We start from the raw sequence: 70,572 nt of genomic DNA on the forward strand, positions 1-70,572 counted from the left end.
TGATAATTTGTTGTGTCCATGAATGATGTTGTAACTATCCAATTGCCTTTCACAGAAATAATATTCCCTACTCTTGCCTCCATCGTCACAGGGGTACAAAACAGAGAACAATTTTCTGATGACATTGAGGCCTTGCCTTTGCCTAAGAAAGCTTTGATAATCATTTGCAGTGAACTCTGATGTTCGGAGGTTTCCCTGCTTTGCAATAATGTTAGCAGCAGTCAGACCTCTCTCTGGAATGTGAGTGGGCATGAGGGAACCTACAACCTAATCTTTTTACAGCTGCACATCTTCATCCTGAGTACCACCTTCTTAATTCACACAGAGGAAGTTCCTCATGGATCAGGTCATAGTCTGTTATTAACAGACTCTGATCCCTCTTTACAAAATCATAAGGAGAAAATATATTACTACAAATTAACAATGCAAGTATTTCATAGAGATCAGAGGAGAGAATTATCATAACTGAATGGTTTTTTTTTTTTTTTGCAGGATATGCAGAGTGTATTAGAAAGGTAAGTTTACAATGAGAATCTGCAATGTGTAAGAAAGTTGTGTTCTTGCTGATGCAGCAGATGCTTCTGTTTTGCATGATTTCCTTTGATCTTCCTGACTATTTACCAAGTTGTTGGATAAGGGATTCTGAGGTCTTCTACTCTTTGGTGCCAGATGAGGTGTGGGTGAACCAAAATATACAAAAAAAGATTTGACTTTCTGGGCTTTATTTCACCTTTTCTCTCCTCCCCTTCCTTTGAAACTATCCCAACCAACCCTTATGTTCATATTATTCTGAGAAATCCCAGAGGAGGCCCCACCCTTGAAAGAGGGAAAGTGAAAAACACACAGGAAAGAGCAATTCCCACAGCAGGGAAGGAGGAGGGAGGATTCACTCCTGGGAGCAGCAGTGAGCAGGTCCTGCCCTCTGAGTCTGTCCCAGTTGCTGGCTGGATCAGGGGCATCAGCCACCTCAGCTCCCTCAGGACCATGGCTGCCAGTTTGGATTTCCATTCCCTTGCTTGGCAGAAAAGCTCACAGCCTCCTGGCTCAGTGCAGATCCTCCTGACTGTACTGTTGGGGATGTCTGTTGACTGAATTCCCATAGATTCTACCTAAAAGCCCTGCTCTCTGTAGCTACTCAGGATTTCTGTTTTACCTGAAGTCAAGTGAGGGATACAGGGGGCAGCCACTGTCATTTGAGAGGTTGAATAATGTCTGAGAAGAAAGAGGCAAATGGATGTGATGTGAAATTTAGAGAGAAGTACTAATTTTATCTCACCTAAGGTAGTGAATACATTTATTCTTATTAGATGATAATGGGAAAATTCCCAATGAAATATCTTGGATTTACAGCTGGTACTTTTGATTTGACCCTGCTATTGCCCTTTGACCTGGAGTGTCACTCGTGTGATTCCTTACAGAGCAGAGCTGGTGCAGACGCTCCGTCTCCAGGGGGTGAACCCAGAGCTGACATTGCGGAACATCACTGGACTCAGAGAGATGCTAAACAACTTCAGAGGTGAGCTCAGCCTCCATCCTTCCAGCCCTAATTTCCTTCTTCACGGCTTTTGTGCCTGAGCCATTTCCTATTTTATTTCATTTTGTGTCCCTGAAAATGTTATAGGATTTTTTGAAACTGTGCCTTCTCACTTTGTTTCATCACATTGCAATGATCGAAACTGAAATTTGTAATGAGCATGCTGATGTAAGCAAACTACAGGAAGAGTATCCAGGTCATTTGATTAAGAAGGGGTACAATGCTCACTTCTTAGAGCAGCAGTCAAAACTGTGTGTTTACTCCATCCACTGCAGGTTTTTAGGGAGAAATAGAGAGAAAGGGAGCTCTTCCACCTGCTGCTTTACTCCCCAGAAGGCCGCAATGGCCATGGCTAGCACAGGCCAAAGCCAGGAGCCAGGAGCTTCTTCTGCTACTCCCACAAGGGTAGCAGAGGCTCAAATATTTGGGTCATCTGCTGCTGCTTCCCCAGGCCATTCTCAGGGAGCTGGATTGGAAGTGGAACAACTGGGACATGAAGCAGCTACCATATGGGATGCCCGTGTCAGAGCCATCAGCCTTAACCACTATGCTGTAATACTGGCCAGATCTTAAAGTTTAAATTTGGCACTTGTGTCGCTCCCCCTCTTCGTGGAGGAACGACACTAAACCCTGCCTAAGCTTCCTATCCGAGTCACGGCACCATGATGTCGCTCCCCCTCTTCGTGGAGGAACGACACAGGACCCTGCGCTGTTCTTTTTGTCTGCTCCGCCCTCCCCGGGTTTGCTGCTGGTTCTTCCCGGGTTGGCCACCGTCCCTTACACCTCCGTGGAAGGGCGGTTCCTCCTAGCCACTATCCCCACTTCTGCGGGGGAGCGGCACACCGCCGGCCGGCTCTCTCGGGGGCTGCACAGGTGTTCCTTCAGATAGATGTTCCCCTTAGATGTTCCTGGTGCATGTTGTCTCGCTCCTCCTTTATAGTCCTTTTCCAGCAATCCCAACTCTGCTACCCACACGCCGAGTATGCTGCTCTCCTCCAATCAGGAGCAGCTCCTGCTGCTTATTGGTTGAACTGGAGGCAGCTGTGTAGAAGCTGTTTCTTCCTCTCCCAGCGCCATATTGTGGGAGAGCAGATGCATAGAATAAGTCTTAATTCCAGTAACTTAGTCTAGTCCGAGTTGCTCCCCACAACTTGTGGTTTTTAATTTGTTCTATATGCCAAGTACATTTATGCTGCACTGCTAATATAGCTATTATCATTGATAAACTCAGAAGTATTTGACCAACCCAAAAAAGGAGAAATTCTCACAAGCAGAACCATTCCGGCTGGCACCGCGGCTCACTTGGCTAATCCTCTGCCTGCGGCCCCAGCACCCCGGGTTCCAGTCCGGTTGGGGCTCTGGATTCTGTCCTGATTGCTCCTCTTCCAGGCCAGCTTTCTGCTGTGGCCCGGGAAGGCAGTGGAGGATGGCCCAAGTGCTTGGGCCCTACACCCACATAGGAGACCTGAGGAAGCACCTGGCTCTTGGCTTGGGATCGACGGAGTGCACCAGCCACAGCGTACCACCCGTAGTGGCCATTTGATGGGTGAACCAATGGAAAGGAAGACCTTTCTCTCTGTTTCTCTCTCTCTCACTCTCTCTCACTGTCTAACTCTGCCTGTAAAAAAAGAGCAGAACCATTCCAATACTATCAATGATTCTGAAAACAATTAAATGATGAGAGATCTGTGAACACAGTGCAATGATGTTAGGCCTGCAGTAGAGAGAGTTCAGGGACAGACGGTTGAAACCCAGATTGGGCTAAATCCACATCCTGAACAGATAAGCTGAAGTCAGAACATTCTTTAAGTATACTACTTACTGGAGCATGAGTTTTATTTTGGAAATATTCAGATGTGTAGCTGATTTCCCATTTAAGATCTATCACATTTCAAAGTATTGTATTTACAAATGGAATTAAGTAAAACACTAAAGGATACTTTCCTAGCCAAGAAAGTAGAAGTTGCATCGTTGTCTCAATACATGCTATCGAGTGGTAGGCATTTGGCTCAGCAGTAAAGTGTCTTGGGCATCCTTACCCCATAGCACAGTGCCTGGGAATCAGTCCCACCTCAGCTTCCATCCAGCTTCCTGCTAATGCACACCTTGGGGGGCAGCAGATGTTATCCCCAATGTCTGGATCCCTGCCATCCATGTGGGAGACCATGTTTGGATGCTGGCTCCTGGCACAGGCCGGGCCCAGCCTTGGTCGTGGGTATATGGAGAGTGAGCGAGCAGATGTAACATTTCTCTGTCTCTGTGTCTCTATTCAAAGACATATAATTAAACATATATATTCAAAACTATTGAAATAATTAACACTCTAGATCAACCATAACCCTACTTCACACAGTGTGTGATATGTTTAAGCTCCTTTTCTTATTTTTCTCTGTTGTTTGATTATTTTTTTTTCCTGGAAATGCACTTGAACCTTTGATTTTCTCAGTTGAGTGAATCTCAATTCATTATGCTACCTTTCTTCTGTTAGTTTTCCTTGCAAAGTCGAGTGAAGTGAATCCACAGGCAGCAAAGTTTTGTCTTCAGGCCATGGAAACAACATTCATTGATCAGATTGTTCTCTTTCTACAGTGGATAATGGTCTGAGGAGGGAAGTGGCCCGCCGCTATGTAAGCTTCTCTGAAGATCTCAGAAGCACAATATTTGGAGAAGAACATCGCAGTGCTCCCAACCATTCCCAGAGAGCAGAGAGCTTTGCTGTGTGGGGTGCTCAGACCTTCACCTCTGGCCAACATTACTGGGAGGTGGATGTGTCATCCTCTTCCACCTGGATTTTGGGAGTCTGTTATGATTCCAGCACAAGTGATACCAGCAACATTATTCATTTTGAAGAAGCATTTCTCCTGGCCTCCCTGAAGAGTAACAACCATTACATCCTCTACACCAGTGTTCCACCCTTAACTCACTATGTGAAGAGGCCCCTGAGTATGGTTGGGGTGTTTCTGGATTGTGACCATGGAACAGTGGGTTTCTATGATGTTGACAAAGGTTCCCTCATACATTGTAATGTTCCAACCCAGTTTACTTCTCCTCTGAATCCCTTTTTTTGGCTTGGTCCCCCATGACATGTCAGGTTTGATGATGATTCTTTGTGAACTCCCATATGGAGGAGCTCGCCACCCTGGGATATTTTTATGTGAGACAGCAGGATTGTTTTGGAGCACGTTGTAACTTCATGAGCACAGTGTCGTCATAATTAGAGCTTGGTTAGAAACCACACAGCATACAACTGCAATGAATATATGAACGTTTTCTATTAAAATTTATTTTAGTAAAGAACTTTGAAACTTTCACAGTTATCTGACCCCAGTACTTTTTCATCATGCTGTAAAGAAATTCAGTGTCTATTAGTGTACACTCCCCGTGGGCATACCTCCTAACTCCAACACCTGAAAAATCCTTTTCTACTTTGACATTTGTGGGGTTGTATATTCTAAGCATCATATGCTAATAAAATGATGAAATATGTGGCTGTGGCATCTTGTTTCCCATTTAGCTAAATGCCACCAAGGCACATCATCATGCAAACAGCCTTTTATTCCCATAGTTGACTATGTCTTGGGTAGTGGAGTGAAGTCTCTTCTCTCACTTTACTAAATAAAAGGAAGTTTGCAAAGGTCTTTCTTCAAATCTGGCCTTTTGGGGTAGATGCAAATGCCTGACAACCAATCACTTCATCAAGTCCTGGTCATTCATTACATTTCAGCTCAGTTTTTTTTCAGGAAGCCCTTCACGACTGCAGAGATCACACACTCTAAGCATAACATCCAACATCACCAATAACATCCAACATAAATTCAACCAACTGGTAGTTAATGATAACTGCTCAGTACAAATTCAAAATTTTCCAAATGGGAAATTTTCCTGGTGCTGTATTGCTATTACCCGGAGCACTGTTTAGGACATATCAGACAAAACAAATGTAGTCAATGAGTGGACTAAAGAACAAATAAGAGTTCAGTATTGGGGCCGTCATTGTGGCTCACTTGGTTACACCTCCACCACCAGTGCTGGTTCTGTCCCCGTTGCTCCTTGCTTGTCTTCCAGTCCAGCTCTCTGCTGTGTCCCAGAAGGGCAGTGGAGGATGGCCCAAGTGTTTGGGCTCTGCATCCGCATGGGAGACCAGGAGGAAGCACCTGGCTCCTGGCTTCAGATCAGTGCATCGTCAACCCTAGCGACCACTGGGGGAGTGAACCAATGGAAGGAAATGCTTTGTCTCTGTCTCTCTCTCTCACTGTCTACAACTCTACCTGCCCCCTCACCCCCCCCCCCAAAAAAAAAGAGAGAGAGAGAGTGTTAGTATTAACAAAGTTATTCTAACATCAAGAACATTCATGTTTGGCTCAGTGGTTTCAGATCCACTTGGAATGGCCACATCTCTTTTTGGAGCACTTGGGGACATGTCCTGCTCCTCTGCATATTCTAGCTTCAGGGTAACAACGGGCACTGTGGGCAACCACAGGTGATGGCTCAAGTACTTGGTTTCTCCCACCCTCATGCAAGACCCAGAAATACATTTCTGGATCCTAGCTTTGTCCTTGCCCAATCCTAGCTATTTTGGGTAGTGAATTGGCAGGTGGAAACTCTGTAGGCTTAATATTATGTAATCTACTAACTCAAGTCACTACTAATTCAACTAACTGTGATGGTCAATTCTGTCTCAAATGTCCAAAATCAACACTATTTCTGGGTGAGTCTCTCAAAGTGTTAGAAGATGAAACTAGTTTTATCTTTCCCCAACAGCACAAACTCTTTGTTTTAGAAATAAAAACACCGTGAGAAGTGTGTGCGTGTGTGTGTGGGGGGGGGGGCAGTTTGTTGAAAATACAAAGCAGCAATCATACCAAAAGTGAGTTTCTGCTTTATACTCCCAGCCAGAACACAAGACGACAGGATTTCCTCATCAATGCCAAGCTCAGAATAAATAAATACTCACACACAAACAAAAAAGAACCACCATGGAGACAGCATCACATTACAAACTCTTTCTCTTGATAATTTCTGGTTTCCAGCTGACCAGATAGGTTGTTCTTCTTCTGTTTTAAAAGAGATTCATTTTATTATTTATTTGAAAGTCAGAGTTACACAGAGTGGAGAGGCAGAGAGAAGGAGATTTCCATCAACTGGTTCACTTCCTAATTGGCCGCCACGGTCAGAGCTCCCAAGCTAGGAGGCAGGAACTTCTTCCGGATCCCCCACACAGGGCACAGGGGTCCAAGCACTTGGGCAATCTTCACTGTTTTCCCAAGCCATAGCAGAGAGTTGCATCAGAAGTGGAGTAGTCGGGACTCGAACTAGCGCTCATATAGGATGCTGGCACTGTAGGTGGCAGTTTTACCTGCTTCCCCCAGCGCCAGCCCCTTGATGAATTTCTTCTCTCACTGTATCATCCTTTCTGTGCACGTGAATGGTTTTATCAGCTGAAGCTGTTAGTAATTAACTTTCAGATTGATCAAAAGCACAAACGAATATTCCAGATTCACTGTCCAATGACCCAGGCTGCACCCCTGCGTGGACTCTGAAAATTGGAGCCAGTTCTCCAGTCCCAAAGGTGCATAGTGCCCTTGTCAGCTCCACATACAAGTACTCCATCAGAATTTGCAGTCAATGTGTTAATAATAGCTTTATGTCCAGACACAATTTGAATGAAACATCCATCAGGGAATTTCCACTGTTTGATGTTCTGTGGCGAACCAGAGCAAATGTGTAATGTCTGGGATGTAACACTCCAGCTGTCACTGATCCTTTATGATTTGTTAATGGCACTCTCATCTTCCCAGCCACCGGATCCCATAATCGTATTGTAGTGTCATGGCTTCCTGTAATAATTTGTGGTTCTGCAGCTTGACACTTCACTGTAGCAGCTGCATTTGTATGTCCAGAAAATGTGTGTACACTGGCGCTGTTCTCACGTCCCAAATCTGTGCAGTTGAATCTCGACTACAGATTACCAGCACATCGATTGTTGTGTACAAATCCAAGCCCTACACTGTGCTCAGATGTCCATGATAATGCCTTAGAACCTTAAAACTTTATTTTACACTGAGGGCTGAGAGTGCCAGGCTTTTGCACAAGCTGACACTGGCAGGACGTTAGAGGGCAGGAGGATGGCAGAAGTCTCTGTGCCTCTCCTCTGCCTTAGAGGAACCACCTCTTCCCCGCTGCCACCCTCCTTGCAGAACTCTGGTCCTGTTGTAGTTTATATCACAAACCTCCTTCACCCATAGTTAGGGTGGTCTCGGCTCTTTCAGATGTTACTTTTTGGGTTGTTTCACTGTCTCATGTTTGGTTTTTCAGGTCTTCCTTCACTCCCGTATCAAATACCTGGCAGTAAACGCCCCTATGGGAGCTCTCTGTCTCTCTCAGTCTATAGAAAGAAAGAAACAGGGTTAGCTACAATTTGAAGATTTTAAAAATTCATGGGTACTACATTCTACCACTTGTCTTCACCAATCATCATCCAATTCTATGGACACTTTCTTCATCTTTTCTACAATTTTAGTTGTCTGGGAAGAATTCAAACAGGAAAACCAAGCTTTTTCCTAAGGACATTTGTCAATAATGGCGACAATAAGACAAATAAAATAATTTTGGAGGTATACCTATAATAATCATAGGACTTAGTAACAGACTTTTTTTTTTTTTAACAGAGACAGCGAGAGAGAGAGAGAGAAAGGTCTTCCTTCTGTTGGTTTACCAACACCCCCACCAAATGACTGCCACAGCCGTACACTGTGCCAATCTGAAGCCAGGAGCCAGGTGCTTCCTCCTGGCCTAACATGCTTTGGCAGGTCCCAAGCACCTGGGCCATCCTCCACTGCCTGCCCCGGCCACAGCAGAAACCTGAACTGAAAGAGGAGCAACCAGGACAGATTCCGGCTCCCCAACTGGGAGTAGATCCTGGAGTGCTGATGCAGCAGGCGGAGGATTAGCCTAGCAAGCCGCAGCACCAGCCTGACTTCTTAAACCATTAATACAATCTTGATGTGAATGGAAGGGGAGAGGGAGCGGGAGAGGGGAGGGTTGCAGGTGGGAGGGAAGTTATGGGGGGGAAAAGCCATTGTAATCCATAAGCTGTACTTTGGAAATTTATATTCATTAAATAAAAGTTTAAAAAATGTTAAATACCAAATAGCAATAAGAGTCACATATCTAATTTTAAATTTTCTAGTGAACACAAAAAAAAACCAAATAAAATTAACATTAATGATATTATTAAATTTCTTACACACTAAACATTTTAAATAGCTATTTTTATAAATATTACTAATGTATTTTACATATTTATATGCTAATTTTGTGTGCAATGCACATTTTACACCTCAACCATCCCTGGCAATACACATTCTCTTTTAGTCACTTGTTGATTCAAGTTCTTTTGCTCTTCTTCTCTGTTTCTCTGAACTGTTTGGAAACATGCCTGCTCAGATGTGCAAATCAGTGAAGAATCAGCATGCAGTGTAAAGTATGGTGCAGATTACAGAGTGGCACACTCTATCCAGGGATAGGGAATTTTCTTTCTGGCTGTTTATAACATCATTTGTGGCATCTTCTCTGCATTTATAAAAATACATCTGCATATATTAAATGTCATCGGAGGCTCTGACTAATAGAACCGAGAACAAGATAATTCTTGTGAAAGCTGTTGGTGTTGTTTATTGGTGTTCAGTAATGAGTTGCATTGTCTCATTTAGGCGAGGAAGAGGTCCTGGGACATAGTGTTTGCTTACAAACAGTGGGGTGACGTGCAGGGGAAATGTACACTGTGCTGTAGAGATGAGGGACACCAGTTCCAATATGTACCTTTGATTTCTAAAACAACCTGAATCACGGTGGAAAAATGTTTCATTCTCTTCTAGTTTTGTATCTCTCCTATTTAACAGAGGAACATTTCTCAAACCCTGCACTAAAAGTTTTGTTCTTTGGGGGCTGGGAGATAGGATTAGGGTGGGGCATGTGTGAGTTCTCTGGGCTTCCTGGCTTATTGTGTGACTCCTCACCTGTATGTGATCTGCCAATCATCACTCCTCAGACACCAGACAAATGAGCCACTCTAATTCTCCTAATCATTTCATCTATAGGTTCATGGAACTGAAATTACAAAATATATGGCATTTTCTATTTTTCTTTCACATAACTGTGTTTCCTAGGTTCATCGTTATTATCAGCAATAATATTAACATTCATTGAATTTTAAACAAATTATAGCTGACAAAAGACAATTCATGGAATGTTCCTTTTATTGAAACAACATAACTAAGTAGCCTTTTTTTTTGTGAACCTATTTTTGTAAGAGTTTATTACTTGAGAGTTGGAATTACAGACAGAAGGAGAGCCAGAGAAAAGGGTCTTAGATCTGCTGCTTCACTCCTGAAATGGCTGCAATGACCAGAGCTGAGTCCATTATGAAGCCAGGAGTTTCTTCCAGCTCTCCCAGCTGGGTGCAGAGGTCCAAGCACTTGGGTCATCTTCTTCTTCTTTTTTTTTTTTTTTGGACAGGCAGAGTGGACAGTGAGAGAGAGAGACGAGAGAAAGGTCTTCCTTTGCCGTTGGTTCACCCTCCAATGGCTGTTTTGACTGCGTGCTGCGGCTGGCGCACCGCGCTGATCCAATGGCAGGAGCCAGGTGCTTCTCCTGGTCTCACATGGGGTGCAGGGCCCAAGCACTTGGGCCATCCTCCACTGCACTCCCTGGCCACAGCAGAGAGCTGGCCTGGAAGAGGGGCAACCGGGACAGAATCTGGTGCCCCGACCGGGACTAGAACCCAGTGTGCCGGCGCCGCAAGGCAGAGGATTATCTAGTGAGCCGTGGCTGCCGGCCACTTGCATATCTTCTACTTCTTTCCCGGGACAATGCAAAATCCTGACCCAAGGAGGAGCAGCTGCACCACAAACTGGCAAACATATGGCAGCACTGCAAGAGGAAGCTTAGCCTACATTGCCACAGCACCGGCTGGGCCTGTCTTCTTTTGAAACTTCTATGAGATATACATGCCTTATTACAACTGTTTTGAAACAGTGGTTAATTCTCTTTTCCGGATAATCAAAACACTTAAAGACATAAAACAGCAATCAGGTAAAATCATCCCAGCAGGTTTTACTACTATTAATTCTGAGAATCATATCTCCAGGTATATTTCAATTGGTATTTATTGATATGGCCAATCCTATATATAACTTCAACATATTAAAGTTTTAATTTGAAAGTTATCACTAAAGTTATAACTTCAACACAATTAAATTCTGCATCATGTATCAATTTGTGAATGTAAAAATGTACTTCAACATTCTATTAATTTAGGCTTTTATGCATAATATCCCCTTGATGAGTACATTCAGAAAATATCTATCAGAATTTCAAAAATTATCCCAGCAGGTTTTACTGCTATTAATTCCAAGAATTATATTTCCAGATATTCTTCCTTTGATACTTATTGATATGTCTAACCCTATACATTACTGCCTTGTATTGATTTGTGAGTGTAAACATGTCACTCACCCATCTATTAATTTAGGCTTTTATACACACTATCTCAATGGGTTTATTCAGAGAATATCTATCTGGATTTCTAAAATTAACAAGTATTGCCGGTTTCATTTCGGCTGCTCCCTTCCCATCCAGCTCTCTGCTATGGCCTGGGCAAGCAGTAGAAGATGGCAGAGTGAAGGAGAGAGGGAGAGAAAGAGATCTTCCACTAGCTGTTTCACTCTCCAAACTGCCAGACAGTTTGGGCTGGGTCAGGCTGACCCAGAAGCTTCATCAGGGAATCCCATTTGGATGCAGGTGTCCAAATGTTTGGACCATCTTCAACAGCTTTCTCAGTTGCATTAGCAGGAATCTGAAGTGGAGCAGCAAGGATTGAACAGGCACTTCCATATGTGATCAACCCTCAGTTTAAGTTGTGATGATCTCTGTCATTCCAAGCACATTCCATTTAAAAAAAAATTTTTTTTAACTTATTTGAGGAGAAATAGAGAGACAGAAAGAAAGGCCTTCCATAGTTATACAAACTATCTCGATGGGTGTAGTCAGAGAATATCTATCTGGAATTCAAAAATTTACAACTGTCACCTCCCAAATAATTATTCATTTCAATCAAGAGAACTTTTGTGTAATTTGAGATTGATCCAATTGCTTTTAACTAAATCACCTGAGAAGGTGTTCACCCAAAGAATGATGGGAAACAGTGCCCCTCCCCCTAGTCCTCTCTGCTACAGTAACTGCATCAGGGCGGGGCTTGCTCCTCTTGTATAAAGGTCTCACCCAGTCAAGGTGTATTCAGTTCTGAGGCTTGGTGTTGAATGGGCTGTGGAGACCTTCTGATCCTCCAGAACCCAGGGAACTCAGAGCCACCTACCTGACGCAGGATCCAATCCAAGAAGTTGCAGAGGACCAATTCCAATCGTCAGGTGAGTACTGGGTCCAAAGAAATGAATTGAAGATTTTTACCTTAAACCTTGAAAACAGAGGAATTTTCATTTTATGACTTGGCAATAAGCAGTCTTCTGTTGCTTTCAGGCATATGTTCATGTGTCTAAGAAATATATATAAGTCATCTGGGGGGTGAACCAATGGAAGGAAAACCTTTCTTTCTCTCTCTCACTAACTCTGCCTATCCAAAAAATAGAAATATGTATAAAAGTTTTTGCCTATTATAATTTTGTATCTTATAAATTAATATATTTTCTGTAATTTTCTGATGCCATATGCATCAAATGCTGAAGTTCTGGCAAGGTTGCCATAGAAAATCTTCTTGTGGAATCTGTAAAATGATTTCTCTACAGAAATTTTACATTGCAGCCAGGTTGTCTAATGATGGTTTAATCTAAGCTAGGAAGGAGCCAGAGCTTATTCCAGGTCTCCAGTGAAAGGCACAGGGCCAAGCTCTTGAGCCATTTGCCAATGCTTTCTCAGGCATGAAAGTGGGGAGCTGGATTGGAAGTGGAGCAGCTTGGATTACACCACAGCTCCCACATGGAATGCCAGCATTGTGAGCTGTGGCCTAACCCTTAGGCCAGCCCCTAAGTTAACCATTCAAGAAAACATCTGAGACCATGGAACAAGGTCTTGGGGCCACTTTGGGAAAAAAAAAAAAAACATAATGGCAGATATTCACAGTGTTGGAACAACCCAGAGAGCAGCATCTAAAAGAGTGTAACTATGGGTGAAGGAGGTTTGTGGTGTAAACTACAACAGGACCAGAGTTCTGCAAGGAGGGTGGCAGCAGGGAGGAGGTGTTTCCTCTAAGGCAGAGGAGAGCCACAGGGACTTCTGCCATCCTCCCACCCTCTAACGTCTGCCAGTGTCAGCTTGTGCAAAAGCCTGGTGCTCTCAGCCCTCAGTGAAAATTTCTTGGAACAATTTACATCTGGTCAACTTCCCCACATCTCGCAAACCCAGTCTACAGTTTGCTTGTCTCTTAGCCCCTGGGTACTATTTTCTGCACCTTGTAAATCCAATGAATCACTTTTCCACCTTCCCTGTAACCTCATGATGCAAATCCAATTAGTTCTGAAGACAGAAGCTCTCTCATTGAGTGGATTTGGTGGGTGGGTCTGGTGAAATCCTGTCAAAGGGGACACACCCAGAGGAGTTGAGATCAGAAGAGAGAATCCTGAACTGGAAACAGCTGTGCATAGAACTGAAATGACCAATCACATCTGCACTTCCAAAGGTGAGACTACTCATCACACACACTTTGAGTATAGAATTTAGAGGACAGGCCTTCATGTTCAGTTTCTTTTACAAATATACTTGAAGTTTAATGATCAGATTACGGATGTTTTATCAAAGCAAATGTGTCTTTTCTACTAATTTTTTTTAAGATTTTATTTATTTATTTGGGAGGTAGAGTTAGTGAGAGAGACAGAGAGAGAGAGGGAGGGAGAGAGAAGTCTTCCCTCCAACGGTTCACTCCCCACTTGGCCACAACAGCCAGAACTGCACTGATTTAAAACCAGGAGGCAGGAGCTTCATCCCAGTCTCCCACATGGGTGCAGTTGCCCAAGCACTTGAGCCATCTTCTACTTGATTTAAAGGACAATTGGCCAGTTGTTGCCCATTGCTGTGGTTGACTGTTCACCTTTTCAGAATGTGACCATCCCTCTGATGACATGAACTAACTCTGGGAAAATGATATTTTCTCAAACTGGAAATGATTTGTGTAGTTTATTACTTGAAGAAAATGTTCAGGTTGAGGTTGAAAAGGAAACTCACCTGCTTATTGTTTTAGAAGCTGAGCATTCAACTTAACACTGATTAAATCAAATAATCTTCGATTAAGCCTGGTCTCATAACTGATTTCAGAAAAGTACCTCTGAGTTGCAAGGCAGAGAGGATAGACCCATAGTATGGAGTTCCACTGTTTTGGTGTGTGTTAAAGCTGAGCAGTCCTGCAGGAAATGAATAGCGTAGGAACTCAGAGAAGAGAGAGAGAGGAAGAGGATGAGGAGGAGGGGAGATGCAGAAAGAAATACTGATCTTGTGTTGCTTCTAGGCCAATAAGAAAATGAAAACAAACCTTGGAATCATCTCATCTTTTACCATCACCTTAAATTTCTCCAAATAAATTTGTTACGTACTGTTTATTATGTAGTTGAAAGGTTTATTTATTTATTTATTTATTTGAAAGAGAAATTCTTAGAGGTAGAGACAGAGAGAGAGACAGGTCTTTGATTCTCTAGATCACTCTCCAAATGTTCCCAAAGGCCAGCACTGACCCAATCAGAAGCCAGGAGCCAGGATCTTCTTCTGGGACTCCCCATGGGTATGCTCAGTGGCCCAAGGACATTGGTCATCCTCTGCTAGCTTCTCAGGCACATCAGCAGGGAGCTGTTCAGAAGTAGAGCAGCCAGGATGTGGGCCCTGCAGCCCATGGTTTTAATCTGTTGCACTACAGCACCGACCCAGGTTACTTCCTTTAAACAACCATAATACATGTATTACTTTCTTATTTCTGTTAGATTGTAGACCCAGCATGTTTATACTCATGATGTGTAGGTTTGTATGCAGGCAAGTAGGGGAAGAAAACGGTACACAGTGCATGCTTTCTCTCTTCAGGGAAGACCACTTTATTTCTCTCTGTTTTTAAAGGATCTTCATCGAGACATGGATCCAGCCACGTTGCAAGTCTTCCAGCAGGAACTCACATGCCCAATTTGCATGAACTTCTTCCTAGACCCAGTTAGGATAGACTGTGGACACAACTTTTGTAGATCCTGCCTTTCTCTGAGCTGGGAGGAAGCCGAGACTCCCATGTGCTGCCCAATGTGTAAGGAGATGTCAGAGAAGACAAACTTCAAAACCAATGTCGTGCTCAAGAAGCTGGCTTCTGCTGCCAGAAAGTACCAATTGAACCAGGTCACCAGGTTGCAGGAGCAGGTCCCTGGTGAGCAGACAGAAGCAGCAGGGCTCCTCACAGAGGTGGACAAGAGCCTGCACTATCAGCCTCTCTCTGGATGCCCACAGCCAGAGATACATGACCACACCATGATGGAATGTGCTGCTGAGGAGTCCCGGGTGAGTAATGCCTCCAGAGCCATGTGGATTCTCTGGGATCCTGAACTAGAGAGAAAGGTGGGGATTTGTGGAAATGCAGTGGAAGTGGGTGAGAATGGAGACTGTGATGGTAGTGATTTTTCCCTGTGAATCCCAAGATGTAAATGTGTCCTTCCATGTTGTTACTCAATGGACCCCATATTCACAATTGGGTTGAGTTGTCATGAGGGGGAGCCAGCTTAAAAGCACTGTCCATGCAAGGCCAGTTGGTAAGGTGCAGTGCAAGTGGTCATCAGCAGAAACTTGGGCTTGTGCTGCAACTGTGACTGCTTCACAGCCAAGTAACATAAACACCGTTTCTAAGGAAGCAAATTTTATTGACTTTATTCACATTTTCTATTGTAAGTTTCATCTTTTATTTTTAAGATTTACTTATTTCAAAGGTAGTTTTATATGCAAACACAGAAAGCAAAAGAGAGAAAGAGAGAGAGAGAGAGATGTGCCATACAGTTTGTGGGTTCCACCACAAATGCTCACATGACCAGGGCTGGGCCAGGCTGTAGCTGGGAGTCAGGATATTCTTTTGGAACTTTCCTGTGGGTGTCAAAGGCCAAAGCACTTGGGACATCTTCCGTTGCTTTCACAGACCATCAGAAGGGAGATGGAGCAGAGGTGGGGGGGGCAGGACATGAACTGCAGCCCACATGGCATACTGGTTTAGCAGGAGTCCAATGAACTCATTACACTGCAATGACATCCTTGTAATTTTCTACCACACTCAGTATCCCAAATCTAAGACTCAAATTAGGTCAACTTGTGAAAATATGACCACTCCACTTTAGTCACAATCACTTACATCAGAAAAAGAAGTCAGAATACAACAATTAGTAGTCTCAATACCATTCTCTCAACCACCACCATTTCTAATAAGTACGGAGGTAAAATATACAAGAATATATTCCATGTTGCTAAATCTTATCATTATTCTGCAGGAAAAGCTTTTAAAGGAAATGAATACTTTATGGGAACTGATCCAGGAATTGAAAAACAATGTGACAGAGGAAATTAAAAAGACTCATTCATTCAAGGTAAGAATGAAAAAGATGTTCTTCAATTACTATAATGCTTACAATCACTATACTGCTTTGGCAAATTCCGTTTACCATGAAGAGTTTGTGATTTCCTCCCAGAAGCAGTGGTGGTTTCAAATGGTAACTCAGTGATCACAAATCCTGTGCCAGCCAAGACACCTAGTGAGAAGCATACCCTGGTGTATGGAAAACAGGTCACCCCAGATACTCCAAGTCCAACCCTGAAGGTTTACACAAACCTTATCCAACACTAAAGATAGCATTAAGTATGGCTATGAAGAAGCAGTGAAAAGTAGAATCGTATCAATTAAGAAAATGAAGTCATTAAAGAAAACTGTGTGACGTGGACTCTGTCGCTCCCCGTCTCCGTGGAGGAGCAACACTGAACCCTGCCTAGGCTTCATATCCGAGTCACCACACCATTATGTCGCTCCCCCTCTTCGTGGAGGAACGACACTAAACCCTGCATAGGTTTCCTATCCGAGTCACAGCACCATTATGTCGCTCCCCATCTTCGTGGAGGAATGACACAGGACCCTGCGCTGTTCTTCTGTCTGCTCGGCCCTCCCCGGGTTTGCTGCTGGTCCTTCCCGGGTTGGCTGCTGGTCCTTCCACCTCCGTGGAAGGGCGGTTCCCCCTGCCACATTCCCCACTTCCGCGGGGGAGCGGCACACCGCCGGCCGGCTCTCTCGGGGGCTGCACAGGTGTTCCCCTTAGATGTTCCTGGTGCATGCCGTCTCTCTCCTCCTTTATAGTCCTCCTCCGCCAATCCTAACTGGGCTGCCCACATGCCGAGTACGCTGCTCTCCTCCAATCAGGAGCAGGTCCTGCAGCTTGTCAAGTTGGTGAGAGGCAGCTGGGTAGAAGCTGTTGCCTCCTCTCCCAGCGCCATATTGTGGGAGAGCAGATGCATAGAATAAGTCTTAATTCCAGTAACTCAGTCCAGTCCGGGTTGCTCCCAACAGACTCTACCTAAATAGTTCTAATTATTTAGAAGAATCAGGCAAAGGAACAGAACAAACTTAAGTAGGCTTACATTACAGTCAAAAGAGTTGATGGGGTACAAATACTGAAGAAGCTTCAGAGAGGTGGTGGCAGAGGGGGGGAAGGGGGAGAATCACCTGAGATCATTTGGTGAATCTTGATTTAAACATAGAAAAAGACTAAGAACCTACAGGAGGCACGCACAGAAAAGACTTGCATATACTCAAGAGGTGTTGCATGGGTGAGGCAGAAAGTCTGCAAAGTACATTTTGAAATGTTTTATTTAGTTGAAAGATAGAGTGATGAGGTGAGGGGAGCATCCATGTACTTGTATGTTCCCCAGCTTATAATGGCTGGACCAGGCTGAGAAGAGGAGGTTGAAACATCATCAGGGTCTCCATTGTGGAAAGTAAGGGTCCAAACACTTGGGCCTTCATCTGCCTCCTTCCCAGGCATGTTAGCAAGCAGATGGATGGGAAGTGGAACAGCAGGGACTTGAAGAGGCACTCCTATGGGATGTCAGTGTCTCAGGCAACTCTGGAAATAATATTGGCCATTTCAATGTTCTGTTCAGCATGAGATATGTAAACTTTTTACCTAATATCTCTGCAGGAATATGTGTCCTTAAGGGAGCTGATGATCAAAGCTCAGTACCAGAAGTTGCGTATATTTCTCCACGAGGAGGAGCAACTGCAGCTGCAGGCCCTGCACAGAGAAGCACAGGAGATTTCCCAACAGCTCCAGGGTAGTGAAATGAGAATGACCCAACAGAAACACCAGGTGATAAACACGTACAGAGAGCTGGCTGAGGTGTGTCACAAGCCTGACATGGAGTTACTCCAGGTGAGCAGGGAGAGTCCATGTTATGGGAAAGAAGTGCTTTTCTGGGCAAGGGCGTAAGAACCAAAAAATGATACCTGCACCTATCACTACTTTAAGCTGCATGATTCAGGTCTACTGCCCTGTATCTTTATTTTTGCCCGATCGCTTGGTTCTGCATAGTCTGATAATCTTTTGGGTGCTTTTCTTTGTCACAATTCAGATAAGATAAAAGTCCCTGCATTGTAAGCAGGAAAACTACTCTAGAGAAAATTATCCAGGAACTCAACGACCACACAAGGGTTACATCTTCGATTAATTCTCAATTTATTCTCCCCTCCAGGGGTGCTGATTGTCCAGAGGGTTATATAAGGCCTGTGATATCAATCGGTTTGGCCCTGCCTAGGCAACCCCAGAATATTCAATAAATCTGCAGGATATTTATTTTTGGTGATAATTTGTTGTGTCCATGAATGATGTTGTAACTATCCAATTGCCTTTCACAGAAATAATATTCCCTACTCTTGCCTCCATCGTCACAGGGGTACAAAACAGAGAACAATTTTCTGATGACATTGAGGCCTTGCCTTTGCCTAAGAAAGCTTTGATAATCATTTGCAGTGAACTCTGATGTTCGGAGGTTTCCCTGCTTTGCAATAATGTTAGCAGCAGTCAGACCTCTCTCTGGAATGTGAGTGGGCATGAGGGAACCTACAACCTAATCTTTTTACAGCTGCACATCTTCATCCTGAGTACCACCTTCTTAATTCACACAGAGGAAGTTCCTCATGGATCAGGTCATAGTCTGTTATTAACAGACTCTGATCCCTCTTTACAAAATCATAAGGAGAAAATATATTACTACAAATTAACAATGCAAGTATTTCATAGAGATCAGAGGAGAGAATTATCATAACTGAATGTTTTTTTTTTTTTGCAGGATATGCAGAGTGTATTAGAAAGGTAAGTTTACAATGAGAATCTGCAATGTGTAAGAAAGTTGTGTTCTTGCTGATGCAGCAGATGCTTCTGTTTTGCATGATTTCCTTTGATCTTCCTGACTATTTACCAAGTTGTTGGATAAGGGATTCTGAGGTCTTCTACTCTTTGGTGCCAGATGAGGTGTGGGTGAACCAAAATATACAAAAAAAGATTTGACTTTCTGGGCTTTATTTCACCTTTTCTCTCCTCCCCTTCCTTTGAAACTATCCCAACCAACCCTTATGTTCATATTATTCTGAGAAATCCCAGAGGAGGCCCCACCCTTGAAAGAGGGAAAGTGAAAAACACACAGGAAAGAGCAATTCCCACAGCAGGGAAGGAGGAGGGAGGATTCACTCCTGGGAGCAGCAGTGAGCAGGTCCTGCCCTCTGAGTCTGTCCCAGTTGCTGGCTGGATCAGGGGCATCAGCCACCTCAGCTCCCTCAGGACCATGGCTGCCAGTTTGGATTTCCATTCCCTTGCTTGGCAGAAAAGCTCACAGCCTCCTGGCTCAGTGCAGATCCTCCTGACTGTACTGTTGGGGATGTCTGTTGACTGAATTCCCATAGATTCTACCTAAAAGCCCTGCTCTCTGTAGCTACTCAGGATTTCTGTTTTACCTGAAGTCAAGTGAGGGATACAGGGGGCAGCCACTGTCATTTGAGAGGTTGAATAATGTCTGAGAAGAAAGAGGCAAATGGATGTGATGTGAAATTTAGAGAGAAGTACTAATTTTATCTCACCTAAGGTAGTGAATACATTTATTCTTATTAGATGATAATGGGAAAATTCCCAATGAAATATCTTGGATTTACAGCTGGTACTTTTGATTTGACCCTGCTATTGCCCTTTGACCTGGAGTGTCACTCGTGTGATTCCTTACAGAGCAGAGCTGGTGCAGACGCTCCGTCTCCAGGGGGTGAACCCAGAGCTGACATTGCGGAACATCACTGGACTCAGAGAGATGCTAAACAACTTCAGAGGTGAGCTCAGCCTCCATCCTTCCAGCCCTAATTTCCTTCTTCACGGCTTTTGTGCCTGAGCCATTTCCTATTTTATTTCATTTTGTGTCCCTGAAAATGTTATAGGATTTTTTGAAACTGTGCCTTCTCACTTTGTTTCATCACATTGCAATGATCGAAACTGAAATTTGTAATGAGCATGCTGATGTAAGCAAACTACAGGAAGAGTATCCAGGTCATTTGATTAAGAAGGGGTACAATGCTCACTTCTTAGAGCAGCAGTCAAAACTGTGTGTTTACTCCATCCACTGCAGGTTTTTAGGGAGAAATAGAGAGAAAGGGAGCTCTTCCACCTGCTGCTTTACTCCCCAGAAGGCCGCAATGGCCATGGCTAGCACAGGCCAAAGCCAGGAGCCAGGAGCTTCTTCTGCTACTCCCACAAGGGTAGCAGAGGCTCAAATATTTGGGTCATCTGCTGCTGCTTCCCCAGGCCATTCTCAGGGAGCTGGATTGGAAGTGGAACAACTGGGACATGAAGCAGCTACCATATGGGATGCCCGTGTCAGAGCCATCAGCCTTAACCACTATGCTGTAATACTGGCCAGATCTTAAAGTTTAAATTTGGCACTTGTGTCGCTCCCCCTCTTCGTGGAGGAACGACACTAAACCCTGCCTAAGCTTCCTATCCGAGTCACGGCACCATGATGTCGCTCCCCCTCTTCGTGGAGGAACGACACAGGACCCTGCGCTGTTCTTTTTGTCTGCTCCGCCCTCCCTGGGTTTGCTGCTGGTTCTTCCCGGGTTGGCCACCGTCCCTTACACCTCCGTGGAAGGGCGGTTCCTCCTAGCCACTATCCCCACTTCTGCGGGGGAGCGGCACACCGCCGGCCGGCTCTCTCGGGGGCTGCACAGGTGTTCCTTCAGATAGATGTTCCCCTTAGATGTTCCTGGTGCATGTTGTCTCGCTCCTCCTTTATAGTCCTTTTCCAGCAATCCCAACTCTGCTACCCACACGCCGAGTATGCTGCTCTCCTCCAATCAGGAGCAGCTCCTGCTGCTTATTGGTTGAACTGGAGGCAGCTGTGTAGAAGCTGTTTCTTCCTCTCCCAGCGCCATATTGTGGGAGAGCAGATGCATAGAATAAGTCTTAATTCCAGTAACTTAGTCTAGTCCGAGTTGCTCCCCACAACTTGTGGTTTTTAATTTGTTCTATATGCCAAGTACATTTATGCTGCACTGCTAATATAGCTATTATCATTGATAAACTCAGAAGTATTTGACCAACCCAAAAAAGGAGAAATTCTCACAAGCAGAACCATTCCGGCTGGCACCGCGGCTCACTTGGCTAATCCTCTGCCTGCGGCCCCAGCACCCCGGGTTCCAGTCCGGTTGGGGCTCTGGATTCTGTCCTGATTGCTCCTCTTCCAGGCCAGCTTTCTGCTGTGGCCCGGGAAGGCAGTGGAGGATGGCCCAAGTGCTTGGGCCCTACACCCACATAGGAGACCTGAGGAAGCACCTGGCTCTTGGCTTGGGATCGACGGAGTGCACCAGCCACAGCGTACCACCCGTAGTGGCCATTTGATGGGTGAACCAATGGAAAGGAAGACCTTTCTCTCTGTTTCTCTCTCTCTCACTCTCTCTCACTGTCTAACTCTGCCTGTAAAAAAAGAGCAGAACCATTCCAATACTATCAATGATTCTGAAAACAATTAAATGATGAGAGATCTGTGAACACAGTGCAATGATGTTAGGCCTGCAGTAGAGAGAGTTCAGGGACAGACGGTTGAAACCCAGATTGGGCTAAATCCACATCCTGAACAGATAAGCTGAAGTCAGAACATTCTTTAAGTATACTACTTACTGGAGCATGAGTTTTATTTTGGAAATATTCAGATGTGTAGCTGATTTCCCATTTAAGATCTATCACATTTCAAAGTATTGTATTTACAAATGGAATTAAGTAAAACACTAAAGGATACTTTCCTAGCCAAGAAAGTAGAAGTTGCATCGTTGTCTCAATACATGCTATCGAGTGGTAGGCATTTGGCTCAGCAGTAAAGTGTCTTGGGCATCCTTACCCCATAGCACAGTGCCTGGGAATCAGTCCCACCTCAGCTTCCATCCAGCTTCCTGCTAATGCACACCTTGGGGGGCAGCAGATGTTATCCCCAATGTCTGGATCCCTGCCATCCATGTGGGAGACCATGTTTGGATGCTGGCTCCTGGCACAGGCCGGGCCCAGCCTTGGTCGTGGGTATATGGAGAGTGAGCGAGCAGATGTAACATTTCTCTGTCTCTGTGTCTCTATTCAAAGACATATAATTAAACATATATATTCAAAACTATTGAAATAATTAACACTCTAGATCAACCATAACCCTACTTCACACAGTGTGTGATATGTTTAAGCTCCTTTTCTTATTTTTCTCTGTTGTTTGATTATTTTTTTTTCCTGGAAATGCACTTGAACCTTTGATTTTCTCAGTTGAGTGAATCTCAATTCATTATGCTACCTTTCTTCTGTTAGTTTTCCTTGCAAAGTCGAGTGAAGTGAATCCACAGGCAGCAAAGTTTTGTCTTCAGGCCATGGAAACAACATTCATTGATCAGATTGTTCTCTTTCTACAGTGGATAATGGTCTGAGGAGGGAAGTGGCCCGCCGCTATGTAAGCTTCTCTGAAGATCTCAGAAGCACAATATTTGGAGAAGAACATCGCAGTGCTCCCAACCATTCCCAGAGAGCAGAGAGCTTTGCTGTGTGGGGTGCTCAGACCTTCACCTCTGGCCAACATTACTGGGAGGTGGATGTGTCATCCTCTTCCACCTGGATTTTGGGAGTCTGTTATGATTCCAGCACAAGTGATACCAGCAACATTATTCATTTTGAAGAAGCATTTCTCCTGGCCTCCCTGAAGAGTAACAACCATTACATCCTCTACACCAGTGTTCCACCCTTAACTCACTATGTGAAGAGGCCCCTGAGTATGGTTGGGGTGTTTCTGGATTGTGACCATGGAACAGTGGGTTTCTATGATGTTGACAAAGGTTCCCTCATACATTGTAATGTTCCAACCCAGTTTACTTCTCCTCTGAATCCCTTTTTTTGGCTTGGTCCCCCATGACATGTCAGGTTTGATGATGATTCTTTGTGAACTCCCATATGGAGGAGCTCGCCACCCTGGGATATTTTTATGTGAGACAGCAGGATTGTTTTGGAGCACGTTGTAACTTCATGAGCACAGTGTCGTCATAATTAGAGCTTGGTTAGAAACCACACAGCATACAACTGCAATGAATATATGAACGTTTTCTATTAAAATTTATTTTAGTAAAGAACTTTGAAACTTTCACAGTTATCTGACCCCAGTACTTTTTCATCATGCTGTAAAGAAATTCAGTGTCTATTAGTGTACACTCCCCGTGGGCATACCTCCTAACTCCAACACCTGAAAAATCCTTTTCTACTTTGACATTTGTGGGGTTGTATATTCTAAGCATCATATGCTAATAAAATGATGAAATATGTGGCTGTGGCATCTTGTTTCCCATTTAGCTAAATGCCACCAAGGCACATCATCATGCAAACAGCCTTTTATTCCCATAGTTGACTATGTCTTGGGTAGTGGAGTGAAGTCTCTTCTCTCACTTTACTAAATAAAAGGAAGTTTGCAAAGGTCTTTCTTCAAATCTGGCCTTTTGGGGTAGATGCAAATGCCTGACAACCAATCACTTCATCAAGTCCTGGTCATTCATTACATTTCAGCTCAGTTTTTTTTCAGGAAGCCCTTCACGACTGCAGAGATCACACACTCTAAGCATAACATCCAACATCACCAATAACATCCAACATAAATTCAACCAACTGGTAGTTAATGATAACTGCTCAGTACAAATTCAAAATTTTCCAAATGGGAAATTTTCCTGGTGCTGTATTGCTATTACCCGGAGCACTGTTTAGGACATATCAGACAAAACAAATGTAGTCAATGAGTGGACTAAAGAACAAATAAGAGTTCAGTATTGGGGCCGTCATTGTGGCTCACTTGGTTACACCTCCACCACCAGTGCTGGTTCTGTCCCCGTTGCTCCTTGCTTGTCTTCCAGTCCAGCTCTCTGCTGTGTCCCAGAAGGGCAGTGGAGGATGGCCCAAGTGTTTGGGCTCTGCATCCGCATGGGAGACCAGGAGGAAGCACCTGGCTCCTGGCTTCAGATCAGTGCATCGTCAACCCTAGCGACCACTGGGGGAGTGAACCAATGGAAGGAAATGCTTTGTCTCTGTCTCTCTCTCTCACTGTCTACAACTCTACCTGCCCCCTCACCCCCCCCCCCAAAAAAAAAGAGAGAGAGAGAGTGTTAGTATTAACAAAGTTATTCTAACATCAAGAACATTCATGTTTGGCTCAGTGGTTTCAGATCCACTTGGAATGGCCACATCTCTTTTTGGAGCACTTGGGGACATGTCCTGCTCCTCTGCATATTCTAGCTTCAGGGTAACAACGGGCACTGTGGGCAACCACAGGTGATGGCTCAAGTACTTGGTTTCTCCCACCCTCATGCAAGACCCAGAAATACATTTCTGGATCCTAGCTTTGTCCTTGCCCAATCCTAGCTATTTTGGGTAGTGAATTGGCAGGTGGAAACTCTGTAGGCTTAATATTATGTAATCTACTAACTCAAGTCACTACTAATTCAACTAACTGTGATGGTCAATTCTGTCTCAAATGTCCAAAATCAACACTATTTCTGGGTGAGTCTCTCAAAGTGTTAGAAGATGAAACTAGTTTTATCTTTCCCCAACAGCACAAACTCTTTGTTTTAGAAATAAAAACACCGTGAGAAGTGTGTGCGTGTGTGTGGGGGGGGGGGGGCAGTTTGTTGAAAATACAAAGCAGCAATCATACCAAAAGTGAGTTTCTGCTTTATACTCCCAGCCAGAACACAAGACGACAGGATTTCCTCATCAATGCCAAGCTCAGAATAAATAAATACTCACACACAAACAAAAAAGAACCACCATGGAGACAGCATCACATTACAAACTCTTTCTCTTGATAATTTCTGGTTTCCAGCTGACCAGATAGGTTGTTCTTCTTCTGTTTTAAAAGAGATTCATTTTATTATTTATTTGAAAGTCAGAGTTACACAGAGTGGAGAGGCAGAGAGAAGGAGATTTCCATCAACTGGTTCACTTCCTAATTGGCCGCCACGGTCAGAGCTCCCAAGCTAGGAGGCAGGAACTTCTTCCGGATCCCCCACACAGGGCACAGGGGTCCAAGCACTTGGGCAATCTTCACTGTTTTCCCAAGCCATAGCAGAGAGTTGCATCAGAAGTGGAGTAGTCGGGACTCGAACTAGCGCTCATATAGGATGCTGGCACTGTAGGTGGCAGTTTTACCTGCTTCCCCCAGCGCCAGCCCCTTGATGAATTTCTTCTCTCACTGTATCATCCTTTCTGTGCACGTGAATGGTTTTATCAGCTGAAGCTGTTAGTAATTAACTTTCAGATTGATCAAAAGCACAAACGAATATTCCAGATTCACTGTCCAATGACCCAGGCTGCACCCCTGCGTGGACTCTGAAAATTGGAGCCAGTTCTCCAGTCCCAAAGGTGCATAGTGCCCTTGTCAGCTCCACATACAAGTACTCCATCAGAATTTGCAGTCAATGTGTTAATAATAGCTTTATGTCCAGACACAATTTGAATGAAACATCCATCAGGGAATTTCCACTGTTTGATGTTCTGTGGCGAACCAGAGCAAATGTGTAATGTCTGGGATGTAACACTCCAGCTGTCACTGATCCTTTATGATTTGTTAATGGCACTCTCATCTTCCCAGCCACCGGATCCCATAATCGTATTGTAGTGTCATGGCTTCCTGTAATAATTTGTGGTTCTGCAGCTTGACACTTCACTGTAGCAGCTGCATTTGTATGTCCAGAAAATGTGTGTACACTGGCGCTGTTCTCACGTCCCAAATCTGTGCAGTTGAATCTCGACTACAGATTACCAGCACATCGATTGTTGTGTACAAATCCAAGCCCTACACTGTGCTCAGATGTCCATGATAATGCCTTAGAACCTTAAAACTTTATTTTACACTGAGGGCTGAGAGTGCCAGGCTTTTGCACAAGCTGACACTGGCAGGACGTTAGAGGGCAGGAGGATGGCAGAAGTCTCTGTGCCTCTCCTCTGCCTTAGAGGAACCACCTCTTCCCCGCTGCCACCCTCCTTGCAGAACTCTGGTCCTGTTGTAGTTTATATCACAAACCTCCTTCACCCATAGTTAGGGTGGTCTCGGCTCTTTCAGATGTTACTTTTTGGGTTGTTTCACTGTCTCATGTTTGGTTTTTCAGGTCTTCCTTCACTCCCGTATCAAATACCTGGCAGTAAACGCCCCTATGGGAGCTCTCTGTCTCTCTCAGTCTATAGAAAGAAAGAAACAGGGTTAGCTACAATTTGAAGATTTTAAAAATTCATGGGTACTACATTCTACCACTTGTCTTCACCAATCATCATCCAATTCTATGGACACTTTCTTCATCTTTTCTACAATTTTAGTTGTCTGGGAAGAATTCAAACAGGAAAACCAAGCTTTTTCCTAAGGACATTTGTCAATAATGGCGACAATAAGACAAATAAAATAATTTTGGAGGTATACCTATAATAATCATAGGACTTAGTAACAGACTTTTTTTTTTTTTTAACAGAGACAGCGAGAGAGAGAGAGAGAAAGGTCTTCCTTCTGTTGGTTTACCAACACCCCCACCAAATGACTGCCACAGCCGTACACTGTGCCAATCTGAAGCCAGGAGCCAGGTGCTTCCTCCTGGCCTAACATGCTTTGGCAGGTCCCAAGCACCTGGGCCATCCTCCACTGCCTGCCCCGGCCACAGCAGAAACCTGAACTGAAAGAGGAGCAACCAGGACAGATTCCGGCTCCCCAACTGGGAGTAGATCCTGGAGTGCTGATGCAGCAGGCGGAGGATTAGCCTAGCAAGCCGCAGCACCAGCCTGACTTCTTAAACCATTAATACAATCTTGATGTGAATGGAAGGGGAGAGAGAGCGGGAGAGGGGAGGGTTGCAGGTGGGAGGGAAGTTATGGGGGGGAAAAGCCATTGTAATCCATAAGCTGTACTTTGGAAATTTATATTCATTAAATAAAAGTTTAAAAAATGTTAAATACCAAATAGCAATAAGAGTCACATATCTAATTTTAAATTTTCTAGTGAACACAAAAAAAAACCAAATAAAATTAACATTAATGATATTATTAAATTTCTTACACACTAAACATTTTAAATAGCTATTTTTATAAATATTACTAATGTATTTTACATATTTATATGCTAATTTTGTGTGCAATGCACATTTTACACCTCAACCATCCCTGGCAATACACATTCTCTTTTAGTCACTTGTTGATTCAAGTTCTTTTGCTCTTCTTCTCTGTTTCTCTGCACTCTTTGGAAACATGCCTGCAAATCAGTGAAGAATCGGCATACAGTGTAAAGTATGGTGCAGATTACAGAGTGGCACACTCTACCCAGGGATAGGGAATTTTCTTTCTGGCTGTTTATAACATCATTTGTGGCATCTTCTCTGCATTTATAAAAATACATCTGCATATATTAAATGTCATCGGAGGCTCTGACTAATAGAACCGAGAACAAGATAATTCTTGTGAAAGCTGTTGGTGTTGTTTATTGGTGTTCAGTAATGAGTTGCATTGTCTCATTTAGGCGAGGAAGAGGTCCTGGGACATAGTGTTTGGTTACAAACAGTGGGGTGACGTGCAGGGGAAATGTACACTGTGCTGTAGAGATGAGGGACACCAGTTCGAATATGTACCTTTGATTTCTAAAACAACCTGAATCACGGTGGAAAAATGTTTCATTCTCTTCTAGTTTTGTATCTCTCCTATATAACAGAGGAACATTTCTCAAACCCTGCACTAAAAGTTTTGTTCTTTGGGGGCTGGGAGATAGAATTAGGGTGGGGCATGTGTGAGTTCTCTGGGCTTCCTGGCTTATTGTGTGACTCCTCACCTGTATGTGATCTGCCAATCATCACTCCTCAGGCACCAGACAAATGAGCCACTCTAATTCTCCTAATCCTTTCATCTATAGGTTCATGGAACTGAAATTACAGAATATACGGCATTTTCTATTTTTCTTTCACATAACTGTGTTTCCTAGGTTCATCGTTATTATCAGCAATAATATTAACATTCATTGAATTTTAAACAAATTATAGCTGACAAAAGACAATTCATAGAATGTTCCTGTTATTGAAACAATATAACTAAGTAGCCTTTTCTTTGTGAACCTATTTTTTGAGAGTTTATTACTTGAGAGTTGGAATTACAGACAGAAGGAGAGCCAGAGAAAAGGGTCTTAGATCTGCTGCTTCACTCCTGAAATGGCTGCAATGACCAGAGCTGAGTCCATTATGAAGCCAGGAGTTTCTTCCAGCTCTCCCAGCTGGGTGCAGAGGTCCAAGCAGTTGGGTCATCTTCTACTTCTTTCCCGGGACAATGCAGAAATCCACATCCAAGGAGGAGCAGCTGTGCCACGAAGTGGCAAACATATGGCAGCACTGCAAGAGGAAGCTTAGCCTACATTGCCACAGCACTGGCTGGGCCTGTCTTCTTTTGAAACTTCTATGAGATATACATGCCTTACTACAACTGTCTTGAAACAGTGGTTAATTCTCTTTTCCGGATAATCAAAACACTTAAAGAAATAAAACAGGAAATGGTAAAATTAACCAGCAGGTTTTCAAATTTCAAATATTAATTCTGAGAATCATATCTCCAGGTATACTTCAATTGGTATTTATTGATATGGCCAGTCCTATATATAACTTCAACATATTAAAGTTTTAATTTGAAAGTTATCACTAAAGTTATAACTTCAACACAATTAAATTCTGCATCATGTATCAATTTGTGAATGTAAAAATGTACTTCAACATTCTATTAATTTAGGCTTTTATGCATAATATCCCCTTGATGAGTGCATTCAGAAAATATCTATCAGAATTTCAAAAATTATCCCAGCAGGTTTTACTGCTATTAATTCTAAGAATTATATTTCCAGATATTCTTCCTTTGATACTTATTGATATGTCTAACCCTATACATTACTGACTTGTATTGATTTGTGAGTGTAAAAATGTAACTCACCCATCTATTAATTTAGGCTTTTATACACACTATCTCGATGGGTTTATTCAGAGAATATCTATCTGGATTTCTAAAATTAACAAATATTGCCGGTTTCATTTCGGCTGCTCCCCTCCCCGTCCAGCTCTCTGCTATGGCCTGGGCAAGCAGTAGAAGATGGCAGAGTGAAGGAGAGAGGGAGAGAAAGAGATCTTCCACTAGCTGTTTCACTCTCCAAACTGCCAGACAGTTTGGGCTGGGTCAGGCTGACCCAGAAGTTTCATCAGGGAATCCCATTTGGATGCAGGTGTCCAAATGTTTGGACCATCTTCAACAGCTTTCTCAGTTGCATTAGCAGGAATCTGAAGTGGAGCAGCAAGGATTGAACAGGCACTTCCATATGTGATCAACCCCCAGTTTAAGTTGTGATGATCTCTGTCATTCCAAGCACATTCCTTTTAAAAAAAAATTTTTTTTAACTTATTTGAGAAGAAGAGAAAGAGAGAGACAGAAAGAAAGGCCTTCCCTAGTTATACAAACTCTCGATGCGTGTATTCAGAGAATATCTATCTGGAATTCAAAACTTTACAAATATCACCTCTCAAATAATTATTCATTTCAATCAAGAGAACTTTTGTGTAATTTGAGATTGATCTGATTGCTTGTAACTAAATCAGCTGGAAAGCAGTTCACCCAAAGAATGATGGGAAATAGTGCCCCTCCCCCTAGTCCTCTCTGCTACAGTAACCCCATCAGGGCGGGGCTTGCTCCTCTTGTATAAAGGTCTCACCCAGTCAAGGTTTATTCAGTTCTGAGGCTTGGTGTTGACTGGGCTGTGGAGACCTTCTGATCCTCCAGAGCCCAGGGAACTCAGAACCACCTACCTGACCCAGGATCCAATCCAAGAAGTTGCAAAGGACCAATTCCAATCGCCAGGTGAGTACTGTGTCCAAAGAAATGAATTGAAGTTTTTTACCTTAAAACTTGAAAATAGAGGAATTTTCTTCTTAGTATTGAACCAACAGCAGTCTTACATCACTCCAGGCCTAGGGTAATGTATTTGTTATTTCCTTTTTTTAAGGATTTATTTATTAATATGAAAGTGAGAGTTAAATACAGAGAGAAGGAGAGAGAGAGAAAGAGAGAGAGAGAGAGGTCTTCCATGTGCTGGTTCACTCCCCAGTTGGTCACAATGGCTGGAGCTGCACTGATCAGAAGCCAGGAGCTACGAGATTCTTCTGGGTCTCCCACACAGTTGCGGGGGCCCAAGGACTTTGGCCATTTTCACCTGCTTTCCCAGGTCATAGCAGAGAACTGGATCAGAAGTGGAGCAGCTGGGACTTGATCCAATGCCCATATGGTCTGCCAGCACCGCAGGATGCAGCTTTGACCCGCTATGTCGCAGCACCGACCACTTTGTCTGGAAATTCTAACAGGTATTCATGTCTTCTTTGGCTCTTCATGGTCTATAATGGCTGCATCTAGTGGTGTCTGCGATCCAGTTGGTGGCTTTTTTTTCGAAGATGCCGACCTCCTTAATTATCATTTGCTCTATGGAGTCAGCTTCCCTTAGTCTTCTGATACTTTAGGGAAGAGTTAGGTCTGAATCTACCCTCTTTGGTAACTGAAAAGAAAATATTGGCATAAACTGGCTCAAGCACATTTATCACACTAACTGATGGTTCCCATCTCCAAATAAACTCCTGGAATCCATGTATTGATGAATCCAAGTAAAAATAATATTCTGTTTATACTAGCAGTTTTAAGATTTTGATTAAGTCGTGCAGAGTAGCTCTAGTATAAAAATTCAAAGCTTTTGTTTTTTTACCTGGAAATCAAATCATCATAAGTGCAAATTGTCCAATTTTACAGAATACAGGACCAGAGTTTTGATTCTCAACAATTGAGTGCTTTCATAGGATAGCATTAAATGGTGTTTCCTTAAGTATCTCTGGACTGGCAAGATTTAAAGAAATGCCCAAACAGAGGGTAACGGCATCTTCCCTTGCTTCAGGAATGGTACTAGCTCCAATTGATCAAGATATTAGCAAGGGGCCTGCACTGTGGCATACTAGGCTAAGCCTCCACCTACTGCTCCAGCATCTCATACAGACACTAGTTCGTGTCACTGCTGCCCCACTTCTGATCCAAGTCATTGCTAATGTGCATGGAAAAGCAGCAGTGAATGATCCAAGTGCTTGGACACTTGCACCCACATGGGAGACACAGAAGAAGCTCCTGGCTGATGGCTACAGGAGAGCACTGCTCCTGCCATTGTGGCCATTTGGGGAGTGAACCAGCAGATGGACGATCTTTCTCTCTGTCTATCCCTCTCTCTGTAATGCTTTCTGTCCAATAAATTTTGAAAAATCTCTAAAAAATGTTACTAGGCATTGTGTGGTGTGTGTGTGTGTGTGTGTGTGTGTGTATTCATTTGCTGATGAAGAACTTCAGAACTGACTGGGAATGATACTGATGGTGTCCCAGGATGGAGAGAGCAGAGCCATGACCAGAAGAGCTACCACCCTGCTGGTGACTGACACAGTGCTCTACAGGGTAACCACTGAGAGAGAACCCTGGTGACCAGTAACAAGGTTGTCATAGCAGCTACCTCTATGAAAGTACCAGCTGCCTCTGTAGATATGACATCAAACCCAATGAAGAAACATTCCTTCACAGCATCTACCAGCATCTATTGGGACAGAGTCTCTGGCTTTACTTGCTCAGCTTTTCAGAGAAGTAACGGAGAACAGAGAGAATCTGGACAAAAAGGAACCTGAGATATCGTGAGATTACAAAAGACTGTAAAGTGAATCAGGGAACATGCAAAATATTTCAAATTATACTTTAGAAAGGAAGAATGAAAAGAGGAGAGAGAGCTCTTCCATCTGCTGGTTTACTACCCATATACCTGGCATGGCTCGGGCTGGGTCGGGCTAAAGCTCATTCTGGGCCTCACACATGGGTGGTAGGGATCCTAGTACTTGGGCAATCACCTGCCAGCACTCATGGTGTGCATTTTCTGATCCTCGGTCATACCTTCAGTCTAGGGTATCTGAACTCGACACAGACTGTGGCCACATTCAGTCACTACAGGGATTGTCCTTCCTTTATAAATTATGCCTCCTTCCTTTTTGTGTTTTTTACTTTGATCTCAGGATGCTTAGACACTTCAGCTTCTTGAGTGTGTGGTCTGCTGCTTGTCTTATTGAGTTCCCTTTAAATAAGCTCCGGTGAGATTCGGTAAAAAGCTGGTGAGGCTGGTGTGGTGGAGATTGTGAAAAGCACAAATGCAGCATGTCAAAGGCAAGCCTAGATTTCATTTCAGACGTGGCAGTTTTCCAGTTACACTGCAGAGCCCATGAAATGTATGAAGGATGTACCCTGAGTGAGTTGTGGTTTTCCCACTAATTTTAGTGAAGGAGAATAAAGTTCCTGCCCTTTCTCCTCTGACCTGCTGAATGACGATAGGATGCCCACAAATACATTCTTGGAGTCTTGTGGGAGAAAAACTTTGAGACATGGATGGTACACAACAAGGACTTTAAGAGTGGTCCACAGCACTGATTTAGACTACGCTTTCTGTTCCAAAAAACAACATCCTGGAATGCATAGAGAATAATCTTCCATCCCCCGGAATCCACGGAAACAGAGAACAACCCAGTCACATCTGCCCTGGGGAAATTAGATTTGAGAGGATTTGCAGGGGAAGCTCTCCTACTGAGATAATTACAGATCTCTTCTCACTTCAGGAAGTTCTACAACTTGACAGAACTGTCCTGGGAACTATGGAACACATCAGACAGAAAAGCCACAAGAAACATCCAGACTTCCCAAAGAAGCCCCTGACTGCTTACATCTGCTATTTCAAGGAGATGCGGCCCCACTACTCCCAAAAGTACCCCAAACTCAGCAACCAAGAGCTCACCAAAATCCTATCTGGGAAATACAAGCAGCTCCCAGAGCACATGAAGCAGAAATACTTCCAGGATTTCCAGAGGGAGAAGAAGGAATATGAGGAAAAACTGGCTCGGTTCAGGGAAGATCACCCTGATCTGGTCCAGGACTCCAAGAAATCGGATTTCTTCAAGAAGGGCCAAGCCCAGGCCTCCAGGAAGTCTCCGGGAAATGGGAAACATGTGAGGTCTCCTCCAGAGAGGTATGGCTTGTCCAGGAAGCTGGTCTTCCTTGGAGAGCCCAAGAAGCCCCCTATGAACGCATACCACAAATTCCACCAAGATTTGTGGGGCAGTCCAGAGCTGCGAAGCCTGCACCCGAGGGAGCGCATGGTGGAGGTCAGCAGGCACTGGCAGCGTGTTCCACAAAGCCAGAGGGAGCACTTTACCAGACAGGCGGAGGAGCTGCAGAGACAGTACAAGGTGAACCTGGACCTCTGGCTGCAGAGTCTGTCACCTGAGGAATATGCTGTCTACAAAGAAGCCAACTATGGCAAGGGGAGGAATATGCGCATGACCGGAGGCCCAAACCCCAACTTCAGACAGGGGTATCTGCAGCCCACATCAATAAGGAGTTCCCAAGAAGCACCTATAGAGAAGCAGATGATGCAGGCTCTTGGGAAAGATCACTCAGGCATATTGAGGTCGATTCTCCTCCCTCACAGCGAGCAGACGTGGATGTGGAGGAAGATGGAGAAGAGGATGAAGGCAGTAACTCTTCAGACTCTGTCAGTGAGGATGAAGATGAGGCTGCAGGGAAGATGGGGATGAGCGAGGATGCTGTGTGTAGCTCATCTTCCTCAGACTCTGACTGAGCTCTGCTCACAGTCTAGAAGCCTGGACAGTGACAGTGATCTCCACAAAAAGTGTTCATGACCAAATGTCACCGAGAGGACTCCCTTGTCCCTGCTCCTTGTATTTTCTTGCCTTTTTTCCTTTCCTTCTTCCCACCTTCTATCTCAATAAACGTAGACCACGCTAGTATGAGGGGAAGGTGGTGCTGTATCTCTGTATCAAGTTGGTAAATCTGGAGGGATGGCTTTTCTGAGGAATGCATGTAAATGCTAGCTGGTACCGCCCATCATCATCCCCAATTCCATCCCTGAGAAATTCCAAGTAATTGAAGCTCTTGGTAAACAAGGAACTGCTTGGGCTGTGGGGCACACGGTGGTAGATGTGTTGGTCATCTTATCTTCTGTTGGGGACATGGTTGAGTGGATGACCACTGACTTGCCTGGGGAGCTGCTCCTCAACTCCTGCATTGAATCCAGGGTCCAGAGTGTTTGATGGACAGCAGGAGAGGTGACCTAGGAAAGTTGTCAGATTCTACATAGTGTTCCCTCTTGCTGATGTAAGGATTGATGTTGCCAGGAGAGCAGTGGGCATCATCACACTTCCTTTGATGTGTGTCTTTACTTCTTAGCTCTCCCTGGGTCTCTTTTTACTAATTTCAAAGAGTAAAAGTTTTAAAACAAAAAACAAATATTTCTATTTCAATTAAATGAGCTCCTCCATAGAATCAGTACGTTATTAGTTTGGGTTCTGCTGTTCTGTGTGGAGCCCTCATTTACCCTGAGCAGAAGCTCCTAATCCTTCCTTCTCTCAGTACCAGTGAGTCTCCCGCTTAGCATTTGACATAGAGAGATTCGTGCACATTTGGATATCCTGAAAAGGTACAAACTTCTACTCTTGCCAGTTCAACTGGATGATACTGCTTTAAACTCTTTGGTTAATGCATTTTTGGAAACCTATTTAAGTCCCTCCCATCTCATTCTACTTTGCTTTTGACTATTTCTACATTTTGTTAAAAGAATATTTGTGTCACAGTAGTAGTGTAGGCTTCACAGATGAAAGCCATTTTTGAATGTTTATTTTATTCCTGGAAATCTTAGTAAAATGTTATTTATCTTTGTCTAGGTCAAAATTTGTTTCAGAATACAATTGGAATATTTGCAACTTTTATAGCTTGCGTTTAAATATGTTCTTTGGGAATTTTGCAAGCAGTGCTAAATACTAGAGATGATTTGTTCTTGCTTATCACTTTGAAGTTAAGGTCTACATTATTTTCCACCATGAAATTTATTTGAAACAAATAATAAAATACCAGCAATATTTCTATCTATAAGCATGAGCTGTTTTTTAAAATATTTATTTATTTGACAGCAAAATAAAGAGGGGCCTGAAAGAGAGAGAGGGGCTCACGCCCCAGAAGACTACAGTGGCTGAGGGCATTCCTTTCTCCTGTCTTTTGCTCTCTTCAGGAAGTCAATGGATTGGATGAGATCCATAGGTTTTGGGGAGGAGAATTCTAAATGAATACAGTCATTCAAATGCTCATCTCAACTTATACCACCTTCACAGACACAACCAGAAATAGCAGGACCTTGTTTATCTACATCAGAGGGGAGAGCAGACAGGGCCATTAAAAGAGGCAGAATGAATTGTGGGTTGCCAGAACACAGACTTGTGTACCCTCCAAAATAATGAATTCTAAAGTACAATGGCCACAGGCTGGGGTGGGTGCAGTGTGTGGTGAAGCTAGGACAGACATGCATTCAGCAGGTGAGGACAGTGTCCCTGGGAACAGCTGCTCCAAGGGCAGGGCCATGGAATGAGAGCTCCTGGGACAAGCTGCATGGAGAGGAATGCTGTGTCTTGCATTCAGTTTCAACCAGTGGTTCCCAGAGACACATTCAGTTGGTCCCTAACATAGCCTTGTTATTACTTTGGAATTTTGATACCAGTCACCTATTCACTTAGATGTAAACCTTTCATACTTCTGGAATACTCACTGTTGGGGAAACATTTGCATTCTGGGGTCCAGCATTTGACAACACTGCTTTATCAGAGGGAATTTCCCTCACTTTCAGCAACTGGTGACACTCTTACAAAGGGAATTCAGAGAGAGAAAGGAGGAAAGCAATAAATCAGCAGGAGGAAAATAATTCAGTTTCTTCTCACGACTCTGCCTAGACTGCAGGACATTTTCAGAGGCAGGGATTCTCCTACAATAAAACTTGCCTAATTGCTCTTCTTGTCCCTGAACATGCGGATAGCGGGCATTCACTTTGGTATAAATACAAAGTTAATTCATTTACTAATTTGTTTGCAAGATGGGGGCAGGGACATGAGAAACACATAGTTCCAATTCGCCCTCACATGCCTGTTTTAGTTTAAGATTTATTTATTTCTTGGAAAGGCAAAGTTAGAGAGAGAGAAGCAGAGACAAAGAGAGATCTCCCACCTGCCTATTAACTCCCCTAATGACTTCAATGGCCATAGCTGTGCCAAGCTGAAGCCAGGAGTCAGAAGTTTCTTTCTGGGTCTCCCACATAGGTGCAGCGGCCCAAGGACTTGAACCATCCTTGGCTGCTTTCCCAGGGTCGTTAACGGGGGCTGCATTAGAAGTGGAGCAACCTGGACTCAAACAGGTGCCCTCTATGGTGGTTATACTGGCTCCTCACAACTCGAGAACCACACACATTTCTTCAGGAATGCAGACACTGTGGACAGCCAGAATGAGGAAAAAACTCCAAATCCACACAATAGCTGCTATCTCTTCTTTCCATTTTCTCCATCTGTTGTTTTCCATAGAAGAGCTTCAGAGCAGCGGCAGAATCTGTCCCCACCTTCCCACAGGCAATGAGGCTCAGCCCAGAGACAAGAAGTAGACCACGGGGCCACACTGTGGCTTAGTGCCCTAAGACTCTGCTTGTGGTGCTGGCATCCCACATAGGCACCGGTACTTGTCCTGGATGCTCCTCTTCTGATCCAGCTCTCTGTTATGGCCTGGGAAAGCAGTAGAAGTTGGCCCAAATGCTTAGGCCCCTGTACCTGTAGGAGATCTGGAAGAATCTCCTGATGCCTGGCTTCTGGCCAGTCCAGCTCTGGCTGTTGCAGCCATTTAGGGAGTGAACCAGGGGATGGAAAACCTTTCTAGCTCTCCCTCTCTGTGCCTCTACCTCTCTAATAAATAAATAAAATCATAAAAAAAGTGAACCAAACCTGGAGGAAATTAATGGCAAGGATTCCACAGACCTTCTCTGCTGTCCTGATGCTTCCTTTCCTGACTGGAGTGGAGTCTAAAGTCTCATGGCTCTGCCTCCCACTGGTCTGAGCCACAGGATTTCCATTCCCCTCCCCAGCCTGGGAGGAGTGTCCAGAGGGAAGAGCTATGCAGCAGGGAAGTCCCAACTGAGTGCTTGCCAGGAGCAGGTTTCCAATTGGCTCAGGGGAGGTCCAATTGTGCACTTGACCAGTGTGTTCTGGGACAGCTCTGGAGGCTTGACGTGGAGTGTGCTGGGCAGGAGAAATCTCCATTCTGGGATGAGAGCCAAGGCTGTTCTGGCCAAGTTCTTACACCACTATATAAACATACAGCAATGAATAAAGCCAACCATTGTAGACATGACAAAATATAAATATAACCTTGTCAAAAGGATTTATAAGTTTCCTAAGACACGGATTAAAATCCTTGATGGCTGACATCCTCTTTTCTACCTGTTTCTAAGAGAGAGAAAAAGAAAGACACAATCCAAAAACATTACACAGAAAGCATTGGGGAGCCCATTAGTTATGAAACCAATAACTCTCAATGATGCTGTAGCACAAGACACAGCTGTTCTTGTCATTTTAAATAAATTAAATGTATCCAATACAAACTACTAAATCCATCTATGAAGAAAACACTGAATCAATAGAGAAAGAGCATAAAAGATTCTGATCCTGGGTTCTGGCTTAACCCTGAAGTCCACGCCACCAGGGGTGGAGCCAAGGTCTGAGGGCTCCCACAGACCCTGGGACCTGGTAGCTATACAGACTCCAGCCAGGGACTCCTGCAGCTCCAGGTGCTGGTTAGAGACTGTGGGGAGCAACTCGGACTAGACTGTTACTGGAATTAAGACTTATTCTATGCATCTTCTCTCCCACAATATGGCGCTGAGAAGGGAGTAACAACTTCTACGCAGTGCCTCTCGCCAACTTGAGTGATGATCTGCAGGAGCTGATCCTGCTCCTGATTGGAGGAGAGCAGCGTACTCGGCATGTGGGTAGCAGAGTTGGGATTGGTGGAAGAGGACTATAAAGGAGGAGAGAGACAACATGCACCAGGAACATCTATCTGAAGGAACACCTGAGCAGCCCCCAAGAGAGCCGGCCGGCGGTGTGCCGCTCCCCTACGGAAGTGGGGAAAGTGGCAGGGGGAACCGCCCTTCCACAGAGGTGGAAGGGTTGGTAGCCAACCCAGGAAGAACCAGCAGCAAACCTGGGGAGGGCCGAGCAGACAAAAGAACAGCGCAGGGTCCTGTGTCATTCCTCCACAAAGACGGGGAGCGACATAATGGTGCCGTGACTTGGATATGAAGCCTAGGCAGGGTTTAGTGTTGTTCCTCCATGAAGAGGGGGAGCGACAGAGACCAAAGAGATATGTAAATGAGACTCCTAGGCTGCTCCAGGCTCTGAGATAAGACTGGCAGCAGCTCCCCTTCTGGGTTTAGGGATCTGGAGATGAAGAAGCCTCCTTCAAAGAAAGCTGCTATCCCCCGTGAAAAAACCCTGTGTTTTCAAACTCAGCGGCAGCGGTGGTTCCAAGCTTCCAGGGAAATGCCAAGGCAAGTTTGCTGGCAACAAATAGGACACCAGGCTCCCAGGGGCCTTGGAGATAGCCATGGCATGCGAGCCTCCCAATGTGCCTGATCTGAGATAGTGAAACATCATGGCTTCTCCTAGGTGCACCCTGTGCCAGCAGCACAAAAAGTTAGAAAGGAGAACTTAGAAAATGGTCAAGGACCTGGTGGTTCAGTGAGCTGCACTCAAGCCCCCATAACGTCCTTTGTCCAAAGTCATCTGGTGGTTCCAATGGGGCCTGGGTGTCCCCTCAGGGGATGGCTGGGACCAACGTCAGAGTGGATGCAGGATCTGTCCCATCTTCCAGAGCGCAGCAAGGCTCAGCAGGCAGACAAGACCACACCTGAGGACGCTGATGGGGAGGTTCTGGATTCCTTTGGGGCTGTGATCCTGGTGCTCTCTTACCCAGCTCCAGTGCAGACTGAGCCTTAATGGCTCTGCTGGCTCCTGTCCTTTGTGCCCCAGCCATTGCTCAAGGAGCTAGGAGGCCTCCCTTCCCCTGTGCTGCCTGGGAGGAGTGCACAGTGGAAGGAGTCTTTGTAGCCTGGGTGCCCCACAGGCAGTCTCTCCAGAAGCAGGCTGCCAAACTGCCCTGGTACACTCTGGGAAGCAGTCCACATGGCCAGTGTGTTCCTGGATCTCCAGGTATGCAGACCCGGGGTAGCAGGGTCTTGCATCCAGTGACTGGGGTGCTACAGGGCAAGAGCCCGGAAATGCACACCAGCTTCAGCCTCTCGGCTATAATCAAGTAAGGAAAACTAAATTAATGATCAACTGGGAAGTTGCTATTAACAATAGGGGCTGTATGTGCACGCCTCATGAGACAAGAAAGTCCCATAAATAAAATAACAGTAAGATAATACCGTGTAGAAAGCTAATATCATTCTGCAAAATGTGGAAAAAATGAAATGCCTTTAATCTGGAAGGGGTGTATATTGAAATAACAACCATTTTGGCAAGCTCTAAAAATTCACTATGGTTGGGAGATGTGAGGCCGCTGGTTAATCCGTGGCTTTCAACACCAGCATCCAATATCCTGAAGTAACAGCATTCCCTGACTCACAACCTGTTATTGACTGTTGATGTGTGAGGACACAGGTTAGCTACCTATCCAGGTTTAACTTGTTGCTTGCTCTGATGGCAACCCAGCACAGTGCTGGGTGGGGACCTGTCTGCACCAATTATCACCCGACTTCCTGCTATATACACTTGGGAGGGCAGCAAAAGAACTCCCAAGTACTTGGCTGCAGGCCTTGCCTTTGCAACACAGTTAAATCCGGCATCGTGTATCAATTTGTGAATATAAAAATATACTTCAGCTTTCTATTAATTTAGGCTTTTATACATAATATCCTTTTTATGGGTGTATTCAGAGAATATCTATCTGGATTTCAAAAATTAACAAATATCACCTCTCAATTAGTTATTCATTTCAATCAAGAGAACGTTTGTGTAATTTGCGATTGATCCAATTGCTGTTAACTAAATCACCTGGAAAGGAGTTCACCCAAGTAATGATGGGAAATAGTGCCCCTCCCCCTAGTCCTCTCTGCTACAGTAACCCCATCAGGGCCGGGCTTGCTCCTCTTGTATAAAGGCCTCGCCCAGTCAAGGTTTATTCAGTTCTGAGGCTTGGTGTTGACTGGGCTGTGGAGACCTTCTGATCCTCCAGAGCCCAGGGAAGTCAGAACCACCTACCTGACCCAGGATCCAATCCAAGAAGTTGCAAAGGACCAATTCCTTTTGCCAGGTGACTACTGGGTCCGAAGAACCGAATTCATGTTTTTTACCTTAAAACTTGAAAATTAGAGGAATTTTCATCTTAGAATTTAACTATCCGCAGTCTTAGATCACTCCCAGGCCCAGGGAAATGTACCTAAGAAATAGGTACAAAGTTTCATCTCTATCATACTTTTGCACTTTAAATTCATAGAATTTATTCTGTTATTTTTCTGATGCCATATGCAGAAAACTGCTGAATTTCTGGTGAGGAAGCCCTTGGGAAATCTTGTCGTGGAATGTGAAAGTTGATCTCTCTACAAAAATTTTAGATTTTAGCTTGTGTGTTTATCATGGAATAGCATGTTGGAATATATTTTTAATATTTTGTAGAAATTACATTTATGTTATAAAATTTTAATATACACATTTAAAGGCATACGGTGTTGGGGCTGGTGCTGTGGCACAGCGAGTTAACACCCTGGCCTGAAGCACCAGCATCCCATATGGGCGCCAGTTCGAGTCCCGGCTGCTCCACTTCCAATCCAGCTCTCTGTTATGACTTGGGAAAGCAGTGGAAGATGGCCTAAGTCCTTGGGCCTCCTGGCTTTGGATAGGTACAGCTCCGACCATTGCAGTCAATTGGGGAGTGAACCATTGGATGAAGACCTTTCTCTCTCTCTCTCTCTCTCTCTCTCTGCGCCTCTCTCTGTCTTTCCTCTCTCTGTACCTCTGACTTTCAAATAAATTAATTAATCTTTAAAAAAATAAAAAATGAAAACATATGATGAGGGGGCCAGCAGCCCATATGGACAACGTTTAGAGTCCCGGCTGCTCCACTTCCAATCGAGCTCTCTACTATCTCTGGGAAAAGCAGTGGAAAGTGGCCTAGTGCTTAGGCCCCTGTCTCCACATGGGAGAACCAGAAGAAGCTCCTGGCTCCTGGCTTCAGATCAGCCGAGCAGTGGTCATTGCGGCTATTTGGGGAGTGAACCAGCAGATGGAAGACCATTCTCTCAGTCTCTCCCTCTCTCTGTCTGTAACTCTACCTCTCAAATAAGCAATAAATGAAATCTTAAAAAAATATAGAAACTGATATTCCACATTCTACCATCCCTCCTGCCCGCTCTCCAACTCTTCTTTCTCCTCCATCTACTGTTCTGACTCTTAATTTTTACAAACATCTGTTTTCAGTTTACTTAATGATCATGAGGGCAACCCTAAACTAGGTAAAGAGTTCAAGAAAGAGCATTTTTGTTTTGACAGGCAGAGTTACTGAGAGAGAGAGAGAGAGAGAGAGAGAGAGACAGAGGGAAAGGCTGTCATTCCGTTGGTTCACCCACCAAATTGCGATTATGGCTGGTGTGCTGCACTGATCTGAAGCCAGGAGCCAGGTACTTCCTCCTGGTCTCCCATGCAGGTGCAGGGCCCAAGAACTTGGGCCATCCTTCGCTTCCCTCCTGGGCCACTGCAGAGAGCTGGCCTGGAACAGGAGCAACCAGGACAAGAAACCGCAGTACCGGTGCCACAGGTGGAGGATTAGCCAAGTGAGCCGTGGGGCACGCCAAGAAATAGTATTAAGTAAAACACTCTTTCTCAACAGGAGACAAGGGCTGTAAACAGTCATCAAATCTCAAAATGTGCATTTAATTCCAATACATTACCTTTATGGTACTGTATTAGTTACTCCAGATCAGGGAAGAAATTTTGAAAAGCCATTTCTGTATAATACTCTTATATGTGGGATGACGATCCTTCCCTCTTCTATCTGATATGATAATTATGCCCTAACAGTCTTTGAACATATAACTCTTTGTGAGTCATTCATTATTATTTAAAGCTATTTATTTATTTATCTTTAAAGATACATTTATGGGATAGTCAGAGTTAGAGACTGAGAGAGGGCTTCCATTTGCTGGTTTACTCTTTTTAATTTTTTTATTTTCGAAAGCTTTAAATAATTATATATTTCATAGGTACAGTTTGTGGATTGTAGCAGTTCTTCACCCCATACCCGCCCTACCACCTCCAAAGTGCACCACCGCCTACTCCCTCTCCCATCCCATTCTTCATAAAGATTCCGTTTGAATTATCTTTATATACAGAAGGTCAACTCTGTATTGAATAAAGTTTTCAACAGTTCATACCCTCATAGACATAAAATATAAAGTACTTTTTTACTTGGTTTTCTCTTCAAATGGCCACATCAACCAGGCCTGAGCCATGCCAAAGACAGGAACCAGGTGCCTCATCCAGGTCTCCCACAAGGGTACTGGGGCACAGCAACTTGAGCAAGGAGCTGAATCAGAAGTGAGACATCAGGGACTAGAACTGGCACCCATGTGGAATATTTGCTTTTCAGGTAGTGAGTTAACACGCTGTAACACAATGTTGATCCCTTCTAAAAGATATTTGCAATTCTTTTTTAATAAGCTATTTATTTATATTTGAAAGACAGAGAGAGAGAGAGAGAGAGAGAGATGTTCCATCCATTGTTCCACTACCCAAATGGCAGCAAAGTCCTGAGCTGAGCGCTTGCAAAGCCAGGGCCACGAGGTGCTTTTGGTTATCCCACGTGGATGTAGAGACCCAAACACTTGGGCCACCTTCCACTGTTTTCCCAGGCCATAGCTGAGAGGTGGATGCGAAGTGAAGCAGCCAGGGCTTGAACCTGCACCCATTTGGGATGCTGACGTTGCAGACAGCGGCTTAACTCGCTATGCCACAGCTCCTGCCCCAGTTTTCTGCAATTCTAAAGTTGTCCCACTTCCCCATAAATCCATTAGTGTTATTAGGAAATTAGAGGATAGTTGACTACTTAGAACTGGCAAAATAAAGATTGCAATTAACACAAGATTCTCTCAGAGCTGGCATTGTGGACCATTGGGTTAAACTGTCTCATTAGATGTCAACATGCAGTATACCCTGCCAGTTCAAGTCCCAGCTGCTTCAAGTCCTGTCCAGCCTCCCGCTAATGAGCATCTTAAGGCAGCAAAAATTGCTACAATTACGTGGAACAACTGCATGGAGTTACAGCTCCTGGCTTCGGCCTTGCCTTGTCCCACGAATTGCAGCCATTTGAGGAGTGAACTAAATGGATGATTTCTCCCTCCCTCCTTCTCTCCCTCTTTCTCTACCTCCACTCCCTGCACTTTTACCTTCAAATAAATTGACCTAAATAAAACAAAGGTATTTCTACTCTGGATTAAAATGAGTCGATTCTTTTATCTTCAAAAAATAAAGAAGAATATGTTTTCAAACAGTCCTTTTCAAAAAATTTTGGACACTAAATTTGGACACTAATTAGGGCTAATGCAGACTACTTAACCATTAGAGTTATGATCAAAATATATATATTCACTTAAGACAACGCATGGGGGCAGAGTTTGGATGGTTCCAGAGAGAAATTTCTGTCATGTTAAGAGAGGTTAAATAAACCTCACATTGTTTCATTCCATCTTTTCTATGAATCTAGATTGCTTCCATCTGATCTGAGTTTGGTTGATTAAGAGATGAGCTATTATATCGAACCCTACCCCAACCACCAAGGACTACTAAAAAACTTTCTCACCATCTCATCCTCATATTTCATGACTAAATTAGAGAGATCCTCCCCCACTCCTGAGGCAATTTTCCAGACATTGGAAGGAGGATTGGAAAAATTAGGATAGGTTTTTGGTCTTTTTTTTTTTTCACAGAGTGGACAGTGAGAGAGAGAGAGAGAGAGACAGAAAGGTCTTCCTTTTGCTGTTAGTTCACCCTCCAATGGCCACCGCACTGCGGCCAGCACACCGCACTGATCCAAAGGCAGGAGCCAGGTGCTTCTCCTGGTCTCCCATGGGGTGCAGGGCCCAAGGATTTGGGCCATCCTCCACTGCACTCCCTGGCCACAGCAGAGAGCTGGCCTGGAAGAGGGGCAACCCGGACAGAATCTGGCGCCCCGACCAGGACTAGAACCCAGTGTGCCGGCGCCGCAAGGCGGAGAATTAGCCTAGTGAGCCGCGGCGCCGGCCATGGATAGGTTTTTGATCACTCAGGACTAGCAATTTGGCCCCACATCCACATCCAGGAAATGGGATTGGAAGAAACTGGTATTCTGCTCAGGAGTGGGGTCTGAGTGTGGAAGGGGTCATGAGTCATCAAGCAGGCACACAGTCTCCCAAAGGCTGAGAATCTCCTGTGGAGTCCATTTTTCACTTGCGTTGAAAATGCTTAATATCTCCTGCCTTCATGAGACTATTTCAGAAAGAAATGTAGCTGTGTCTCCCCTCATATAACCCTTGAGAAATTCTCACCAACCCAGGCCTATGAATGACCTGCTATTTTTTCTTCAGAAACATGGATTCCAGATTCTGGCATGTCTTCCAGAAGGAGCTCACCTGTCTCATCTGCAAGAAGTACTTCATTGACCCAGTCACCATAGACTGTGGGCACAGCTTTTGCAGGCCTTGTCTGTATCTCTGCTGGCAAGAAACGTCAGATCTTGGTTTGTGCTTGAAATGTAAGACAGTGACACCCAAGAGAGATTATAAAACAGACATTAGCATCAAGAACCTGGCAGTCCTCGCCAGAAAAGCCAGTCTCCTGCAGTTTCTCAGCTCAGAGGAGCACACGTGTGTGGTGCACAAGGAGACAAAGAAGATCTTCTGCCAAGAGAACAAGAACCTGCTGTGTGTGCTCTGCTCTGACTCTCAGGAGCATCAGGGTCACAGACACCTGTCAGTGGACCGGGCTGCCGAGGAGCACAGAGTAAGTGATGTCTCTGAAGATCCACTCCCCTAAAGGACAAGGGCCTTCTCATGGGTCTGTTTCCTGGGTCATTGCAGGAGTCCTCTCTATGTCCCATTCTGAAGCTCTGTTCTGAGTATTCTCAGGCTCACATGTGACAAATGTCTGACATGAACATGCAAGTACTATGATGTTTTCATTGTCAGTGAGGCAGACTTGCCTCTCCTTGGCAGCCCCAGTTCTTGTTGCAATGTGCATCTTACACTATCCTCTTCACTAGTGTTCAATGAATGATTGTGTCTGTGTCTGCAGGAGACCCTCCTGAAGACAATGGAGTGTTTATGGAAAAACCTCTGTGAAAATAGCAGAAACATGAATATGGAAATAATCAAAACCAGATCATGGGAGGTTAGTGTGCTGCCACCTTTACCTTTGCCAAAACTTGAGATGAACATAGGGACAATGTTTGAAATAGGAACTTGATCTGAAATGACAAAGTATCGGATTTCATTCTAAAGAGGGTGAGGTCATAGGAAATGATGTCCTCAGTTACTCCACAGGGAAGTGTGGCCCTTGCCTAGTGGTTCTGGTTGCACCACAGATGTGCTGACTTACCCCCATAATAGGACATTCAGTACCACATATCAACTACAAGAAATGGGGTTGTCTCACAGAGGGTCATGTGTGCTGAGGTGTTGCAAAACCCAGGTAAGTATGACATCTGGGAGGCATGGGACAGTCAAGTCAAGCTTCCTGGCATAGTCAGCTTGCATTTGAATGAAATAGTATTTGGAGGTGGCTAGAAACCTTTCAACAAACACAGCACTGACTCAAATCTGAGGAAACTCTAAAAGGAGTACCCTAAGCAATTACTGTGAATCTTTAACATTATAATGAAATGTGTGTAAATATGATAGGAGATGTAGTTTCAATCTCTTGAAGGATACATAGAAACCTACCAAAATATGGGACTGGTTTGCATCCTAAGTGTAGGACTCAGCCTTTAAGAGAGGAATATAAGTGTGTCTTGGCAGATGGTTTTCTTGGGCGTGTGCTAATTTGAAAGAAGACAAATTCCTTTAACCAAAATGTCATGAGCAGGTATTCTACGCCAAATTGTGACAAAAAATGTGACAGCATGCAAGACTGAAAAAAATCCTTTGCTGAATGAGGCTAAAATCTGAATCAGAGAGGCAAATGGTAAACATCGAAGTAAGATGCATTGTATGTTCGAATGTGGCAAGGTTTTAGGGAGACATTTGAGTAGGGAGTTTGTGAAGCAGTACAAGAGAATACAGACTGGAGATGAGAGTATGAGTTTAAATGTCTACATCAGAGAAAGGCTTACAAAAATATGACACTGAAATAAAGAAGGCCACTGAATGATAAGGCCAGGAAGAGAATTCTTGGTGGAGAAAACTGTCCATGCAGAAGTGTGTCAGTAATGTATATTGGGTGGGGTTGAGGAGCTTGAGAGTCCACAACAAAATCTCTGGGCACAGTGAGTGATGTAGGAGGCTAGAAGTAAATGAGATGAAGTGGTAAAGAGGGTCAGATAGAGAGGAAAGCTTAGGAGGTCAGGTTTATGGGAGAAGTAATTGCATGAGAATGAGTATGCTAGTCTGATGTACTGCACACATAATGGTTTTCCATAACTGGAAGTAAATCTGAGAAACAGTGCTAAGGAATGGATTCCAATCCAGTCACTACTGCCATAAAGGGCATTTTCTACTCATGAGTTTCCTTGCCTTCTGATAGATATATATGCATGTATATGTGTTGCATGTTAGAAAATATGAATCAAATCAATAGATTTATTGGTTTCTCATGAAAAGTTCATGATGAATCATCTGAATGTAATTAATGAGATAACATGATGTTGATCCTCATACAGGAGAAAAAAACAAGAATGAAGTTTTGTAGATGTTGAGAAACAGAAGTGATGGTGGTTATAGGTAATTGATGTGTACGAGACAAAATCAAATTCATGAGATAAAGCAGAATAGAGATAAATGGGTTCTTGTTTTGAATAACTGAATGTGATTGCAGGATTATGTCGATTCGAGGAGAGAAGCAATCAGAAATGTATTTCAGAAGATGCCTCTGTATCTCCAGGAGGAGGAGCAACACCATTGGGAGATCCTGTACAAAGAGGGCAGGGAAATTTTTGAGCAACTCAATGAAAGTCAAGCCAGAATGGCTCACAAGAGGGAGACTTTAAGAGGAATGTATAAGGAACTGAAGGAAATGTGTCATAAACCAGATGTGGAGCTACTTCAGGTAACAACTGACAAGCCAGGCATCAGCATGTTAGACATTCATACGTAGCTCCTCATTCTCTCTGCTGACATCTGCCTCTCCCTTTCCTTCCAGTATTTGTTCCTGACTGCTATTTCCACACTGAAGCTACCTTTTGGAATTTTATGGACCAAAGGTCCCTCAGACGTTCTCCACGAGTGGCCAAACTTGTGTAATGGTTATGAAAATCACTCCAAAGATAATCACCTTACAAACATCAATAAACTATTTTGGCTTTTTGAAAATTCACAAGTAAATAGTTTATTGACAGCTAGGCTAATTCATAACAAGGCTGATGGGGAGATCTGAGGATCTGGGTGTATTGCTGTCATTCTCTGCTCCTGTCCCTTGGGAAGAGGGCCTGGGAAAGACAGCTGCCTCCTTTCTTTATGGCTACAGCAGAGCACACAGCTCTCCTGCCCGCTCTCCCCTTCATTCCCATAGAAAATGTCCTCCACTTTCTGAACTTAGGAGGACTACAATTAATGAAAATGTGATAGGCCAGGTTTTTAAGAAGAAAAAATAGGAACTGCACCCTGGAAGGAAGGCGGTGTGGAAATAATGATGAGAACCATCTCAAATTCCCACCCTGGACACAGGTTTAGAGCTGTCTTGGGACATTCACTAAGCCTTTTTCTTTTTCTTCTCACAGGCTTTTGGAGACATCCTGCCCAGGTGAGTGTGTACCTGCATTCCCACAGGGGCTTTCCCAGGGTCTCCCCCAGTAAGCCCTTGGATCCTCTGGAGTGAGAGCAGAGCTTCTTAGGAAACTGACTGAATAGTTTCCTGAATCCTCTTTGCTCCCCACCTGCACATACACACTTTTTGTGGTTGTACCCAAGTGACTTTATTAGGCAGTCTTCATTTCAGTTCTAAAAATCTCCACAGGTGGAAGAGAAGGGCTGGAAGTCCCTAGGAGTGAGATGTCAGATCCCTCCAGGGGCCATCAGTGGCAGCTGAGGCAAGAGAGGGATAGCATATTCCAGCAGTGAGAAAATCCTGGTGTTGTGTTGATCCTGCATTTATGAGTTCACAGCTTTGGGAAGAACACAAAGGAAACCTCGAATGATTTAGAACACTGTGGGGCAGAGGGTAGCTGTGCTCTGGGACACAGATCTCCCTTATGGGACAAGGTTCACAGCCTTTAGCCACAGAAGGAAGCAGCACACATGCCAGGTTTCAGAGAACCACACATGGCCAGGTAGAGCGTTTTCAGGGAGGTCTGGCAGTTGGACACCAGACTCCCCCTCCTGATTACTCTTTGGAGCATCAGGGATGTAGCATCTACCCAGATTCTTGAGCACTAAGAAGCACTGGACTCAATTCTGATTGACTTTTGTATTCTATTTGGAAATTCAGGAGTTAAAAATAGAATTAGTTAGACAATGTGGTGATTTCTCAAATTCCAGGTGGGTTTATTAAGAGTCTGGTTTCTTTTCAATGAAAATGATTTCTTTTGGCTCCACTCATGTGAACTTTATCTTGTTCTTGCAGGTGTGAATCCATGCTGCTGCACATGCCCCAGCCTGTGAATCCAGAGCTGAGTGCAGTGCCTATCACTGGATTGATAGAAACCCTCAGATACTTCCAAGGTGAATTTCAGCCCACTGACCGTATTCTTGATGCCCTTGGCTTGTTGTGCAGATCACATAGGTGACCTTTTCCAATTTATCAACTGTTCCACACATTTTGGCATGTGAGGGAACCATAGGCTTATGTACATACATCACAGGCTTTTCTATATAGTCAGCTTTTATAATGTGAAGAGGGAAAAAGCTATTGAAAAGTATAAACGTGATCCAAGATCATACTTAGTTATCATATAGAGAAAGGAATGAGGAAGTGTGGGCAGATTGAGCAAATGAAGGTTAGTTATTTAGTGTAAAACATACAAAAGGATCCTTTTGTTCATGATATTTAAGCTGGCTTGGAAGAAGATGCTTCAAAGGTTTCAGAGTTTATTGGAACTTATTTTTTATATATATAATGGGCATAAGAGAGTACATATAGAAGTTTGTGGAAAAAGAAGTTTATTTTGGAGCAAAGAGTTTTTAAACCCATCCCTGGTTTTTCTACAATTAGCATTTCTCATGAACACTGTGAAAACTGTGAATCTTAAATTTGACATCTTTGAAGCTTAATCTTGTCTGTGTTTACATATATATATACACACACATATATATACACACTAGTGTTTCAATGCTAGAATAAGAGAAATTTTGTATAAAATATATTAAAAGAAATGAATAATAATCTGTTTGTCCTCATCATAGGTATGTGCCTGTCTACTTTCAAAGTGCAAGGTGTTCCAGAAGACTTACAAAACTCCAGTGCACATTTAACATTAAATGTTAAGTAACATCTGCAATGGACATAGAGAGATTTACATAAATATATATGTCTACAGTGGAAATATGTAGTTTTTTTTTTCTACAGAAGTGCTTTAACTAGGACAAAATCTTCAATCTTATCCCACATGACATTGTTATTAGAAACATGAAATCTGTTTCTGACAGTGATGTTGGACAACTGGAGACAGTTCCAGGCACATTGTCCATGGGTACGTTGCTTTGAAAATTGAGTTGTAAGGCATTAGATTTACATTTGATTCCAATATTTGAATTCTGAAAAACCATTTCAGTTTCTGTAGTTAGGTCTTTGTTCTGCAGTGTGTATTGGGCCCTCTCTTCTATTAGGTGTTACAACCCAAATTCTGCTCACTGTGGTAACCTCTGACTTCCCAGGAGATTAGCTTCTGGGAGATGTTTTCCCTCTGGAGGTTAAACTTTCATTGTTGACATGCGTGTCTACTTCTGTTCTTTTGTTTTACAGTGACTGTCACTCTGGACCCTGAAAGATTCAACCAGCACATGTTCCTACAGGGAGATCTCTGAAGTCTGCACATTGGTTGTTTCCCTCATGATGTGCCCTGTCTCCCAGATGTTTTCTGGCATGGGGTGTTCATACTTTTATTTCTGGCAGATATTACTGGGAGGTAGATGTGGGAAACTCTTGCAATTGGGCTGTAGGTGTTTGTAATGGCTTTTGGAAAGAGAAGTGTCGCTCCCCCTCTTCGTGGAGGAACGACACAGGACCCTGCGCTGTTCTTTCGTCTGCTCGGCCCTCCCCGGGTTTGCTGCTGGTTCTTCCCGGGTTGGCTACTATCCCTTCCACCTCCGTGGAAGGGCAGTTCCCCCTGGCCACATTCCCCACTTCCGCAGGGGAGCGGCACACCGCCGGCCGGCTCTTCTCGGGGGCTGCACAGGTGTTCCTTCAGCTAGATGTTCCCCATAGATGTTCCCCATAGATGTTCCCGGTGCATGCCGTCTCTCTCCTCCTTTATAGTCCTCCTCCGCCAATCCCAACTCGGCTGCCCACACGCCGAGTACGCTGCTTTCCAATCAGGAGCAAGTCCTACAGTTAATTGGTTGAACTGGAGGCAGCTGTGCGGAAGCTGTTTACTTCTCTCCCAGCGCCATATTGTGGGAGAGCAGATGCATAGAATAAGTCTTAATTCGAGTAACTTAGTCTAGTCCGGATTGCTCCCCACAGATCCCCCTTTCTTTTTATTTTTGGCGTTGATACGCGCCTGTCTTCGGTGTCCCGCGGCACACACTCTGCTCTACTTGCTAGAGTTGCCACAGGCTCTTACAAGTCCTATCAATCAGGCAAACCGAATCCGGGTCCTCTCTTCGCCATTGTGAGGAGGTTTTTAGGCGCTGATGCGTGCCTGTGTTCGGTGCCCTGCAGCGCATGCTCTGCTCTGCCCGCAGGGGCTTACAAAACCTATCAGGCAAACCGAATCCAAGCCTTCTCATTGCCTTTTTGTGGGGGAGACTTATTAGTGTTGGTTCGTGCCTATCTTCGGTGACCTGCAGCTCATACTCTGGTCGAGCTGCTTGCTGGCGCTTACCGCCTTAATCAGGCAGACCGAATCCAAGCCTTCTAATTGTGGTATTGTGGGGAAGCCTTACTGATGTTAATTCGTGCCTGTCTTCGGTGACCTGCGGCGCATAAGCTGCTAGCCGCCGCAGGTGCTCATCGTGCTCATCGCCTCACTTAATCAGGCAGACCGAATCCAAACTTTCTCGTTGCCATGTTGAGGGGAGGCCTTTCTATTTCTCTATTTCTCTATCTCCGGGCATTCCTATTTCTCCCATTTTACTTCTATCTTCCAGCATTCCTATTTCTCTTTTACTTCTAAACTTCTGTTTCTCTTATCCCCGCAGCTTTCCGGCGCCTCGCCCCGCTGGCGGGTTCCCGGCTCTGCGCCGCTTCAGCCCGCGCCTCATCTGCGCGGCTCGGCTTTGCGTGGCTTGGCTTCGCGCGCTCCGCGGTCTCCACGCTTAACCCTTTCGCGTCTGAACCACAGCCTCGCGCCAGCCCTGTTCCCTATCTACTTGTGCCCCGCACACTCTCTCTGCACGCGGCGGCTTCCGCGAGTAACACAGCGTAGCTTACGTGTCCACCACTAGCATTCAATCTAAGTTCCCCGGGCTAGCCTGGCGAATTCAACCCAGCATACGTCTCCGCCCCACGGTTTGGCTTCCCGTCCTTTGCTCCCCGGGCTAATCAGACGGATCCCAACCAGGCTCACGTTTCAGCTTCTAGTTTCAACTTTTCGCCCCCTATTCCCGGGCTAACTTGAGAATCCCAAAGTGGCTTTCGTATCCGCCTCGGCCTGCCCCCCGCGGCTTCAATTTCCCTAACATTTTTCTCTACCCGGTATGTTTCCCCAAGCTTTCCTCCAACAATACTCCTCCCTCATTTCTCCTGGCCTCTCCCCACAGTCCGCGTCTGAGTCTGTTTGTTCTAGCGTTCACTTTCACTTTCGACCTTAGAGATTTCTCTCAGCTTCCCCCCGTAGTCCGTATCCGAGTCTATGCCTAGGCTTTCAATAGCTTCTTCCGGCACCCTTTTCGTCCGGCTTTTCCCTAGGCTGTTTGCTAGTCTCTCTCTCCGGTATTCTCCCAGTTCTTCCCGTTTCTTCCCTCCTAAGTTTCCTATCCGTCCTAGGTTTCCTATCCGAGTCAGGTTTCCTATCCGAGTCACGGCACCATTATGTCGCTCCCCCTCTTCGTGGAGGAACGACACAGGACCCTGCGCTGTTCTTTCGTCTGCTCGGCCCTCCCCGGGTTTGCTGCTGGTTCTTCCCGGGTTGGCTACTATCCCTTCCACCTCCGTGGAAGGGCAGTTCCCCCTGGCCACATTCCCCACTTCCGCAGGGGAGCGGCACACCGCCGGCCGGCTCTTCTCGGGGGCTGCACAGGTGTTCCTTCAGCTAGATGTTCCCCATAGATGTTCCCCATAGATGTTCCCGGTGCATGCCGTCTCTCTCCTCCTTTATAGTCCTCCTCCGCCAATCCCAACTCGGCTGCCCACACGCCGAGTACGCTGCTCTCCAATCAGGAGCAAGTCCTACAGTTAATTGGTTGAACTGGAGGCAGCTGTGCGGAAGCTGTTTACTTCTCTCCCAGCGCCATATTGTGGGAGAGCAGATGCATAGAATAAGTCTTAATTCGAGTAACTTAGTCTAGTCCGGATTGCTCCCCACAAGAAGTACAGGAATACCAAGACATTTGTTGATGAGAGACTCTTTCCTATTGCATGTGTTAAGGAAGATGTCCATTACAGTTTCTTCACCACCTCTCCACTTTTAGTGCAATATGTAGCAAGGCCAATTAACCACATAGGACTATTCCTGGATTATGAAGCTAGAACTATGAGCTTTCTTGATGTTGATCACAGTTCCCTGATATATACCATCCCTTCTTGTTCCTTTTCTATTCATCTCAAGCCTATCTTCTGCTGCTGTCATTTATGAACAGACACAGGGGAAATCCACTCTCTGAAATCCTAGTCCCTGAGCCTCACCAGATAGTAAAAATAGGTGGCATTTTATGAAATTTCAATTCCTCCTACTATCATGAAATCCCATTTACTGTGTTCTTATCAATTGTAGTAACAATAAAATTATGTATGCTGTACATGTTGTTGTTTATAAAATATTTTCTCATGATGTGTTGAAAACAACACACTGTCTGATTCTCACTTTATTTATGAACTTTGAGAAAGTGAAAGAATAGATTATGGAGGTGTTCCAGTAATGTCCAAATCCAATTCAATAAAGGACGAATCAAACAAACATGGTTGCAAACACCCAATGAAATATGGAAATAGTTTGTCCTTTCTCTTTATTTAACAGTAACTACTTGTCATTTTCCATTTTTTTAGTGTAATAGCAAATAAGTGAAATGGCTTTAAGTCCTCAAAAGCACTGTTTTTAGCTCACAACTCTTGAGAGTGAGCCAAGGCATTTCACAATCGTGGTGTCACCATCTACTGAGCTTCTGCTGATACCTCTTGAAGCATCAACTCATGGCAGAAAAGCTGAAGGGAGAATTGTGTGCAGAAAGAACCATGTGGTTGGGTGGCCTGTAGTTACAACAACCCAGTCTTGGGTCGGCGCTGTGGCTCAATGGGTTAGCACCCTGGTCTGAAGCGCTGGCATCCCATCTGAGTGGCAGTTCTAGTCCTGGCTGCTCCTCTTCTGATCCAGCTCTGTGCGATGGCCTTGGAAAGCAGTGGAAGATGGCCCAAGTCCTTGGGCCCCTACACCTACGTGGGAGACCCAGAAGAAGCTCCTGGCTCCTGGCTTCAGATCGGCACAGCTTCAGCCATTGCGGTCATCTGGAGAGTGAATCAGCAGATGGAAGACCTGTCTCTGTCACTACCTCTCTCTGTAGCTCTCTCTTTCAAAGAAATAAATCTTAAAAAAAATAACCCAGTCTTGCCAGAAACAATCCATTCCCCCAAGGACAAGAATTCATTCACTTTCCCATCTTTGCTCAATAGATACGTAGGATCCCTCTTAAGGACTGAATTCCCATTTTTTAAAAGTGTTTTCATTCCGTGGTAATGGTAGAGAGACATTTGGAGAGAGAGCTTTCATCCACAGATTCACACCCTAAATACCCCAAAGAGCAATGGCTGGGGCAGGCCAACTGAAGGACCCAGGAGCTGTGTGCTGGTCTCATGTGGCTGACAGGGACCAAAGCACTTCAACCATCATTGGATGCCTGCCAGAGTGCTGCATTAGCAGGAAGCTGGATTGGAAGTGGAGAAGCTGGGTCTGAACCAGGAGGCTGTATGGTATGCTGGAGTCCCAGGTGACATCCCTACCTCTGCACCAAATGCCCTGTGCTTTATCACCTCTTCAAGGTTCCATTTTACAACAGTGCTGCTTGGTGGGATTAGGCCACAACATGAGTTTTGATGGGAACAGCCCAGATTCAGAATACAGCACTACTTACCCATCTTGACTCAGTTTAATCATCTAAACTTGGCTGTATCCATATTTAAAATCTGGTAGGGTGCTTTTCCTTGCAATCCTCATGACATATCTATCTATTCATTACCAGTGTTCTCTTTGTCTCTCTTGTTTGAAAGACGTGTTTATATATATATAGAAGACAGGTCTCCCACATGAGCTTAGGAGCCTGACCACTTGGGCCATCCTTCACTGCTCTCCCTGGCACCGTAACAGGGAGCTGGATTGGAAGTGAAGCAGCTGGAAATCAAGTCTGCCTTTATGGGATGTGGGTACTGCAGAGAGCCTCCCCACTTGTTCTCTCTTCTACTTTGAAAATCCCAAGCTCATCAGGCCAGTATGGGTATCAAGTTGATGTAAAAGTCAACAATTTTAGTACAGACCTACTGTACTGAATGTCTGACACCTGATGGACTTAAGCTCTAAAGGTGAACAGGAAAACAATGGGAGAATATTCTCATTGAGGAAGTTTGCCTGAACAGGACATAAAAACAGTAACCAAGAAGGTAAAAAAAATCATCGGCCTCTATTAAAACTAGTGACTTCCGTATTTTGAAAGATACTCTTTCACAGGACAGAAATGCAATTCAAGACATGAAGACCATACCAAATATATATGAAACATGATATCATATTTATATGCCTACTTAATGTTTGTCATTTAGTAACTACAGAATGTCAGCCTACTATAAAATTAGGTAAGATTTTAGAACAGACATTCACAAAGACAGAATATACATATATAGAGAGAGATGTGTGTATATGCAATAAAATATAGAAATGTTCTCAACTAATTATTAAATTAATACGAATTAAACCTCAAATTGAATCACTAAATCCCATCAAAAGAAACAAAACAAAGTGACATACTATTGTGTGTTGTCAGCAAATTTTATCATGTTAGCAAAATTTGAAGTGAGATAGTGCTGTGTGGTGCAGAATAAATGGATAGTATTCAAGTATGGGTGATTTTAGATTTAAAGAAATCTTTAGGGCAGCCTCTTTAAAGACATTCCTGGGGGTGGGGTGCATTGTGGCACAGTGGGTTAAGCTGCAACTTGAAGCACTAGCATCCAACATGGGGATGCTTGGACCCCAGCTGCCCACCCCCAGCCAGAGACTGCATTTGAGCCCTGTAGTCTATCCTGCTTTGCTGGACATAATCGCTATTTCTGATTTAAACCCAGTGAATTTTGAATTGTTTTTCTTTAAGATTTATTTAGTTATTTAAAAGACAGAGAATCCCAGTTGATCTCAGGAGAGTCCTTGGCTTCAGTGAGAGACAGAATTCAATCAAAAGGCAGGAAAGTAAAAGCCTGAGAGTTTGATGAAAGAAAGTGGCAAACAGCAGGCTACACCACAGTCAGAGCAGCACTGGGTACTGTTGGGCTGTGACATTTATGGGGTCCTGGAAATAAAGGACAATACCTGGGCAGACTGTTCAACGTATTTCTGGGAAAGAGGCTGTGACTTTCTGCAATTAGAGATCAACCTCTCAGTTTCTCTGTGATAGTAACAAAGATTCACACAGTGGCCTGTGAAATTTTTTGATAACTGCATTTATTACTGGACAGCTGAGTTTAGTTTTGATTTGGTGTTAATGATTAATGATGGGGATGTTGGATGTCAATCAGCCCACAGACCTCTAAGTGCCTTGGTGAATGATGCATGTGGAGGTCACACATTTTAAAGGCAGACCTAACATTGTCTCAGCCTGCAATGTCAGTGCAGCTTTGCTATCAGTTTTCCCTGGCATTGTTTCTCTACATCAAACATCTAAACTTGCTTCTCTTGGCATCTGAGGCTCTTGCTTTGGTTTTGTCTCTGGTCACCAGCTCCCACTTCTCTCTCCCTCTTTCCTCCTCTCCTTCTCCAACTAAGGAGGTCAACCCAGGAGGGCATGTGAACCAAAACCATCTGTTTTCTCCTTCATTGTTACGAAAGAAACAGGACCACACAGCTCAGCCTTGGAAGCCTTTCCTGTTTTGGCCAATGGGCTTCATTAACTGTGTTTAGTTAACCCAAAGTTTTTCTTTCCTCCTGGACTAGACTTCTGGGCCCCTCTCTGTCCTGCTGACAACCTAGAACCAGATCCTCAGAGCACCCAAAAGGCCTTCTCACTGTGTCCCAATGCTAAGGTTCACAGCTTTTCATGGCACTTGGTGGGCTGTGCACCCCAGGCCCTGGGCACAAGAACTGTCCTTGATCAGGCTCCCCTGAATCTGCCCACCTGGAGGACTGGGAACACACTGGTTCAGTTGACTGGTGCTGGGACCTCCCCTCAGCCACTTGCACACCTGCTCCTGCAGTGCACTCTGCTGGGACTTCCCTGTTGCACAGGCTCTTCCCTCCTCACACTCCCCCCAGGCTGGCCATGGGAATGGGAATTGCCTGGCTCCCCTCTCAAGGGCAGGAGCTGACTTAGGACAGTGGCAAATGGAGCCTTGAGAATTGAGGCTCCACCCCAGACAGAATAGGGACCAGCAGGAGGACACTCACAGAGGTCTATGGAATCTTTGCAGTTAATGTCCTGCAGATTTGGTGCTTCTCCTTCTCCTTCACCTTCTCCTTCTCCTTCTTCTTCCTCTTCCATTCCATCTGTTTGAGAGGTAGAGTTGCAGACAGAAAGAGGGAGAGACAGAGACAAAGGTCTTCCATCAGCTGGTTCATTTCCCAGATGGCTGCAATGGCTGCAGCTGGGCTGATCTGAAGTCAGGAGCCAGGAGTTTCTTCTGGGTCTCCCCGTTGGGTGCATGGGCCCAGGCACTTGAACCATCCTCCGCTGCTTTTCCAGGCCTTAGCAAAGACCTAGATTAGAAGAAGAGCAGCCAAAACAAGAACCAGAGACAATACCTTAGAGGACATGCAGGACCCCTTGGCACCGCCGGATGTCTTTGGACAAAGGAAGATTTCAGTTCCTTGGGCACATCCCACTGAATGACCAGGACTTGATGGTTCTCACACCATTCCTTCTAACCCCATGCCCTGCACCCTGCACAGAAGTTGCCATCTGACACAAAGTTCCACCAACCCCTGGCAGCCTGATGTCCAAGTCTCTGTGACTCACCACAGCGTCTCCCTGGGCTGGGTACACACAGCGAGTCTCAGGGAGACAAGCAGAAAACTTGACTAGGTTTTGCCATGGAAGCTTGGAACTACCACTCTTTCAAGGGAAATCTGTGGCTATTTCCTTGAAGGAGTCCGCTCCATCCTCAGATCCCTAAGCCTAGAAGGCCAGCTGCTGCAGGAGTCTTATCTTAGTTGGAGCCTGGAGCAGCCAAGGAGTCACATTTCCACAAGTTCAGATGTTGACCTGGAGGAGCACCTGGCTGCATTCTTCACACCTGCGAGGTCCCAGAGTGCTGAGGCAGCTGTCACTCCTTGGCCTTGCACCAGGTGGCATGGACCTTGGGGTTTTAGATTTCTCCAGGACCTGAATCCTTTATTTCCTGACTTTATTTTTTGCCATTGCTGAGCTTTCTATCCTTCACTGCCTTTCAAATATTTGAAAAATAAACACTTTTTAATAACAAGGATAATCATCTCTCTTGCTGTTTTACAAGAAATATCAGTCATAGTATGCCATTTGCTTTTCCATGCTACTTAATGAAAATCAAAATTATCACATTGTACATTTATAATTTGTAAATGATATCATATAAGAGATATAGAGCAAAAAATATTTTTGCACAAAAGAAGTCCAGAAAAGATGGTCTAAAAATATAGAGGAAACAACAGATGGAGAAAATGGAAAGAAGAGATAGCAGCTATTACCAGGATTTGGGGGCTTTTCCTGATTCTGGACTGTCTGCAGGATCTGAATGGATTTACAAAGAGGTGTGGTGGTCCTTGGTGTTGTGGCAGAGTGGTAAAGCCACCATTTGGACAACTGTTCAAGTCCAGGCTGCAACACTTCTAATGCAGTCCCCTGTTAATGAACCTGGGAAAGCAGCCAAGGGTGACACAAGTCCTTGGGCCCCTGCACCCACATGGGGGATCCAGAAAAAGCTCCTGGCTCTTGGTTCTGGCTTCATCTTGGCTCAGTTATAGCCATGCAGCCATTAGGGGCGTGAACTGGCAAATGGCAGATCTCTCTCTGTCTCTGCTTCTCTCTCTCTCACTCTGCATCTCAAGGAAACAAATAAATCTTAAAATAGAGGTGGGTGGGGAGGTGTATGAGTGCATCTGGCCTGGCAGTGAAGACACCACGGAAGTTCAGATGGGGTGCTTCCCTCCTCCATCAGAGTTCTGGGTTCAGGTCTCAGCTTCACTCCCATTTCCAGCTTTCTGCTTATGGGGATCCTGAGATCCAGCATGTATCTCAGACAGGTGGCTGCCTGCCAGCCACCTGTGGGACCTGGATTGAGTCCTCAGCTTCCATCTTCACTGCAGGCCTGCAGCCTCTCCCAGCATTTGGAGAGTGAACCAGCAAATGGGAACTATGTGTGTCTCACGTCCCTGCCCCATCTTGCAAATCTATCAGTAAATAAATAATATCACACTTAATCCAAAGAGAATACCTCCTATAAGCATGTTCATGAACATGAAGAGCAATTTTGGAAGTTTTATTTCCTGCAGTCTAGGCAGTTTTGATAAAGAAACTGTGGATTATTTTCCTCCTGATGATTCACTGCTTCTCTCTCCTTACTCTCTGAATTACCCTTAGTAACAGTGTCACCTTAGCTTTAAGAGAGGGAAATTCCCAGTGATAAAGCAGTGTTGCCAAATGCTAGTCACCAAAAAGCTAATCTCCATCCCAACATGACTGAAGGTTTGTTCTGAAATGTATATTTTTCCCAGAGTGCATTTTTCAAATGACACGTTTATAACTAAGTGAATGGTATCAAAACTCAAAAGTAACAACAGGGATATGTTTGGGACCAACTGCATATATCTCTGTGACCACTGGTTGACATTGTCTACAGACTCAGAGTTCCCCTCCACAGAGCTTGTCCCAGGAGCTCTCACTCCATGGCCCTGCCCTTGGAGCAGCTGTTTCAGGGTGACCCTGTCCCCACCTGCTGAATGGATGACCATCCTAACTTTACCACACACTGCACCAGCCCCAGCCTGTGGCCACTGTAGTTTTGGGATTCATTCTTGTGGGAAGAATACAAGTCTGTTTTCTGGCAACCCACAATTCATTCTGCCTCTTTTAATGGCCCCTTCTTGCTCTCAACCTATGATGTACAAAAGCAAGGTCCCACTATTTCTGGTTGTGTCTGTGAAGGTGGTACAAAGTGACACCATTATTGGAATGACTGTCAGTTTGGATTCCCCTCCCTAAAACCTATGGATGTCATCCAATCCATTGACTTCCTGAAGAGAGCAAAAGGGAGGAGAAAGAGGAATGTCCGGCAACTGGGGACATTTAGGGTATGAACCAGCAGATGAAAATCTCCCTCTCTCTATTATTATGCCTGTCAAATAAATAAATCATAAAAAACTAACACATGTAGGCCAGCGCCATGGCTCACTAGGCTAATCCTTCGCCTTGCGGCGCCGGCACACCGGGTTCTAGTCCCGGTCGGGGCGCCGGATTCTGTTCCGGTTGCCCCTCTTCCAGGCCAGCTCTCTGCTGTGGCCTGGGAGTGCAGTGGAGGATGGCCCAAGTGCTTGGGTCATGCACCTCATGGGAGACCAGGATAAGTACCTGGCTCCTACCATCGGATCAGTATGGTGCGCCGCAGTGCGCCGGCCGCAGCGGCCATTGGAGGGTGAACCAACGGCAAAGGAAGACCTTTCTCTCTGTCTCTATCTCTCACTGTCCTCTCTGCCTGTCAAAAAAAAAAAAAAAAAAAAAAAAAAAAAAAAAAAAAAAAAAAAAAAAAACCACTAACACATGTAAATAGGCATCTCCTTAGTATTTTATTATTTATTTCAAATAATTTTCATGGTGGAAAATACTGTAGGCATTAGCTTCAAAGTTAGAAAACAAGAATAATTCATCATTAGTATTAGTACTATTTCCAATATTCCCAAAGAACATATTTAAACTTCAGCTATAAAAATTATAAATATTCCAACAGTCATCCTGAAACTGAATTTGACCTATAAAAACACAAATAAATCTTTACGAAGATTTTTAGGAATAAAATTAACTTTCAAAAATGGCTTTCATCTTTAAAATCTACACTTCTCATGTGATGCAATATTCCTTAAACAAAATGTAGAAATAGTCAAGAAAAGTAGAATGAGAAAGGAGGAGGCTTAAATAGGTTTTCAAAGACTCCATTAAGCTATAATGTTTGGAGGAGTCTCATCCAAGTAAGCTGGGAAGAGTAGAAGGTCATATCTTTCCAGGATATCCAAATGTGCATGAATCTCTCTATGCCAAATGCTCATAGTGAGACTCACTTGCACTGAGAGAAGGAAGGATTAGGAGCTTCTGCTCAGTGTAAATGAGCACACCACACAGAACAGCAGAGTCCACAGTCATCAAGCACTGATTCTATGGAGGAGCTCATTTAAACAAAATGGGAATTTTTTATTTCTTCTTTTAAGTTTAACTCTTTGAAATTAGTAAGAAGAGAGTCATTGAGAGCTAAGAGGCAGAGACAACATGGAAACTTGCCATCTCCATGAAGATGCCCACTCCTGGCCTGGCAACATCAATCTTTACTTCTGCAAGAGGGAGCACTATCCAGAGTCTGACAACTTTCCTAAGTCACCTCTCCTGCTTTCCATCAGGCAGCAGGTGACGGCCCATGTGCTAGGATCCCTGCAACCTATGTGGGAGGCCCAGAATGAGCTCTGGGCTCCTGGCTTCAGCCTGGCCCAGACCAGGCTATTCCAGGTTCCTTGGAGTAAACCAGCAGATGGAAGAGCTCTCTCTCTCTTCCTCTTCTTCATTTTCTGCTATTCTAAATGATTTAATTTACAATTTAATGCACACGCTCCCACATTCCTTTTACAGTCTATTGGGTTCTAATGATATCTCGGTTTGTGTTTTTGGCCAGACTCTTTCCTTCTCCACTACTCTGAAAACCTGAGCAAGTAGAGCCAGAGACTCTGTCCTAACAGATGCTGGTAGATGCTGTGAAGGAATGTTTCTTCATTGTATGATGGCACATCTGCAGAGGCAGCTGGTACCTTTGTAGAGGTAGCTGCTATGACAACCTGGTTCCTGGACACCAGGGTTCTCTCTCAGTGGTTGCCCTGTAGAGCACTGTGTCAGTCACCAGCAGGGTGCTAGCTCTTCTGGTCATGGCTCTGCTCTCTCCATCCTGGGACACCATCAGTATCATTACCAGTCGATTCTCAAGTTCTTCATTGGCAAATGACAATCTATATATACATACTGCCTACTAACTCCTTGATAAATTGGAGGTAGTACCATTCCTGAACCATTGGTAGATGCTGCTGTCTCCTATTTGGGCATTTTTTTAAATCTTGCCAGTCCAGATACATTTAAGGAAACACCATTGAATGTTATCCTATTGAAAGCACTCAACTGTTGAGAATCAAAATCTCATGTCTTGGGGGCCAGTGCTGTGGCTTAGCGGGTAAAGTTGCTGCCTGCACTGCTGGCATCACATATGAGTGCCGGTTCAAGTCCTGACTGCTCCACTTCTGATCCAGCTCTCTACTGTGGCCTGGGAAAGCAGTACAAGATGGCCCAAGCCCTTAGGCCCCTGCACCCACATTGGAGACTGGGAGGAGGCTCTTGGCTCCTGGCTTCAGATCGGCTCAGCTCTGGCCATTGGGGCCATCTGGGGAGTGAAACAGCAGAGGGAAGACCTCTCTCTCTCTTTCTGCCAATGCCTCTGCCTGTCTGTAACTCTGACTTTCAAATAAATAAGTAAATATTTTAAAAAATATCATGTCCTGTATTCTGTGAATTTGGAAAATTTGCAATTATGAATATTTGAGTTCCAGAAAGAAAAAAAAAACTTTGAAATTTTTTTACTAGAGCTCCTTTGGCCCACTCTCTGCAAATCTTAAAGCTACTAGTTTAAGAACAGAAAATTAGTTTTTCTTAGGTTCATCAATATATAGATCCCAAGAGTTCATGTGGAAATGGAGACCATCTGTTATTGTGATAAATGTGCTTGAGCCAACTAATGTCAATATTTTCTTTTCAGTTCTCAAAGAGGGTAGATTCAGGCCTTACTCTTTCCAGCTACTCCTGTTGACAAAGTATCGTATAACTAAGGGAACCTGCCTCCACAGACCAAATGGTATCTAAGGAGGTCGGCATCTTAGAAAGAAAAGCCACAACCTGGATCACAGATGCCACTAGATGCACCAGCTTTTGAACTTGAAGAGCCAAAATGTGATATGCATGGAATACACCAAGGAGACAGCATAGATGTTAAAAATGTCAGACAAAAAAACAAAAGCACACAAAAGAGCTGCTAGATCCTTAGATATGAATAATACCTAAAATAGGGCTAGGTGTTTGGTGCAGCAGCTAAGTCACCAGTTGGAAAACCTGCATACTCTATTGGAATGTCTGGTCCACCTTCCTGTTATTTGGCATTCCAGGAGTTAACTGATGATGGCTCAGGTACATGGGTCCCTGCCTCCCACATAGGGGACCTTGAAGGAGTTTTAGGCCCTTGACTTTGGATGAGTTTTTTCAGGTATTTGAGAAGTGAGCCAGTGGATGCAAGATAGCCACCCCCCTCAGGTAGAATGCAAATAAATTTTCAAAATAATAGCTAAAATTAAGAAAAAATATATGTGATCATTTGTAGAGACAGTCAAAAAAAAACCACCACACTGAAAACTCACAATGAGGAACTCTGTTACAGGAAGTCAACAGTGAATACAGATGCTTTTCAAATTGCTTTAAAAATGAAAAATGCTGTGGAGGATAATAGTAAAGAACAATATCCAGCTAAAAGATACCCTGAAGGCCGGCGCCATGGCTCTCTTGGCTAATCCTCTGCCTGCAGCACCGGCACCCCGAGTTCTAGCCCCGGTTGGGGCGCCAGGTACTAGTCCTGGTTGCTCCTCTTCCAGTCCAGCTCTCTGCTGTGGCCTGGGAGGGCAGAGGAAGATGGCCCAAGTGCTTGGGTCCCTGCACCCACATGGGAGACCGGAAGGAAGTACCCAGCTCCTGGCTTCGGTTCGGTGCAGCGCCAGCCATGGTGGCTATTAGGGGAGTGAACCAATGGAAGGAAGACCTTTCTCTCTGTCTCTCTCTGTCTATAACTCTCTGTCTCTCTCTCGCACTGTCTAACTCTCCCTGGCAAGAAAGAAAAAATAAAAAGATAAAAGAAACTCTGGAAGAAAAGATATAGAGAATGTGAAATATGGACTGCTGTGCATAGAATTGAAAATAATATACTTGAAAGTGAAAAAACAAAGATCTTAGAATGAAATAGTCCAGACAGTGCAAAATGGAAGGCTGATGGAGAGAAAAAAAAACTATGACTTAATTTTGTTGCTAAAAATATTGTGCTGAATTGTATGAATATAAAAAAAATCAAGAAATGTATACCCACATCTACAGAAACAGAATTCATCTGATGAGAACAACAATTAGAAAAATTCACTGTTGGTAAAAAAAATGTTAACCATACATCAAAGCCAAGAAAAGTATTATATATATGTGTGTGTGTGTGTGTATATATATATATATTAATTTAAAATGTGCAGTTCTTTATTTAAAACAGAGGGTATAGTGAGTTTTTGTTGAAAGCAAAATAAACATGAGTGCTTGGGCTCAAATCCCAGATCAGCAGCTCACTCAAGAGTCTTGCTAATGAGGATCCTTTGAAGCAGTAAAAAATAGCCCAAGGGCCTGGGTTTTTGTCAGCCACATGGAGACCTACATTGGGCTCTAGAGAGCTCTAGAGAGGAGAAAAGAATAGAGAAAGGGTGATTGACAGGTTATCACTTACAGTTAGATAGGAGTAAGTAATTCTGGGGTTCTGGTGCACATTAGACTGACCATAGCTATGATAATGTACCATACGTTATTTTACAAAAATAAATGAAACGATTTTATATGTTTTCACCAAAAAGAAATGTTAAGTGTTGAAAAGGTAAATATATTCACACTGACTTGAACATGACCCAATGCATGCATATATCGAGACAACACATAATTCCCCTGAAATATATAGCTTTTATATTGTCAGTTACAAATAATAAACATAGCACACAATCACCCTCCCAAAATAAGTTAATGAAAGAGTTTATTTTAAATTAAAATTTTCTATGGGTGAAGAACAAAAATTGAAAGCAATTCTGGGGGTATGAAAAGGACACTGGCAGGCAAAATGGTGAACTTGGCCTCCCTGCAGAAGGTACACGCTGTGTAGTGCCCTCTTCCCTACTTGCTTGAACCTGGAGTTAAAGGATTGTGGCTACTTGACTTCAAAGGATTCCAGGACACAGACTCTACTCTTTAGCAGGTTCTTGCCTCTGGCTTCTCCCTTTCCCTCCAACAGGAAGTGATAGATGCTTGCCTGGTCCCAGGGAGAAAGTCAGGTCCAATGCTAACTTTCAAGGATCACTAGAAGTGCCTCTAAATTCCTGCCTAACTTTGTCCCCCATCCCTTCTGCATCATCCTAGGTCATATCCCTGAGCTCACACTGCGCTTGCCTAAGGGAACGTCTTGGTACTCAGCCAGGCTCTGCAGACCTGGAGCCCCTCGTCTGATGATTTGGGATGGAAGCGGGGAAATGTGAATGGCACTGTTGTAGGGGTCTCTGGAGACTCAAGGGCCTCTCTCATGTTTGCCTTTGCCAATCTGAAGAGAACTTAAAGCCATGGAGCCCCTGAGCATTTCTGTAGCCATCTAGGGCAGCTGCTGTTACCGAGACTTCCAATAACCTGGCTGTCAGGAAAGGAGGTGGCAGTGGCAATTTGAGACTGATGTTTCCACACCACTCTTTCTACTTTGATGTAATTTTTAAAGTTATTATTTGGACATCTTAAAATCATCCTGGATACGTACTGCCGAATCAGCTTTTCCATCACTCAGTATGAAAAAAGAAGTTTTACAAGACATCATCCAAACTAGAAGGAGCCCTAGAGGCTGAAGAGGGGCACCTTTTCCTCTGGACTGCTCTTAGTGGTTGGTGCTGAAGATGAGGTATTCCTTAAAGAACAATCTCAAAGGAGGGCTATGGATATCTTGAGTGAAAGCATGAGCAAGAGCTGAGAAAAATGCAATTTCCATACCAGACACTTGGGGTCTTGTGCATTGTTGACTTCTACCACCCACCCACCCACCCAGAATTCTTACCAAAATTTACTTTAAGGGTCTCAAAGTTACAGGTTTACTGGAAAAGATAATAGATCAAGGACTGTTGAGAACTTTGCTCTCAAACAGTCCTATCTTATTTTTTAGCTGGACAGTGGCAAGGATCACTTTAGCTGGACAGTGGCAAGGATCAGCACTGACTAGCCCAGAGGATGTTGAAACTTAACATCACGCCTTTCTGCTCACCTTAATCTCATCTATGAGAACTATCTCTATAGACTCCAGTATTGCTTTTCCTCTGGGAAAGTGTTGATGGTTATTTCTCTAGACAGCACTAGAAGTTAGCATAAAAGTCTTTGAAAACGTTGACAGTAAACTATCCCTGTTTCTTATCAAAAAACTATATATTATTAATAAATATAGATTTGTATGCTTCCCTAAGGAAATACTGATGCCAGAAACATTGGTTGCAAATTGAAATACCGGTGATGAGGTTGTGGCACAATGGGTTAAATCACTTCTTGCAACACCAGCATCCTATGTGGGAGTGCCAATTCGAATCTTGGCTGCTCCACTTTGAATCCAGCTCCCTACTAATGTGCCTGGGAAGGCAGCTCATGGTAACCCACATATTGATTCCCCTGTCACTCCCACAAGGAAGAACCAGATAAAAGTCTGGGCTCCTGGCTTTGGCCAGGTCTAACCCCAGCCATGACAGCCATTTGGAGAGTGAGCTAAAGGCAGAAGATTTCTTTCTCTCCATATCTCTTCCTCTTTTCTGTTGCTCTCCCTTTCAAATAAACAAAAATAAAACTTTTTAAAAATAATTTGAATATAAAGCCCTCAAGTATACTTAGCAACTAAAGGCTCCCATTTTTTTTTAAGATTTATTTTATTTATTTGAAAGGCTGAGTTACAGAGAGAGAGAGAAAGAGAGAGAGAGAGATCTTCAATTCAATGGATCACTACCTAAATTGCTTCAACAGATGGAGCTAGGCCAGTCTGAAAGCAAGAGTCAGGAGGTTCTTCTTCCAGGTCTCCCATGAGGTTGCAGATTTCCAAGTACTTGTACCATCTCCTGCTGCTTTCTCAGGCACATCAACAAGAAACAGAATCAGAAGTGGAATAGCTGGGACTTGAACCATTGTCCAAAATGGATGCTGGTACTGCAGGCAGTGGCTTAATGTTCTGCACCACAATGCTGAATCCTGGGCTCCCATGTTTTAAAAAGCATAGCAGTAAATACTTAGCAGATTGCCCACTTGAAATGTAGATAAGCAGGGCCAGTGCTGTGGCTCAGTGGGTTAAGCTCCTGTCAAATATCTTTCTCTGGGACCAGTGCTATGGTATAGCGGGTAATGCTGCCGCCTACAGGACCAGCATCCCATATGAGTGCGAATTTTTGTCCCAGCTGTTGCACTTCTGATTCAGCTCCCTCCTATGGCCTGGGAAAGCAGTGGAAGATGGCCCAAGGCCTCAGGCCCCTGCATCCACAAGGGAGACCTGGAAGAAGCTCCTGGCTCCTGGCTTCAGCTCAGGGCATCTCTGGCCATTGAGGCCAATTGGGAAGTGAACCAGCAGATGGAAGACGTCTCTCTCTCTCTCTTTGTGTCTCTCTATGCCTCTCCTCTCTCTGTGTAACTCTCATTTTCAAATAACTAAATCTTTAAAAAACATCTTTCTCACATTTTCCTAAGGCGTTTCTGTTTTGCTATAATGAAGAGTTTCAGTAATGTTGATCAAGGAGTCCCTGAGTTGTACATTTTGGCTTTCTCTCCTGTACACTCTGAGATGGGTCAGGCAGTGCCAGGCAGAGACTCTAGCTTCTTACCTAGCTGTGAGGCCTTGGAGGCTTAGTCTAGAGTGTGAGGGGCAGGATTATCATTCAGTGTTGAAGGACAAGGGTGTGTCACTTCACAGTATAAAAAATAAATCAATAACTGACCACTATCAACATGAGAGAATAGAATTAAAGCTACTCTCATGCAAAAGTATTCTAAACTTTCTGTGACTTTCATAAGTGTACTAAATTAACAACATCCTCTTTTGTACACTTGTATTAAAGATTTCTTTATTTATTTGAAAGTAAGAGGTACACAGAGAGAGGAGCACAACCACATCCCAGTCAATGAGAGCCACATATATTATGGTCCTTTACGATTATGAAGCAGCTGAAAGTTCCTGTCACCTGGTGTAGCCTGATCTGGTGTAGCTACTGCAGACATCTCGACATTCTATCAAAACACATCACTTGTGCGTGTGTGTGTGTTTGTGTATGTGATGTAGTTGGTGTAAAGAAACACTATATGAAAGTACAGGTCATTATGTACAATAACATATGATAAGGATAACAAATCACAGTTCCAGGCTTATGTACCATGCTATACTTTCTACCATTATTATGCTGAGTGCTCCTTCTGTGCATAAATGAAAACTGCACCAGAAAACAGCCTGCTGTCTTACCCTGGCAGCAGCTTCCTGCATCTCATGCTTACCCTATTCCTTGATTGCATCAATAGGCCATGTGGAACGATTGCCTAAACCACCAAGGTGATGTAAATTTATAATGTTCACAGTGACATCATGACCTAAATAGACACTTCTCAGATCACTGACCTGTGATTAGAAGACTCCTGATTTTACTTACCTGGTATCAATATGAGGACCCAGGGGCCAACATTGCGGCATAGAGGTAAAGCTGCTGCCTCCCATAGGGGAGCCAATTTGTTTCCAGGATGCTCCATTTCTGGTCTAGCTTCCTGCTAATGACCTGGGTAAAGCAGTGGAAGATTGCCCTGATGTTCAGGCTCCAGATATCTGCATGGGAGACTTGGAGAAAGCTCCTGGCTTCCACCTGGCTTAGTCCTGGCCATTATAGCCATCTGGGGAGTGAACCAGCAGATGGAAGATCTCTCTCCTCTCTCTTGAATACCAACTTCAAGTAAATATTTTTTTAAATGAATACCCACATATTAGGCATATATGTTGTAAAACCATGATCTATTTTCTGGTGCTCCTTATGATAATAGATTTAGTACTGTGAAGTGGTGCTTGGTATTAGTTTTACAAACTTAGAAATGTAGTTATGGGGCTGGCACTGTGGCACAGTGGGTTAATGCTCTGGTCTGCAGCTCCAGCATCTCATATGGGTACCGGTTCAAGGCTTTGCTGCTCCGCCTTCGATAAGCTCTCTGCTATGGCCTGGGAAAGCAGTAGAAGATGGCCCAAATCCTTGGGCCCCTGCACCCATGTGGGAGACCCAGAAGAAGCTCTTGGCTCTTGGTTTCAGATCAGCTCAGCTCTAGACATTGTGATCATTTGGAGAGTGAACCAGCGAATGGGATGGAAGACCTCTCTCTCTGGTTCTACCTCTCTCTGTAACTCTTTCTCTCTCTCTCTTTCTTTCTTTCTTTCTTTCTTTCTTTCTTTCATTCTTTCTTTTATGCTTTCGTTCTTTCTTTCGTTCTTTGTTTCTTTCTCTCCTTCCTTTTCTCTCTCTTTCTTTCTTTTTTCTAGATTTTTATTTATTGATTTGAAAGTCAGTGTTACAGAGAGAGAGAAAGAGTGGCCTTCCATCCACTGGTTCACTCTCCAATTGGCTGCAGAGGTCAGAGCTGCCCTGATCTGAAGCCAGGTGCCCAGAGCCTCTTCCAGGTCTCCCATGTGGGTGCGGGGTCCAAGGACTTGACAATCTTCTACTGCTTTCCCAGGCCATAGCAGAGAGATGGATCAGAAGTGGAGCAGCTGGGACCTGAACCAGCATCCATATGGAATGCCGGCACTGCAGGTGGTGGCTTTACCTGCTACACCACAGCACCAACCCTGTAACTCTTTCAAATAAGTAAAATCAATCTAAAAAAATGAAATATAGCTATTAGCTATAGTCTGTGACTCCTTTGCTTTCAGAGATATAGTTATAAAGATAGAAATGTGGTAAAGCCACCTACGATGCCAGCATCCCATATATGTACCAGTTTCAGTTCCAGCTGCTCTAATTCTGATCCAGCTCCAAACTCACAGCTTGGGAACAGCAGTGGAAGATGGCCCAAGTACTTGGATCCCTGCCACTCATGTGGAAGACCTGGAAGAAGATCTTGGCTCCTGGCTTTGGTCTGGTATCACCCTAGCTGTTGTGTCTACCCTGGGGAGCGAATCAGCAGATAGAAGACACTTTTCTCTGTCTCTGCCTCTCTCTCTGTAACTGTGACTGTCAAATAAATGGATAAATTTTCTAAAAACAGAGATAGGAATGCAAGCTCAACATATTACTGGATTCATGTCAGTAGATCCTGTCTGAAATATGACACAGAGTCAAGTATTCAGAAATTGTGTTTGGGTGGTGGATTACGGAATGTTGAAAAGGGAAACCAAAGAAAAATTCAACAATTAAATGAAATAATGAAAGGAGATATCAGTCACTCATCCCTTGCTAACCCAATTGCTGGCAATGAGCATTATGGTTGACTTTTTTTAAAGATTTATTTATCAAATTGAAAGAGTTACACACACACACACACACACACACACAAAGGGGTCTTCCATCCGCTGGTTCACTCCCCAGTTGGCTGCAACAGCTGGACAGCGCCAGCCCCTATAATTGACTTTCAGAGCATGCAGAGACCACTGAGCCTCAACCAAGAACTGTGAGCACTGTTGGCTTAAAACCTAAAGGACATTTCTGAGTTAACCATAAGCTACTATG

The 70,572-nt window shown here is 44.2% G+C and overlaps 4 protein-coding genes across 17 annotated transcripts in view; all 4 read left to right on the forward strand.

Annotated features, from left to right (window-relative positions):
• LOC100356259 (tripartite motif-containing protein 64) overlaps window positions 1–5,143 on the forward strand; it is an 11,756-nt gene extending 6,613 nt beyond the window's left edge. For 3 of the 7 annotated variants that reach the window (XM_089311919.1, XM_089311920.1, XM_089311917.1), the window contains exons 3-5: window positions 493–515; window positions 1,419–1,516; window positions 4,124–5,137. In XM_089311919.1, coding sequence (XP_089168045.1) covers window positions 493–515; window positions 1,419–1,516; window positions 4,124–4,617 — 615 coding nt within the window. In that variant the 3' untranslated portion in view covers window positions 4,618–5,137. Of the gene's footprint in view, window positions 1–492; window positions 516–1,418; window positions 1,517–4,123 lie in introns of all 7 variants that reach the window. The other 4 variants (XM_089311918.1, XM_089311915.1, XM_089311914.1 and 1 more) reach the window with 3 other exon arrangements.
• Window positions 5,144–11,801: 6,658 nt separating this feature from the next.
• LOC149128481 (tripartite motif-containing protein 64-like) lies at window positions 11,802–23,533 on the forward strand. Of its 7 annotated transcripts, XM_089311922.1 has the most exons (8): window positions 11,802–11,961; window positions 13,062–13,226; window positions 14,645–15,070; window positions 16,042–16,137; window positions 17,737–17,967; window positions 18,884–18,906; window positions 19,810–19,907; window positions 22,515–23,533. In XM_089311922.1, exons 3-8 carry the CDS (start codon window positions 14,660–14,662, stop codon window positions 23,006–23,008), a joined length of 1,353 nt encoding a protein of 450 aa, XP_089168048.1. In that variant the 5' UTR covers window positions 11,802–11,961; window positions 13,062–13,226; window positions 14,645–14,659; the 3' UTR covers window positions 23,009–23,533. The 7 variants fall into 7 exon arrangements, with proteins under 7 accessions (XP_089168048.1, XP_089168047.1, XP_089168051.1 ...); XM_089311921.1 differs by lacking the exon at window positions 13,062–13,226 and having other exon boundaries at window positions 22,515–23,531; XM_089311925.1 differs by lacking the exons at window positions 11,802–11,961; window positions 13,062–13,226; window positions 14,645–15,070; window positions 16,042–16,137 and adding an exon at window positions 16,932–17,166 and having other exon boundaries at window positions 22,515–23,527.
• Window positions 23,534–32,405: 8,872 nt separating this feature from the next.
• Window positions 32,406–33,961, forward strand: LOC100356521 (upstream-binding factor 1-like protein 1). Its single transcript, XM_008267538.3, has one exon. The coding sequence runs from the start codon at window positions 32,841–32,843 to the stop codon at window positions 33,777–33,779; it is 939 nt and encodes a 312-aa protein (XP_008265760.3). The 5' UTR covers window positions 32,406–32,840; the 3' UTR covers window positions 33,780–33,961.
• A 6,271-nt stretch (window positions 33,962–40,232) lies between these two features.
• Window positions 40,233–50,720, forward strand: LOC149128482 (tripartite motif-containing protein 51-like). 2 transcript variants are annotated; one of them, XM_089311930.1, is made up of 7 exons: window positions 40,233–40,383; window positions 44,687–45,101; window positions 45,393–45,488; window positions 47,196–47,360; window positions 48,031–48,053; window positions 48,873–48,970; window positions 50,211–50,720. In XM_089311930.1, exons 2-7 carry the CDS (start codon window positions 44,691–44,693, stop codon window positions 50,270–50,272), a joined length of 855 nt encoding a protein of 284 aa, XP_089168056.1. In that variant the 5' UTR covers window positions 40,233–40,383; window positions 44,687–44,690; the 3' UTR covers window positions 50,273–50,720. The 2 variants fall into 2 exon arrangements, with proteins under 2 accessions (XP_089168056.1, XP_089168055.1); XM_089311929.1 differs by having other exon boundaries at window positions 40,236–40,383; window positions 47,130–47,360; window positions 50,211–50,719.
• Window positions 50,721–70,572: the final 19,852 nt, after the last annotated feature.

Source organism: Oryctolagus cuniculus, chromosome 1 (genome assembly GCF_051225735.1).
Source record: "Oryctolagus cuniculus isolate XC-2025 breed Fujian yellow rabbit chromosome 1, ASM5122573v1, whole genome shotgun sequence".
NCBI lineage: Eukaryota > Metazoa > Chordata > Mammalia > Lagomorpha > Leporidae > Oryctolagus > Oryctolagus cuniculus.

Excerpts from the sequence above, each read along its gene's own strand:
- LOC149128482 (XM_089311929.1), top strand. The coding sequence starts at position 44,691 with ATGGATTCCAGATTCTGGCATGTCTTCCAGAAGGAGCTCACCTGTCTC. Across the intron at positions 45,489-47,129 it reads TCAAAACCAGATCATGGGAG|GATTATGTCGATTCGAGGAG; the intron begins GTTAGTGTGCTG and ends ATGTGATTGCAG. Across the intron at positions 48,971-50,210 it reads AACCCTCAGATACTTCCAAG|TGACTGTCACTCTGGACCCT; the intron begins GTGAATTTCAGC and ends TTTGTTTTACAG.
- LOC100356521 (XM_008267538.3), top strand. The coding sequence starts at position 32,841 with ATGGAACACATCAGACAGAAAAGCCACAAGAAACATCCAGACTTCCCA.
- LOC149128481 (XM_089311922.1), top strand. The coding sequence starts at position 14,660 with ATGGATCCAGCCACGTTGCAAGTCTTCCAGCAGGAACTCACATGCCCA. Across the intron at positions 17,968-18,883 it reads CTGACATGGAGTTACTCCAG|GATATGCAGAGTGTATTAGA; the intron begins GTGAGCAGGGAG and ends TTTTTTTTGCAG. Across the intron at positions 18,907-19,809 it reads ATGCAGAGTGTATTAGAAAG|AGCAGAGCTGGTGCAGACGC; the intron begins GTAAGTTTACAA and ends GATTCCTTACAG.